The 60,948-nt window shown below is 34.0% G+C and overlaps 6 protein-coding genes and 1 pseudogene across 9 annotated transcripts; 3 read left to right on the forward strand and 4 right to left on the reverse strand.

The window, feature by feature from the left end:
• Positions 1-25,313: 25,313 nt before the first annotated feature.
• Positions 25,314-35,999, reverse strand: LOC113502110 (annotated as a pseudogene).
• A 655-nt stretch (positions 36,000-36,654) lies between these two features.
• On the forward strand, positions 36,655-40,584 carry LOC113501642 (HD domain-containing protein 2). Its single transcript, XM_026882816.1, has 4 exons — positions 36,655-36,985; positions 37,180-37,327; positions 37,837-37,991; positions 38,885-40,584. The coding sequence occupies exons 1-4, from the start codon at positions 36,923-36,925 to the stop codon at positions 39,119-39,121; spliced, it is 603 nt and encodes a 200-aa protein (XP_026738617.1). The 5' UTR covers positions 36,655-36,922; the 3' UTR covers positions 39,122-40,584.
• A 501-nt stretch (positions 40,585-41,085) lies between these two features.
• LOC113501643 (putative SERF-like protein) lies at positions 41,086-42,579 on the reverse strand. The gene is made up of 3 exons (XM_026882817.1): positions 42,335-42,579; positions 41,832-41,946; positions 41,086-41,576 (listed from the first exon to the last, which is right to left on the reverse strand). The coding sequence occupies exons 1-3, from the start codon at positions 42,339-42,341 to the stop codon at positions 41,489-41,491; spliced, it is 210 nt and encodes a 69-aa protein (XP_026738618.1). The 5' UTR covers positions 42,342-42,579; the 3' UTR covers positions 41,086-41,488.
• Positions 42,580-42,971: 392 nt separating this feature from the next.
• LOC113501641 (protein N-terminal glutamine amidohydrolase-like) lies at positions 42,972-47,135 on the forward strand. Its single transcript, XM_026882815.1, is given in 6 exon segments — positions 42,972-43,220; positions 43,309-43,462; positions 43,855-44,003; positions 44,214-44,298; positions 44,300-44,339; positions 45,076-47,135. Coding segments are annotated over 6 exon segments (654 nt in total). The 5' UTR covers positions 42,972-43,104; the 3' UTR covers positions 45,186-47,135.
• LOC113501640 (methionine aminopeptidase 1D, mitochondrial) lies at positions 47,129-50,751 on the reverse strand. Of its 3 annotated transcripts, XM_026882812.1 has the most exons (7): positions 50,543-50,625; positions 50,281-50,393; positions 49,247-49,463; positions 48,476-48,667; positions 48,103-48,210; positions 47,745-47,898; positions 47,129-47,607 (listed from the first exon to the last, which is right to left on the reverse strand). In XM_026882812.1, exons 2-7 carry the CDS (start codon positions 50,331-50,333, stop codon positions 47,414-47,416), a joined length of 918 nt encoding a protein of 305 aa, XP_026738613.1. In that variant the 5' UTR covers positions 50,334-50,393; positions 50,543-50,625; the 3' UTR covers positions 47,129-47,413. The 3 variants fall into 3 exon arrangements, with proteins under 3 accessions (XP_026738613.1, XP_026738615.1, XP_026738614.1); XM_026882814.1 differs by lacking the exon at positions 50,281-50,393 and having other exon boundaries at positions 50,543-50,751; XM_026882813.1 differs by lacking the exon at positions 50,543-50,625 and having other exon boundaries at positions 50,281-50,536.
• A 3,580-nt stretch (positions 50,752-54,331) lies between these two features.
• On the forward strand, positions 54,332-57,695 carry LOC113501891 (cyclin-dependent kinase 10). Its single transcript, XM_026883192.1, has 8 exons — positions 54,332-54,482; positions 54,561-54,679; positions 55,293-55,365; positions 55,800-55,974; positions 56,207-56,409; positions 56,534-56,761; positions 56,943-57,161; positions 57,348-57,695. The coding sequence occupies exons 1-8, from the start codon at positions 54,473-54,475 to the stop codon at positions 57,533-57,535; spliced, it is 1,215 nt and encodes a 404-aa protein (XP_026738993.1). The 5' UTR covers positions 54,332-54,472; the 3' UTR covers positions 57,536-57,695.
• On the reverse strand, positions 57,685-60,495 carry LOC113501890 (zinc finger protein 425-like). Of its 2 annotated transcripts, none has more exons than XM_026883190.1 (5): positions 60,005-60,495; positions 58,899-59,656; positions 58,633-58,821; positions 58,043-58,151; positions 57,685-57,901 (listed from the first exon to the last, which is right to left on the reverse strand). In XM_026883190.1, the coding sequence occupies exons 1-5, from the start codon at positions 60,140-60,142 to the stop codon at positions 57,791-57,793; spliced, it is 1,305 nt and encodes a 434-aa protein (XP_026738991.1). In that variant the 5' UTR covers positions 60,143-60,495; the 3' UTR covers positions 57,685-57,790. The 2 variants fall into 2 exon arrangements, with proteins under 2 accessions (XP_026738991.1, XP_026738992.1); XM_026883191.1 differs by having other exon boundaries at positions 60,034-60,104.
• Between the last annotated feature and the right edge of the window lie 453 nt (positions 60,496-60,948).

The raw sequence follows: 60,948 nt of genomic DNA on the forward strand, positions 1-60,948 counted from the left end.
ATATTGGCTTAGAACTGGCTTAAATTATCCTATTTGCAGAATTAACAATTTTATTTCATTTCACTTCACAATATAAAAATCTAACAAATGAATTTTTGACATTTCCACGCTCCCTAGTTAACGAGTTTCAAACTCTATATTTCTAGTGTTTTTATTCGGTTTACGTTCTGTATAGGTACGTTCTAACAATATAATATTAAAATTTACAAATTTATCAACCTGACAGAATATTGCGAATTAAAAAATATGCCTGAATATGTAGATGCTTAATCGAGAAAATGTAATTACAAAAATAAACCTTATTTTAGAGAAAACACGCTTAACTAAAATATTTCCTCACATTTATCCGCCTGTTAGTCATCGCTATAAAAATTAGGTCCGCATTAAACCAAGCCTCCAACCTGGCTAACGAGAAAACGCGAAGCCGAACAAATGAGCGACTCTTATGCAATTTGCGGAATCACAGCTTATCTTCTATTTGAGACGGTAACAAGGGAGTTTAAGTAAATTTAACAGCAATTTGCAGTATGTTAACTGTAGCGTCGGCGCTTATTGCCACTCCACTCTCGTTACATTCTCAGGCCGGATGATATTGCTAATTGGGTTTCCTAGTTGCCGGAAATCGTATACCTAAAGTTTAACTAATACGACACAAGCCTGTGATGGCAACAGTACGTTCGGAACAAATTAAATATCGCCGCAGACACGGTTGTGTTACTTCCGCTCGGTTGGTTGTTATTCCCTGTACTTGGTCGGTCTCTCCTTGTGGATATGTTTCCAGTGATAACAGCGTTGGAGATTGTCGCTCGATTTACTTTAGATCGGAGCTTCGTGCCCAATGCGGTGCTCCAACGTACAGTGCATTTTCTGTAACATTTACCAAACAGGTCTCTTTATAATGTACTGTTCAGATTCCATATTTTTAGTGTGCATTTGTTTATCATTACGACTAAATATAATTGAATTTATTATTTTTTCTACTATGCTTACTTCATCCATTCAAATCTAAGCAATTCCAAGGTTTGTAACTATGTAAGAAAATCTTAAAATCTTAATAAGTCTGATGTTACCTTTTTAGTGAATATCATTATTTTATCTCTGCATGAAATAGTGATAAATAAATAGTATATAACTTCAAAATAATCTACTGACGCCGCCTCGCCCTTTGCAGACAATCTCTTGTAAACCTGAACCTGAATGTCGACCGCAAGTTTATTGTTTATAAACCACACATAATTATTTAAGGCATAATTTCCGCTACACTCTGGTGTTATTGATAGCTTCCTGATTTCTGCTCTTCATACTGATTGATTGAGGATAGTGTAATAGTTGATGTTACAAACTCACGTTTCACAGCTTCCAAACTTCAATGGATAAACATATTCTATAATACTCTTTTAAGTACACTGTTATGATTTGCTTGAATTTAAGAGGCGCTTGTCGCTGTCCGAATTTCTCGGATGTACTGAAGTGCCAAGTCAAGGTCACGTGACATAGCGAAAAGGAATATCATACTTACAAATTAGAGTACTAGACTAGAGTATCCAAAATTGTATGATAAACAACGAGAACATTTATCCTTATATCTTTGGTCAAGATTAATCATAATACTCTAAACGTGGCCTCCTTGTTAATTTATGCTAAATTTATTTACAGAAAGAAAGCGCCGTAAGACAATTAGTCTGAAATCTCACAAAGTCGTATTTAAAATAAAAAGACGGATTATTTAAGTCATTAATTAACTTAATGACTTTAATAATTGCTTGAGAGGGAACATTAGATTTTAAGCGGCAAACGTAAAAATAATAAATTATTTAGGGTCAGGAATACAAACATACCTATTAAGTAACAATATAATCTTTTGGTTGATGTACAACCTATTGTAAGAGTTTTTAAGGTCATACAGGTGAGGTCATATAGGTTGTCTTAGGTCTAAAAGTAATATTATTGCGGGTGAGGAAGAGAGATGGCGATGGATGACTCTACACCGTGTAATGTCCTATCACGCGTCCACGACCATAATGATAATATTTGTAAGACGTGGTTGTAGACCGTCTGTCATGGCTGTAATATTCGCGGGTGTACTGGTTTTCTCGCAGTTTTTCTACAATGTTTTTATAAAGTGACAATGGCCTATTGATATGGACAAGATTAGACATTGGTGCTGAAACTTATAGTTATCTGGTCACTACTCATTTTTCGGTTTCTTTCCTCCTCGATCTTATTTTTTAGTATTCGTTGTTATAGCGACAACAGAGATACACCATCTGTACAAATTTTGACTGTCTAGCTATTACGTTTCATGATACAAAGCCTAGTGACATACGGACAGGCGGACAGACAGCGGTGCCTCAATAATAGGGTATCGTTTTTGCCTTTTGTTCTCGGATCCCTACAACACATGGTATACTAGAACCTTGTCAAAATGAATGAAAACTATTACTAACATTTGCTTAAAGATCACCTCACACGTGCACATGTAAGTGTATATGGTCCTATTATACGAGTCCCAGTCATACAGACCGCCAGCATGTTTAGAAGTACAAATTACATAATTTACAAAACAAAGTAATTAAAGTTCCACTTATTCCGTTTCGTAGAACGTAAAACTACGGGGTCGCTTTTAATTGCTTTCCTAATTATTGTTTTGAGAATATTATTTCGCAAATCGACACGACAATTCTACGACCGCTTTTCTAAACACTGTAATTGCGTATCTCAAGAACAATCTTGTGTTATAATGAAGTTTGTTTGGAAGAACTGGTTAAGTTAGAGTCTGAATCGCGATACTGAGGCGTCCGTACAAGTAATGTAAAAAAAGTAAAAAAAATATTGGGTGACAAATGTGAGTACAACAAATTTATGGCAGTACCACATTAGTTTAACCTCAATCATTATTTTAAGTATTCGTTGCTCCAGCGGCATCAGAAATACATCAACACCGAAAATTACAACTATCACATTCAGACAGCAATGAATCAGTAAAGTTTTTTTCATGTATAAACCTTTGCCTAGCTATGGGCAAATTCAAATATAATTAATCATATATAAAGAGAAAAACCAGAATTCAAACCAGTAAGAGAACCAGTTACAATAATAAAGACAGAATAATTCAAAATATTGTATGTTCAGGATGAAATAATTAAATTTGTTTCCTCTAAGCTCTATTTTGTTAAGGTTTTGATTCGCATCAACAAAGCGAGCGTCGTCAGCCGCAAATTGCAGGCTCATTGTTTGCCTCAACAAACATTCGCGGGCTCGCCTCCCCCTCACAAAGGAACTCCATTTACTGTAAAATCATTTTTATTGTTTTTATTTTTAATTACTTGATTATTTATTGTATTGTTTTGCATACCTACGAGTTTATGTTAATTGATTCTTTAATTGGATTTTATGGTTCATTCGTTTCTTTGAACAGGTCGAAGGTTTAAGAAGCTTTGTGTGTAATTAGATGTTAGATTGATTAATGATTCTTAAATAATTACTGAATACAAACTGAAAAATAAAATTGGTCACACATCAATTTTATGACCACGTCATCGTTTTTTTTTTTATTGTTATAGCGGTAATAGAAAAACATATTTTGTGAAAAATTTAACTGTCTCGTTTTCACGGTTCTTGAGATACAGCTTGGTGAGAGGCAGGCTTATACATATATACAGGCAGCCTTGAGAAGCCAGGAGGGTTCCGCTTTCATCTTTCGGATGAGGAGCCCTAACAAGCCAACGAAAATGATCATGAAGCATTTTGCAATTTTGAAATGTGTACAGCAAAAATAACAATGTTAACAACAGATTACGTCTTCTCATATTTATTCAGCTTGCGTCTTGGACCACAAATGTCAAATACGACACGCTAACAACGAGTGATCTTGAATTCTTTCATCCGACGCATTTAACAAAACATTACCATGTCAAAAATAAATGTGTTTCAAAAGGCAATATTATTTCGAGCGAGAAAACGTTGATCATGTATTATTCACGTATAATACACGCACATTCGTAACGTATTGAAAAATAAGAAACACGAGGTTTTAACATGTATTTCTATGTCTTCACAGAGAGAAATTCTTTTTCGACTAATTTTATAAGTGCCTAAATACAAGCTTATTTTTCTTCTGTTCCACTTTTCTGTTTAAACAAAAGAAAAGACATATCCTTCACATAGAGCGATCAAACAGACAGTTCATCTGTTACTGAGATTGGAAATTCACGCTAGCAAAGTCGTGGGATTTAACTAACGTCACATAGAGAGAGTCAAAGTCCTAGATTAAAATGATACAAAAAATATTGTCGTCACTAAAAAATAACAATTTTTTTAAGGATCACATCTTGAATGATACTATTTTATTAATATACTAGCTGTTGCCCGCGACTTCGTCCCCGTGGGTAGAAGATATAAGTTATGATTTAGGTGTACCTGCCCAGTTTTTTTCACATTTTCCATTGTATCTTAGGTCCTATTAGTCGCAGCGTGATGGTTTATAGCCTAAAGCCTTCCTCGATGAATGGTCTATTCAACACAAAAAGAATTTTTCAATTTGGACCAGTAGTTCCTGAGATTAGCGCGTTCAAACAAACAAACAAACAAACAAACAAACTCTTCAGCTTTATATTTTAGTATAGATATATTAGTATAGATATAGATTACGTGTAGGTACATATTACACAAACTTGCAAAATACTAAAGTATTCAAAGTAAAGTTTAATTCAAGTAAAACTATAGCGCAAAAGTCTCGAAATACGTACACTTGAAAATATATCTCCGACCATCTGGCGCGCGATAGAAGGGGCTTGATTGTGCTCACTTGACAACTAAATTCGTTCACGTGAGGAAAAATGTCAAAGGCGAGAGAGAGGAGTAGAATTGAACGCTAGCCGCGCCATTTCCCAAGATCGCACAGCCTTTGTATATGTCATACTTTCAAAGATAAAACGTAGTGTCATACCGTCGCCGTCGTCCAACTATACGAACTATAGAAATTATTTGAGCATTGATGTTTATATGTTATCATGTTCCCTATGAGTGCAATGTGTCCGTACATTATCCGGAATCCGACGACTCTTATGTAGGTCACGTATAGCGATATTTTCCGATTTGTTTGCCATCTCAATAATTAGTGGTCCGTCCATTGGAATGTTGATTCGCAAAATACACGGTATTGATTTGAGATTTGCAAATTGGGTGGAGGACTTTATTTGTGAAATACGAGGAGTATTTTCAGGTTTGCCGTTTTTATTTCCTTTTTAGGCTAGTTTTTATAAATCTGGTAAAATGATAATTAACGGGATTCGAATATGGACTCTTACAACCTTCTTACGAACTACCTACATACAAAACCCCTATGGCAAATTGCCTTACAGAGTTACAGACTTACAAAATGAATTAACGGGAACAGCAGTGTACACTCGAGTACAACAATCGCCCGCCTCTAGCTTTGTTGGCCTGTACTGTCGTGTACTATAGTCACATTGCAAGCTAGGTAGGTACAATCAGTACAGCCTTCTAGGCAACCGTTTGACTCCGCAGCCAATTCAATGTTTGAAATTTTCACACCCAACACAAGTTCATTTCTCCCTACACTTACTTCAAATAGTAAAAAGATGAATTTATAAAACAAAGGAGCATGACTTTCGTAACTACTGTGCCTATCTATTCGTAAGAGTTTCACAATTGGCTCAGATGCTAAGTAAAAGAACTTCATTTTGTATTCAAGTGTTTATTTGTAAAGAAAATGGAAAGTGAAAAATAAAACGTATCAAATATTACGGGCGTAAGCAACTGGAGACATCAAAAGGAACGGTTTTTACAGACGTATAATTATTAGGGAGAAAAAAGCAAATTCACATTCTAGTTGCTATCGTTCCTGCTAAGTTACTTATACACGTAGAATTATTATTTCACAAATATAATTGTAACAACTCATATGTAACTGTAACCTTTTTCTCAAATACTTACTCCTGTTCCAGAATCATATAATCTATCGTATCCGGTCTGTAATGAAAACGCTAATATTATTCAACTACCACTTGACAAGTTGTAGTTTTAAATACACGTAAATATACAATGTCTTGTTGAATTCATGTTAGAATTAAAAAGTAATAACGGTGAAAAAACCTCATGAGAAAAGCAGCGAACCCGGAAATCTTTCAAGGGTGTGTTAAAAAGACGTTACAGTGATATAAGCAGGTTAAAAAAGCATGACACCAGGTTGTACATCAAACATACAAAGAATAAGAACTCTTTTAGTTAATCTTATGAGAACTATCCTTATTATTTAACGTTTAAATATAGGACCATTAATAGTTTCAAAGACCAAATTATATTAATTAAAAAAAACAAAAGTTTAAAAAAAATGGTGAGGAGAATGAGCGATATCGAAAGAGTACTTAATGACGTCAGAGTTTAATTATCTGTACTCACCAGCAACACATTATGCGTTCCGACTACTCGTAATTAGGTAAAGCAACAGGCTTCTATTGGCTAAACACCTCCACTGAAAGAAAGACCGTGCAGTTTTGAAAGCAGGATAGCAATACATGCTGTGCATAGCGCTGTCCCTCTTACACAGTGGTACTGATGTAGGTAGGACCTCTAAAGCCCGTAGTAAATGACCAGTGATACTCTTGAGAGTTGTGTTCTACGTGTGTACGTGTATTGTGTTCTGTACGTGTGCCGTGTACGTCGCTAATACATAGGTATAAGTACGTGAGTTCAGGCAATACAAGTCCGTAGGTAAGCCTTGTTCATAAGGTAAGTTAACTTTATTGACTGCAAATTATTTGGTGCCGAGGTTAAAAGATTGCTGTTATGAGTTTGGCCGTTTTGTGTCTCTTGGTCAGTCTGTTTTTGGTACCGAAACACGTAAACGGATGAACCGGTATAGATGTGTATTTCTTTTTTAAAAGAGGGTTTCTAGTGATGGTTCTGAGGCATGTTCTGCCCAAATCGATATTATCATTTCAAAATTATGAGCCCCTTCTTTAGAGGGGTGTTACATCTTTTGTATGTGCTACCACGTTTTTTTCTTTATTTAAGCTCACAAGGCTTATTATGCATGATGTGGTCACCTGTAATTAAGGAAGCACAAGAACCCTGTAACTTCTTTTTCTCTTGTATAGTATGTAAGGTGTATTCTTTGTTGGTGATCCATATAAGTAAATAAATAAATAAATAAATCTTTGTCCGTCTGTGCGTCTATATGGCAACGTAGCTCCTAAACTTGTGAAGTGGTTTCTGTGTCGAAGGTATTTATTTTGTACGTATTTTTCTGCCCTTGAGGAACAGCTTCTTTTCTATTAAAATGGGATAAAAAAAGTAAAAAAGTACCTCGTAAATGAGGTTGGTAGGTAACTAATGAACATAATTAAGGAATATAATTAGCCGAAGGTTCCGATAGCTGACTTCTAAGCATTGAATAGCGGAAAAGAACGGTGAGCACTCATCAAAGGAAACATTTTTGGTAGACCCCATTAATTATAACGTAATTTATTTCGACAAGCTTCACAAGCATCGGCACTTTGAAACCCATTTACAAAATAATTGGATTCCCTCATTTAGAGCAATTTTCTGATTTGATTAAAATTGACTAAGACATTGGCAAGATCATTAACAAACTTAGTCTGGCGTCGCCGTGCGTTTGGATAACACTTCTGTAAAGACTTTCATTACAGTAGAATTTAATTAACGACTGTGCTACGATTATTAAATATTTATAAAGTTCTCAAAGTGAGATTTCAAATCAATATTTACACAGTTAATACATTCAAGAACGGTTGAATTTTCAATTTTGGTACTAGTTATTTTAAGGGAGGTTAGAACAATAATCTGAAAGTGAAATTCCATGTTTTCTGCTCAAGTTGTTGAGCAATCTGAATATAAAGTATTGCTGCAAAGATAGTACGTAATGTAACTGGGTAGCAATTTGTGTCTGCTTGCGAACTGCCACGACCCCGCAATCAAACGTCTAGATTACTACCAGCAATACATTGCAAATGTCTCTGACTCTACCGTTTGTATCTTCATATATATACTGATATAGCAACGATCGTCTTCGACAACTTATTTCCAGCAGAAGATGTATGAGTAATTAGGGTATTTGCCCAAACATTTTTCCACAAAGTGGGTTCTTGGATAAACCAAATTTTTACTTCGAATTTCTTCTCGTATGACTAAAATGAATTGTAAACTCTAGAAAGACTTTATACAACAGAATATAAAAGCTACAAATAGACATAAGAATACGATTTAATTATAATATATTAATTCAAACCAGTATTATCAGTATCCTTATCAGTTTTAACCGATCGCGTTTTCACAAAGTGGCCTATAATTGCCTCATTAAGAATAAACTCACGCTATTATAGTATATAGTTTAATGATTAATTTGCTTTGCATGGCGCTATTGTTCGTTGTTCTCGCTCCTACCAAAAGCTCTTATATCAAGACTTCAAAACGAAGAAGCGGGACGCCGATACGTGCAATATAGATCGCCATCTCGCTTCCACGATAGCGACAGTTTTGTCTTCGAGTAATGGCACTGATTGTTGGTAATATCGTGATACACGTCAGCCTTCTTAACCACAATGGCTACAAGTTACAACTCAGTGACCTGAAACAATTGTATTGTTACCATTATGCCTGCAAATAGGACTAACAGCTACAGTCCGTGATACAATAATATCACTAACACGTTATAGAGGGATGCTTGTTTGTTTACTTATGAAAATGATCTTATAGTTTAATACGTCAAACCTAGAAATGGTTAAATGATGTTTAATGATCGGACTTACATACACGTGGTATCAGCGATCTGGTGCGATTCCAAAGTTTTTGAAAGAATTCTTCCTCTAAAGAATTTAATTACGGTATTATAGCACATTGTATCCATGCAGAAAAGTTAATATCATACTTTCTCTACAGTTAAAATATAGAGAACAATTATCGTAAGCCTACGAGAGAAAACGCAATACGATAAAACTCGAATTACTCGAAACACGAATTCGAATTATCGACTCCACCATAGCTTAGGCAGCTAGACTTAAGAGACACAAGGAATCTTCTTACATGCAAAATTCAAAGTCTAATACAATCTGCTAATACGAAAATCACCATCACAAATACCGCATGTATTTTTACACCGTTCAAAGCTTATAGATTCTTCGTCGTCACAACTTTAATTAAGTTTCGAATGTACCAACGAGTTACCAAAACTAGTTAACGTGTTTAGTAAGTATAATTAAACTTATACCAACTTATGATGAGATGGATAAATGTTGTTACGTCAGATATTGGTTGCTATGACATTATGCGAAATAGCGTATTGAAAAATCCAAGATCATATCTTAAATACAGCTTCTATAAGCGAAATAAGTCACTTACTTTACAAATACTAGTCTATTTCCAAAAAAGGTTTTAAAGTCATGTCTTCTTATGGGGGGTAAAACGCATCGTAACGTAACACGTTACGGTGCTTCTTTATCTGGCTTCTCTTTCTCTCATGCATACGGCAGCATTAAGCAGGCTCCTACTCTCTCCCTTTAACTAGCTAATGGCTTGTTCAACTTAGTTTTTTTTAAGTTATCACTTCCGTGTAGCTTTCTACGGGTTCCATATGCCAATCAATATTTTCATCTGACCAAAGTTTGTGTTGAAGGAGCAACATGCATCTTTTCATTTTTGACTTCGTTTGTGAGGATTCTATACTCAAAGAGTAAGAACAAAATGCCCTATTACGGTGGCTAAGTTTTTTCGTCTAAATCTCTCAGTCCGGTATGGCCATTATATTTGTTTCAATATATTTTATTAATCGTTAAAACGTTTCCATTATACATAATTCCCATCATCAAAACTTATTTTGTTCCATCATTGTGTCTATAAAAATCTGTCATACAAACAATATTTTACATAAGAAACACAGCACATTTATTTATTTGAATTAATTTGGTATAGTACCTAGCTTACTCAGAATACATCAAAGAGTTTATTCGTAATAGGATTTATTTTTCTCGACTTTGATGTACTAATGCATTCTTTTCAGATTTTCTACCAAGTGAATCTTTCTACCGTACGTTTTACTCTAAGTATACTTCGATCTACCTTTTAATATTAATTACATTACCTCCTCCGTACTATGGGGAGATGGAAAAAACAACTGAAGTCTATTATTACCATTTAGATGATGTTTTATGTTCGTTCTTTTATACGAAAACATGTTGTTTTCCACCTTTATAACTTGTAAATACTTCAAGCGGAAACATTTGCGTTAAAGGTTTTTGTTATTGTTGCTATCGGCGCTTAAACTTTCTTTACTGAAAAGGAACAGTCCAGAAATTTTGTACTAACGCTTATAACTTTAATGTGGCTTAATTTGTAGTTATTGATATACTTTATGCACAAATTGCTGACAATGTTACATCTCATTAGCGAAGTTGCGAATACATTCGAAGGATACGATCAGCGTTAGTGCACAAAGAAAAGTGTGATAAGTTGGGCCCTATCTCTTAGGATATCTGGAGTGTATGACCTTATGTCAAAACATCATCATCAGCCTAGCCTTTTTCCAACTCGGCTTCCGGTATAATGATGCAGCAAAGTAGTAGTACTTTACAAGGAGCGAATGCCTATCTGACATAGGCAACACGATACTCCTCACTCAAGACTGTTTAAGACTTACCAGCTTCTGACTATTCGTACTCTAATTACCTTCAAAGATGCATAAAAAATAATCAGGACCCACTATTTAACGTGCTTTCCGAAACATGGAGAAACTCACACTGATAAAGATCGAAGTATCAAGCGTAAATTAACCTGTAATCGATTAACTTCTAGTTGTAGCTAGGCCACGACCTCAACAATATTACAACAGTGGTATAAAATAGAAAAACAAATGCCGAGCGCGATAAAGCGCAACTCCATTATATTCTTACAAATTCTACAATAAATGCTCGAAGCAACGTCTTCTCATTTCATTTGTGTAACAAAGTGGTAAATAGCGTGCAGCAGTATTTCAGTACAATGCACGATGGCACGAGTACAACACTACAGGTGCGCTCCGAGTCCTTGTCTCGCAACATTAGACTCGAATTGTTGCACAGTGGATACAATACAGCTTTATCGTAACCACAGGCACACACGTGAATTTTAGAGGCAACTACAATGAATTAAATATACGAGCAGACCGGAGGTTTAATCTTGTCTTGTTAGGACATCACTACGCTCCTAATAGTGCACCGAGTTGCTATTGTGCTCAAAATGAACAGGATAATTACAAAGCAGCGGTGAATGCAGGCCGTAAGTACGTGCAAGCGGTTTCATTAAAAACTTATAGATGTCCGATGGTGATGTTATTACTAAGTGTGCTTTTAGTTTGGAATGTGAGCTGCAACTCAATGCAAATACCTTAAGTTATTGTTTTAATTTTAACTAAGGCACTGCACCAAGCTGTGCTAGTGTGGAACGGTGGGAGTCGTTTCTCTCCCCTGTTCTTTGGTTAATCAACTTTTAGGTATTTGTAACAAAAGTTATTACGATGTAACTTGGAAAATGAAAAAACGTTTAAGAATATGGAACGAATCAATTTACCTAATTTATTTATAATAAATAACCTCAAACTTAAATATTTATCACTAATACCCTACGCTTATAAACGGGAAAACGTGCATCTAAAACGTTTACACATATTTTATGATGATATGTTACGAATTTCCTTAGAGATAAAGAAACATAAATATTTTAAAAAGGCTCTGGCAGCATGTCAAGCCGGCATGTCTAAGTGGCCCCCTCGCCCCACGTCGTAAGCCCGACAGTTCCGAGTGTATGGGGCGTAAACTCACTGATCGCACGAACCGACTCCCATTAAAGATCCTTTTAAGCTATGTATAACTCGAGAAAAATAAATGCAATTTTGAAATAACTCCCACTTAAATAGCTTTGAAAGATTGTAGTTCTTGCTCGGACAGCGCGAACTTATCGCATCAATTCCGCAACTCCGTAAACACGAAAACGTCGACTTTAAAGGCGCTTTGAAACCAATTAAATTGGACGCAGACTAAGAAGGTCCCTCCAACTTCTGCATATCAAATCAGGCGGGCCGCAGGTTAAGCGAGTTGGAGATTCGTGGCTAGCTAGGAAGTCGCCCGTTGTCGTTAAACCGCATTTCTGCTCTATTGAAAACTTAATTATGAGTGTTCCGGGAGAGCAGTCACTCACACAACTCAGCGTAACGCGGAACCTCCCCGTTACAACATTTCCTTAATAACATTAAGAGACTATCAAGTGGAGTGTTGCCCCTTTCAAAACGAAATGTGCGGCTTTCAGGAATTCCGCAAGTTTGCCCATCATTTATTTCGGGGCCGGAGTAAACAGTTTCGATCGACTACCCATCTATGTACCTTCAAAGAGTTCCCGTTAAATATTGTTCTCTATTAGGAAAGTTAAAACATAAAAGGTTACATAAGAGTATAGGTTTTGGAGAGCGGCCAATTTTAAAAAGTTAGTACTTTTCATGAGTATCTAACTCTTAAGTCCTCTCCTGCATAACGCTTTAAGTCTTGTAAGTTTCTTGTTATACTGCACCAGCTGATCCAGAATTTATAAACCAACATTTACCAGTAAAATATCAACGTAGAGCATTAACGTTTACGGAATAATAGTGTTAAACATTATTTACTTACGATTTGTCATAATTATTATTTTTGTCTGGTTAATCGTTCATTAACCTTCTACAGACCGTTAGTCATTGTAGCCTATTTGAAGCAACTGAATTTCCCGTTCGGGATCTAAATTTGAAATTGAATTGGACTCGACCAGTTAAACATTGGGCTTATTGAACACGATTTACTGGCTCACAATGAATAGGTGCCAGTAACCATGACTAAGTCTATTTGATTTTGCGCTTAAAATGTTTAGTACCTCGTGGAATACGGAAATTGAAGCAAACCATAGAAGCAAAAAGGACTAATTACCACTGTGTTTGACAATCATTTAACTTATACTATCCACTGTTTACTCTCTTATCAGTTTCCGTTTTATTACTTCAAAAGTGTGTTGAGCACTAAAATTGTTCGACTCATGACAACGCTGCCGCAACAGCTCATCATCCAGCGAACTATCCAGCGAAAGTAAACCGTTATTAAATTAATAAAAATATTATGAATCTGCCTTCCGAAAGTTATTATAATAAAATTTTATAATGATTGACGCAAACTAAATCCAGTTCTGTTCCAAAATACACTTAGACTTGTTATTTTATCATACACTAGTCCTATAACACAAACAAAAATATTTGGCATAACAAGCCTAATTATAACTTATATACGGTACTTACATTGTCAGCAACACCTCTCCCTAACAGTTCAGTAACTAGGGGTTACTAGTTACTCAACTCCAACTTATCTAATTAAAGACCAGGACCGAGTTTTTGTGGCTTCCTAAACAATATTTGACAATGTTAGACGCACTAACTAGCCGGTTTGAAATCTCTACATACCAATACCAGTATTATTTAGTGGAGCACAAAGTTGTTGAGTTTCCAAACAAGGGGAACTTTGGTACGAATGTCTGACTCCCATTCTGTACACACAGTTATGCAGCATAAGTGTGGGTAGGTGGGCGCACATCGTGCCCCGCCACAACGAATTAAAACTTTTCTATTTAGAAGAAACACGACTCTAAGAGCTGTGCCATTTGGGAGTAGAAACAAGTAATAATGCCGACTCCGGGATGAAAACATACGTGTTTTTGTTTCCTGAATTATTGCTTTGTCGAACTTTTCGCCATAATGTATTTTCAGCTTGATGTAAGCTGTCTTAGGCGTTTTGCACACTAAGCAACGCAAGTCGAAACCCGAAGTCTTTAGTCTTCAACGACACATGAAAGAAATTTTATGGGTCTTTATATGTTTGAAGAAAAAAGTTGTCAGGTATCGAAAACCTGTGTTGCCTTGTGATTGCAGCGCCTAAGGGAGCGTAGTAACCGGTGTTATGCGTGAGAATACTATAAATGTCTAATGAAATTTATGGAGGAGGAAGAATAGTGCTATGCAGTAAAATTAAATTGGTTGTTAAGGAACGAGTTCTCCAATAAAAGTCTAAGATGTTTTCTGTTTTTGAAGGAGGTTTGAAACAACTGGTTTAGCTGTTAAGCTATCTCTCAATTTAAGTTTTGTGTAAAGTGCAATTTAACACGAAACTAACCGCGGCAGTAAATCCTTAGAGCCACTTCCTTCTTTTAACAAGTATCGACGTATCGTTTCACATCAGATCTAACTTAAGCTAAAACCCATTATTATCAAAATTACATAAATAACTTTAATCAATCTACGAAAAAGTCACACAATATTTCTAATGAATAAAAAAAGGTTTTTTTTTAAAGAACAGTCTGCCAATAAGTTGGTCGCATACTTTGCAAAATTTCCTCTTTGCTTACCTAATTAGAAAATGTTAGACCAAAATTAAATTTGAAAATTATTACATCTATGTGTAAATTATGCTTATACCAAATAAGGAAATGTGTGATGTTACATATAGCTGGCCGGTTTCAAGCTGGTAACGTACAAACGTATTTACAGAACCCTTGTTTGTAGAGGTTTTGCTTATTCACTTGTACGCAGTCTTTGTGGTGAACAAATAAACCACACTATTCATTCGTCATGATCCTATTTGTTTTTTACAAGGCCATGTATAGTTTTGAACGCTTTCTTCGGACTGTTCTTGGAAACTAGTTTGATTGGTCCTTAAGTAGTACTTTAGATCGGCTGTTTTATTGACATTTCTAATTATATAGGTTCCTTTATTTTCTAAGAAAAATTGAAGCAAAATTAAAAGGTTCAAAATTAAAAGGTTCAAAAAACTTTTGTTAAATTGTAAATTTTGGGATTTGCACTGGCTTTTAATGCTTTGGAATCCTGCATGTCTTACCTCACATCAAGGTTCTATTCACTAAAAAGACCAATGCACAATTATATCTTTTAAACTAACCACTTATGTCGTTTTGTAACCGAAACAAAAAAACAACTTCAAAAGCAAAACATTAGCATGACATCAAGCTCTTTTATAAAAGGCAAAAACGCCCGCATAGTTCTCGTGACATGCCACTAATAAGTGTTTCAGGGCAGCTTGTATAAGGCTAAGTGAGATAAATTGCAGTTTTAATTAATGCCTGTGACTCGGACGCTAGGTAAAATTCTCAGGGCCTAGGCTTTTGCATGCAAATTAACGCCACCACTGTATTGATCCGACAGGTTAATTCGCGCCTTATTAAGGCTTGATAAATTTAAACCTTGTCTTATGGAAAATTAGGTTTCGTTGATGGACCTTAACGTCACCAACTGCACAAGCACGTAATAATCACTTAAATATATATTGAACGGAAAAATCTGTAAAACGTCATTTTTCGGATAGGAATTTCCTTCGCATACATTAAAATTTTCTATTGGCATTTCGGTGTTCTTGGGTATATGACTAAAAAACTAATTAGGTAGTTTGTCAAGAAGCTCACCTGAACCTGACAGATAATCTAAAGCAATTGTTTTAGCAGTGATAATAAAATATCGCATGAATAAAATTATTTCAGTTTTATTGCTGGAAACCGCTGAAATATTTCAGTTAAGCCAGCATTTTATTCCCTTCTTTTAGATTAAAAATTAAAACTAACATTGTTATTAAACTAATTAAGGTTTAAATATTTATTAAAGAAGTTTATGGGCAATTAGGGAGCAATTATAGAAGCATTGCGGTCAAAACTGCTTTATGAGAACAAAAGTAAAAAAAAAGTGAGTGAATACCAAAAAAAAAACGTTATGAAACTTAAATACTATATTTGAATTACATTCCAAATTAGGTTTTTATTAATAACGGTTACAGAAATTAGGGCTGATATTTTAAAAATGTTAGACCCACATCACATTTTCACACATTATTCTTTATGAAACAATATAAACTCAACTGAGTTTTGCTGTGCAATGCTTGTCTTTGGATTTAATTAATTTTATCGCGGTCGGTATGTTGATACGTATATTTTATATAATTGGATTGTTTTTAATTTTATGAGCAAACATCAGTGGTCATTCATTTTTCGTAGAGAAATTCCCAAGCTAGTTATTTTTTGGATTCCGCAAAATGAATTTCGATCATTAATATCGCATACCGATATTTTTGAAGGACATTACCTAAAATTTTTAAGTAGAAATACTGAAAATGGTCGATTTCGGTAAATGAAAAAGGGACTTCCAATTTTTATAGGCCGTCACAAATAACAAACATTTTACCACTTTAAAAAGTGTCCATTGCTACCAAGAAGTGGCTCACTAATACACCGATCAATTACTTCAAACTTGACAGTATCACAGGGACTTAAGAGTTCAGCATCTCGTAAGTATCATGCTCATATAATGCCATTAACCACGACTGCGCCTTAAGCACTTTCGAAAGTATGCCGAAGTAACATAAACGGTCGAAGATCGTTGGTCGCAATACCCTCACTAATACTTAACGTTTAAGTAGAAGTTGCGACTTTATGCATTAAGTTAAAGGTAGATTTAGTTATGGGGTTCCTGTTTGCGCGCCACCCCATATTCCCATGGGCCTCGTAAAAGCGGAATAATGGAATCAGTGTTTCAAAACGATTTCCATGTTGGAAAGTGTTTTTAAACTAACTTAATTACTCCCATTATGCTAGTTACCATTCGTTATGCAATGTGTTAATCAAAATTATACTCGGGTTGAGCGTAATAAATAGATACTGACGTTATGTTTTGGATTTTTTGCTAAAGTGTTTATACCAGTTTTCAATGTTGGTTATATGGGTGTATTCAGGATCTCAAGAAGTTTACAAGACTTGCTGAGTAGTGATAGACATCGAATCAGCGTAATAAAACCGATCAAGTAAGTGTAGGGTTCGCGATACCGAGGGTTCAGGAGCACAAATAGGCTAAAAAAAACAAAACGGTTTTGTTGAATATACATATTTCTCACATAACTTTATGACCGCAACAACTTTGTGATTTCAATCTTTATTTTTACTATAGCGCTAACAGAAATTCATCATCTGTGAAAATATCAACTCTCTAGCTATCACGATTTTTGATATACAGTCTGATGGATGGACGGACAGACAGCAGTGCCTCAGTAAAAGATTTCCCTGTTTACCCTTTAGGCATGACAACTTAAAAGTAATGTTAAAGATAAAAAAGTGGCCCCAATAGTGGTCACTACATTTAAATTCCAAGCCAACATTGGTCGAAAATTTAATATTATATTTCTCTTTACATCTACTCTAACAATACCAAGAACAATCAATGCTTTTAAATAATGAAGGTACATTAGGCAAAGGTAATATCGCTTACAAATACATACGCGTATAAATATGTGCTCCTTTGTAGCAAAGCTTTCATACGCCCCCACTCTTTTGAAGAACGTTGTGCCGTGGCGAGTTCGCGACAATACACATTCCGCGACACGTTTCTAACACACAACACTCATGGTACACACACTAAGACACACAGGTACCTACACTCAATATTGTTTGGACCGACAAAGACGCGGGATTGGTATCGTTTTAAATTCTGTTAATAGTGTACACACGGGCAGCTAAGTTCATGAATCTTTACGCTGTTAAAATTAAATATGGTTAACACTCAGAAGTAGCTAACACAATTTATCGAATATATCATGACTTTTTTCACGTTCTTATGTTTTTGAGACTTGAAAGGATTGAATCAGTATATTAAAGAATGAAATTATTGAAAGTGGCTGTCATATTTATGTCAAAAGCAAGACTGAATATTTTAGTGGATAATATATTTTAAGATCAAAACGTACAAGCGACCCTTCATATACATAAACTACTGAACCAAACTAGATGAAAATTGTATGGAACGAAATGACAGCTACAGTAAATGAAAAAGGAATCAACAAAATCTGTTCATCCAGTCCGAAGCACTGAGGTAAAAAACAAAATCAAAATATAGACGAATTGAGATCCTCCTCAGTTTTGAAGTCGGCTGAAATTAGCTGTGGTAGGATCGCAAAAATGTTGGATATACGGTCTGCGAGTCAGAATGTATGTCGCCGCATTTTTCAATCGAATCCAGGTTGATTATACCCAGGATCCCGGAACTTGGATATTAAACAGAAATGAGTAACAAAAACAATTAAGTAGCAAAAAGTAGTTCCTAAGAGACCGTAACTTAATATTAATTTCCGTTCATTGTTCAAATCGATATTAACCCGTCAAGTAAGAAATAAAGCTTCTCACAATAAAATATGAAACCAAGTTCAGCCGACTTACGGGGTTTCGACGTCGCTGGTGTAATGCTAATTAGCTGTTTCCCGGAAAATATGCTAACTGTTCACTTTCCTCAATAGCTTAACGTACCTCTTGAAGTCTTATATTACTTTCCTGATATTGGTATTAATTATGAACTAAACAGCTAATCTGAAGTAATGAACTTATTAAACAGGAATGTTGTCGCTGTGTAAGCGGGACAGCGCTTCACTGTGTATAGTGCCGTCTCGCTACCGCGACAGTATAACATGTGTAAGTAGATCGGACCTACTTAATTGTGAGCTAATTTTCCCTTATTTAGTCTTATTTCTTTAACCGACTGTAAGAAAAAGGATTTTCTCAATTTGTTTCTTTTTGTTTTTTTTTATCTCATAACTTGGAACAGCATGAACCGATTTTTTGGCTTACATTCAACTCGAAATAACTATCATTTGATACTATACAAATTCCATTAATTTTAGCTCGCTTGATTTTTTATTGGATCCCTTTGAAAAATATTAGGTATGGGTGAATTTCAACAGGTCCAAAAAAATCTTCATTTCCGTGGATTTTTTATTCTTCAACTTTAGAACAATAAAAAATAGTGTTTTCTCAAGTTTTCGATCAGATATGCAGTTTTGCTTAATATCTAGCAGATAGCTTAAAAAACTAACGAGATATACAAGATTGAAAATTCCGTGCCACGGCGATGAAACATGCATGCACGGCAATGAAACAGGCGTCCATGGCAATGAAATGTTATTATAGTGTACAAGAATATTTAAATGATAAAGTTAATCATTGAAACAAAGATAAATACTATTAATTTATACGCAATAATAATAGAATATAATGTGTAAAAATCCAGTCACACATGATATTATTTTTATAATATAACTATAAATAGATACATTCCTGTCTAGTGGCGAAACAAACATAAGTCACGGAAATGAAACACGTGGCCACGGCAATGAAAGGAAACTGTTTTACAAGGCACGGCGATGATATTTTTTTCATTCCCGTGTATTTTTTTTCATTGCCATAGCAAATTTTGTCCACGGAAACCACGGAAATGAGAGCACGGCGATGAAAATCAAGGGGTATAATTCAATTTACTAAAAAACTGGTAATAATTCACAGTAATGAACACTTTACAAATAAGCTAAATATAAATGGCATTGTATTGAATGCTCAATCGAGATTAAAAACTTATTGAAATAGAAGTTAGACCTATCCACGGCGATGAAAGAAAAAATGTCCAGTACCAAAAAAATTGAATACTTTTAATTATAGCTCGAAAACGCAGGCACGTACACACGTCGTTCCTTGTCTAGCCTTTCGACGTTACTTATATGCAACGTTTAACGCAAAACGGGAGCGACGCAAAACGTTAGAATATGCAATATTCTCAAATATGTTTAGGACATGGCGATGAAAGGTAGTTCTGGGACAAATGGTTTTTTATTAACCATACGTTGTATTGTGTAAATATTTGAATAAATGTATTCCGAGTCAATACTCTAACTATTCACGAACCAAATAAAACTAAGTTTTAATATAAATAACGATACATTTTTGATCAATGATGACTTTAATACATCAAGGTGAGTCGTGGACAAACACGGCGATGAAAGATTATGTGGTTTAACTTTTTTTTTTGGAAAACCTATTAATTATATTAATAAAATATTTAGTGCTACAGATAGATTTTTATGTCATCTACCTAAAAAAAAATGTTAGAACATTATAACAATGCTTTTTAGTACCGATTTCATCGATGCCACGCAATTTTTGGGTCCGGGAAATTCACCCGTATAATTATCCTACATAACAAGTTCAACAAATCGTGAGTAGGCTTTGCTGCAATAAAAATGGAAACTTATTGACTAAGAACAAATAAAACACAGAATAATTCTTCACGTACTATAGCTATTTTCTAAAATCTTATCAGCAGCAAAAGATGAAAACCGAAACTCATTGTATATTTAACGCTTTTGGGATATACTCGGGTTTCCAGTTTCCTTTTGGTAAAGACCGCTCTCCCTGCTTTTAAAACATGCATTATAAAGTTTTGATGCTACATTTAGTTACTATACAGAAATTATTCATCAGAGAGATGATTAAAAAAATGTTTTAATATTTTTTAATCTTGCTTTTGTGCCAAGAAGCGACTACATTGGTATGCTTTGTGTTAATACTTTAAGTAATAAACTCTTAGCATAAAATGCGTAAATTAATTATTCAGTATCTAGATCTAGTCCAATCGTAAAAGTGATACCCAATGCATTTTTTAGCGTTATAATATCTCAATTAGAAAATTCCAACAATATTACTTTACGTTCTCATACTCATCGCGCAAAACCTCTTCCAAACCCAAAAACTCTTTCCAATTAACAAAAAAAACTCTATAATTGAATCCCGAAAGAATAATCAGCCTTGTAATAGACAATCAAGTAAGTTAATTAACGGAATGGACACTAAACAACACAGTATATACCTATCTCGTAGATATAGAGACGATCGATCGCCGGCGAGCCAACTTTGATTCATTTAGACCTAATCCCCGGCACCCGCTTCCGAACTATCTCATTAACCGCCCAATTTGTTCTCGGATCATGCGAAGACTTTAATCTTGCGGTTTGGCGAGTTGTCGCATTCGCTGATGTGTTTTGCGATAACTGTTTGGGCCAATGAACGCTGGGATCATATTCGGACATCAATAAAACAATATAAGTAAAGATTTGTAGGTGCAGATAGTGTTGCGTTATTTTTGGTCAAAACGTGATGAAAAACAGCAATGAAATAACCAGTTGCTTTACTTTTGAAGTTGGTTAATAAGAAGGTCACTATACATTCGATTACTCTTTGAAATGAAAAGTCAACAACTACTTTTATTCTGTTTTCATAAAAGTACAAAAAAAGGCAAAGAAACAAACACGAAAGTAAAAGCAGTGACTATGATATTCGACACTCATTTTATACGTTAAACCTTTTTGCGTAGTAAACCCCACCTAGGTACTAGGCAGGTATTGACGACAGTATTGTGTCGAAGCTACTCTCAGCAGAAAACAAAGCCTGTTTCAAAAGCCAGGAATATTTCAAGAAGCACATTGCGACGGCATTCGTAATCGCTATACTTCTGTAATGACCACGTACCCGCTACTATATTTTTTACGATCGAGCTCAGTCGCCTCCAATATTACATTTTTACAGCCAAACCATCATAACACGGGTCTATGTTTTCGCAGATAAATATTAGAAAAATCATTTTCCTGTCGGTCGAATGTCGAATGGAACTTGGTAATCAACATGAAATATTTTACTGTTTCTTTATACTGTTATGAACAACACTTGTTTTTGATTTGTTTTGTTTTATTGGTCATACTTAACTATTTGCTTACTTTTTAGTATCGATTCATATGCTAGCATTTTAAAAACTAGAAACTATGTATTTTTTAACATTATAGGGCCATCAAACTGCTGACATATAAAACAATAGTTTTTCTCCAACCATAATAATGACAATAACTTTTGCAAAATGTACTCTCTTAATTATTCTAAGACATCACTGACAAACGTTAAAGGAAAACATGGTGATCGATACTCAATACAACCTTCCCTATATCGGACCTCTCCCCATCCCTAAGCCCAGCAGTGGGACGTCTATACGCTAGTATATTTATTACTTCTTCTAATTAAATAAAGACATTAAAAAAATACTATTAGGTACAGTCAAATACAAACATGGGATTTACGAGGTGAACGTTCGTGCCTATCAAAGAATAAAACCACACGTAATTATCCGAAGAGAAAGGGTAATATAAAGTTAGTGGCTTTTAACATGTTGAAGTGTTCAGCAAACTGCGGTTGTTACCGCGTCAAACTTTCATGTAAACTCACTCGTTCTTATTATACTCGTTCATTCATTCAAAATGGCGACGATTTGAATAATTTCGAATGAATGATTGAATTTCATGTGGGTAACCATGTAATTTCAAATTTGGCATCATTCTTATTGCATTCGAAATCTATAATCTTTTTCTCATTTTTTCCGCAATAATTTATATTATAATCCATGTGTCGCGAGAGGTTTCGCAAAATTTCATGTAACATGCACAAAGACACCTAAACAAACTTCGAGGATCACACAAATTCTTATCCTAATCGGGGATCGAAGCCGCGATACATACTCACGGGCCTGCTTACCCCATAAACTATAAACAAGTATTATAATATAGTCTAATCCTATCAAATAGCATTCGTCTTGAAGATTCTTCACCTCCATGCTTATGAACGTCTCAAGTTGATTCGGTAATTGTATTCCCAATTATGTCGTTTTGTATCTAGGACTCTTGTTGAAATCTGATTATCTTAGAATACCCTCTGAAGCTGTTTAATCTGAACGATTAAATTATGTTTCAGTCTGTTTAGATTATTTTTTGAAAATAAATTGCAAGAAAGAAAATAAGGATAATAGAAAATTTCAATTCTTGAAACTGATCCGCTCTTGCTAAAAAGGTTTATTCTCATTATTCCTATTAACGTTTTTATCGATACAAATTGCATTCTCCTTATAAAGACATAATTATTATTATGCATTAAACGACATAATTAATCAGTCTATATCATAACACAACACTAGTTAATCAATGGAGTAATTGAAATTCCACAAATTGTATCATCTTGAAGATCAATTCACCACTAATTCCCATTAATGACCGAAGAAGGTTAATATAGCCAAAGGACCTTAGGTTCTACTACCTCGAGTTAAAGTAGTATCAGTATGGTTGTAGAAGCGGGACGGCACTATACACAGCGTAGAGCGGCATCTCTCTTACACACGTGCTACAATACTAGGTACTTCAAGACGTGTTGGCATGCCCCTTACGGTATTAACTCCGAAATTGTGTTGCTTATTACCAGTGTCTGTTATTCCAGCATTAACTCCACTTTCAACTCCAGTTCAGCCACTTAGTCCAGTACTCTCTACTAGAAGTACTACAAGACTAAAACACAACAAGGGAAACTACAATAGTTTCCTTTATAAATATTTTATTGAACCATAGGTACCGCCTATAATTTCGACTTGACCATTCGTCCAAAATAGGTTGTAGTTGTACTCATGCAGAATGATGGCACTACGTTCGAATTTAAAACCAATGTTAGCCAATATTGGGCAAACATTTGTTAGGTTGCCAGAAGGCGTAACTTCTTACAACCGTACAAACGGGCAAGCAATGGCGGGTGCATAACAACGATGCATGCTTCATGCACGTCCCACTGCGGCGGTTTATGCTACATTATTTCTCGTGCTCTGGTTAATATTCCGACGGTGTCTAGCGAACAACCTCACGGTGAATACAAATTCTAGACAACCATTCCTAGACTAACTATGAAAAGCTTGGCAAACGACTCAAATGCGTACATAAATTGGCCGAATCGGGAAACAGCAAAAACTATTGTTGTATCACAATGGCCCGTGTTAGGTTGTGTATGGAGTATTCGTATAATTCTATACCCCGGGATCTAGAAAGCATTTATGTCTAAAATGAAGCGTAAAACTTTTGATGTAACTGAAAAACCCTGTGTTACTGAACTTGGTATTCAATTGCTCTGGTATTTAGGTGCACAATGTTATTTTTTTGTACTTTTATTAGATCCAAATAATGTTAGAAAAGAAGCGAAACGTGACCGTGATATTCGTCGCGTTTCACTTACTTTTTTCACGTTTTATCAGTTTTGAAACACCTTTCAGTCTTATACCATCACTGTCTCTTTGAAAGTAATAATGTCCCGTCTGATTGCAGCCACAGCTAGTGTCATAGGACACCAACCAGCTGCGCAGGATATATTGAAGGTAAAACTATGACTATTATACAAAATGTTTTTTTTTTATGACTAGGTCTTTACTTACTATGACCTCCGTGGTCGAATGGCATACGCACCAGTTTCAAGGTGTCGCTAGCTCTGAGGTCCCGGGTTCGATCCCCGGTCAATGTAAAAATTCTCATTTTCTACATTGTCTCGGATCTGGGTGTTTGTGGTGTCTTCGTTGTATCTGAATTCTAAAACACAAGTGCTTTAGCAACTTACTTTGGGCTCAGAACAATGTATGTGATGTTATCCTAATTTATTTATTTATTTGTATTGTTGGCATCATATACCGCAATTATTACTTAAAGGCAAGTACCAGCATATCGTAACACAAATAAAATAGTGATACTTACAAACATACATTCCTTCTAAAAAATACTATAATAAATAAAACGACTTCTATAAATTACATTCGTTTATTATTTCACATAAATACTAGCCCAGGAGCCGTAGACAAAATAATGCCCGAAGGTCCAAATAAATTCTTGGAATGGCTTAACAACATCAGTGTCCTAAAATATGCTAGGGGCTATGAAAACTGGATTGTCCACTAACTAGGAATTATGGAAATACTGCAATTATAACATGAAATAGGAATTGTATAAAATATTATTCTCCGTATACATTATTTTATGTTGTACTTACTTACCTAATAATTACAAGAATACGAGTTTTTAAGTTGCTGACATTTAGATAAATTCATTTCAAAAACTTTATTAAAAATCGTCGCAGACAATCAACTTATTATTATACATTTAACTCATTTCATACTTTCACTATAATCTAATAAATAAATAATAAAAAAATATTTGCGTTCTTGTTTCACTAATACAATAAAATTGATTCATCAAGAAAAATCTCGTTGAACTACATCGATACTAAAAACGCTTTAACAAAACTTATGAGTCTCGCGTTCGCAATTTCTCATATCATAATACACTGCAAACATGAAATATATCAAAAGCACAAACTGATAATAACTGCTTTACACCTTAATTATTGCACTTACGCGCACTTACTTCATAGATTTATGACTTTTAATACAACACTTACAAACAAAATTATGTTACTTGTTTCATTAACCAGTGCCCAATAAAATTCTCACTTCATATCGTAATAAACAACGACCGAACGCAAATTAATTCTCATTTATAAGAACAAATTGTTGTTCCGACTTTTGGAGATTTGCCAACCAAATCAACTTCCCATACAAATTGAAACCCTCGTTATTTAGTGGCATTTAATATTTTTAACGTATCAACTCGAATTCAGTATTCAAATGAATTTATAAAAATGCGAATTCCCGTTGCTTTTTGGGAACAGTCAAGAGCGATTGCACAATAATGCGCCAACGGTGCGCAAATGTTTTAACTTGCTTGATGTACTTTAAATAGATCAGACGGCACCTTCTTACTAACATTGAGCAATCAAATATACTAAAAATAAAATAAACTATACCTGAATGAAATACAATGAACATAAATTGCGTATAGAATCGTCGTAGTGTCACTTGCAAAAAAAATGACTCAAAACAAACAAAAATGTGTGTTTATAATAATAATTCAAAGCGCACACTTTATCAACATTTGAGCCTCATGTGAATTGTACAGCAAATACATTAACAGGAACCTATATGGGCAAAAATAATATAATACGTTGATGGCAGGTGATGTTACACGAAACAAGTTCAAACAACGCCTTGTAAATAATTAACAGCAACGCGGACGGCGCGGTCGCGAATAAAAACGAACCGGACCGCTCCATTTTGTAATAATTTCTTTAAAAATTTAATTTATAGGCAAAGTTAGCACAGTCGAGTATTAATATTTTATCGTAATTCATGTTGGGTCACCGTCACCCCTGCGCGAAGGGCGCCTCAGCATTTGTCCTTAGGTAGTAAATACCATCCTTCCTGAAACGAAACAATGAACGTTGATCTCCAAGATTTAAGCTAATGTTGTTACTGCTTAACAAACGAGTGTTCTTTGTTTAATTAAACATAGAAGCGACGAAAGTTAACCGTGTTCATGAATACTTAAAATAACCTTCTTTTGTTGTTCGAGTCGGGTTGAAGCGAATTCTCCTTGAAAGAATGGAGGCCTTCAAATAACAACTAAATTAATGCTAATTAATTGAAACGTAAATATCTAACACTGAGTTTCTCCGAGATATTATTTTAATATAGCGAGGCACGACTAACTAAACTTCATTATTACAAGCAAATATAGTATTTCAATACATCTTCATTTGTTAAAGAAACGAAGACATTGTAATTATATGTGAAATGGTTTTGATGAACGTTAATTATAAATGTTCGTATGTACGGTATTTAAAATCTTCAGTAAATTGTTAAATTTATAAATATAAACACAAAAATGATTTTAATAAGCCACTTAGAAACAAACACAAGCAAAAATCAAAGACTGCCATCTAATTATATTACCCTATTGCATTATCAAGCTAAATTTCTGCCGGTATTATAACAGCAAAAAATACTCATAAACCAAACATAATACGAATAAAGCCTCGTACTAAATGAGTATGTTAAAGCCGTGGCTTAAATAAAAAGGGTACCTTAATCCAACTTACTAGCCTTAAGGTTTTTTACCGGTAGGTAACCTGATTAGTTCCGTAACTTTTAGGGGTTGTTAGCCTCGTGAATAATGGCTACGTTTTGGTACCTACTTCTCTTAATGTAACTGGCTTTTTATACATGTCGTTTTATCGGGAAATTGTCGGGTAGGTTCATCATTATACCTAATTTCTTTTAGGTTAGGATGTTTGTGATTTTGTGGCTAAAAATATTATTGTTTATTTGATATAGATGCCCAGAGTTCCAAGGAAGGGAATAAAATTAAAGATAAAGGCAAAAGTTGAGTAGTTTTAGTTGTTTATTACCATGAATCGTCACATTGTGTAAAACAGCACCTTAACGTTCTTATCAAAGTTTTATTTTCTGTACGACAAAGGGGTAATACGTCCAGACAAATATAACACATAAGCCCTTTTTTTGCCGCCACAACTAATTTACACACAATAATTAATTAAAATAAGCTTCAAAGAGCCAAAGTCTGGCTTCTTATTTAAGGGTGGTCGTCTTACACAACGTTTACAAAACCTAATGGACTCGAATTTTAACCGTAAGCGTTAAACACTTATGAAATAGCCTTCAATAAGAGTTATGGTTGTCAAATTACAACGTTTATTCCTTCTCTACCGAAGAAGGAATTTGGTTTCATAGTAAACCACCTTCGTGTATTTGACAAAGCATTACGACTTAGGTTAAACATAATAACTAAAACAGCCTTTAAATGTCCCACTTCTGGGCCAATAAGGCCACTTCCAATGTAGATAAGCATTCTACAATACTCAGCATACTAGATCCGGTAAGATGTTATAATTGTGTCTTGTACTCACCCGTAATGTATCAAGAAGCCGCCCATGATCAGAGTCTCGCCAGTACCTTCACAGGACCCGTTATAGTACAGCTCGTCGTAATCCTTGCACCTGACTGCGGTGAACGGAACCAGGGATGTGATGGACTCCGAGAAGAACATGTGCGCGCGATTGTGGGCGCAAAAACCTTTAAATTCATGTAAATAAAGGTGAAATTACGAAAGCAACAAGAATGCTTTTGTTTCTGTGTTGGAGTTGGAACCGACCCCTATTACAATATGCGGAAAGTATTTGTATGCGTGGATATGGATATAGGAAAGTCGCTTTGGAGCTGACAGCAGGCAAAAATTAGTAGTTAATATTCTTGAAACTAACGTTTGATTTAAAGCGCCTTTTGCTGGCTATTTACTTCACTGGATATCTACAGGTGTTAAATCAACTCACTCAAACCGTAAAAACAGCGCTATTATCTTAGAAGTAAATACATATAGCCATAGTGGCTTCCACTTTGGGTTTTCCAGCCAATTATGATTGAGATCATCCTTTAGTAGCCTTTAGTAGTCCACTGCTGGACATAGGCCTACCCTAATGTTTGAGCTTCTAATTGATTGACATCAATTATAAGTTTATTTTTCAGCATTTCAAGGGCAGAAAACTAGTCATAACCGGAGAAAAAGCTTGAATTATTATTGAAGTGCTATTGTTTCTTAGAACCTAAACAAAAGCCATTAATTAATCTTAATAAGAAGTGCAACGGCGTTCAATAACGAACGTTAATGGCTAGCTGCTTTTGACGTAAGACCTTAATGTAATAAAAGCTTGTTGCAATTTGTAGCAAAAGGCCGTTAATTGAAAACTTTGATAACATTAATACGATGTCACACTTCAAGAGCTGTAAGTATATTTTTTTTGCAGAAATAACCATTTCTTACCATTAATGTAATTATTTCGTATCTTTATGAAGAAATTGCAAATCCAAAATACGATCGCCTACGATCACAAAAAGAAAGGCATATGCTTCATGAATGAACGGTATTTAAAATCTTCAGTAAATTGTTAAATCTATAAATATAAACACAAAAATTTATTCTTCAATATTAAAAAAAATAATATTCAGGTATAAGTCAGGTAATATACCTATAGGTTATGAGTTTTACCTCTGAAATCAGTACCGCAGCCAGGTTGTCGTATGCCCCCATTCGGATAGAAGTCTATGTGTCCTAGGGGCGACATGAAGCCAAGATACCCCCCACAGGTATGTATAACCTCGACGTGACGAGCGTCATGTTTATCCAGTCTGGCATCCTTGTTGCCAATGCTGAAGAGCGGCAACGCTGGATCAAGTCCTGAATAAAAAAATAAGCATATTGGGGAAAAATAAGATAAAATATGAAAAGGTTATAAAGAGTAAAAAAAAATAATCCGTCTGGTAAAAAAATAAAAAAAAAATTGAACGTATATTTGCCTATAACTGAACAATAAAAATTGATCACGATAAACTACTTTAGAGTTTAGAAGGCTAAGGGGTGCTATCGATCTTCGGGGTCGTTATTATGCCATCGCAAAAATTGGACACTGAAGAACTAATTCGATTAATTTATGTTTTGCTGGCAAAAAAATATATGTAGCTTCTATTATCATACTGGAAGCATTAACCAGCAATGGGATGGTAGGTACAGATTGATGAAGGCTAAGAGGTATTCTTCGTATCAAATTTTTATTTTCGAAAGTATCTACTTGAGTTAAGAGAATTTTTATATTTATTTTCCAAGTATTTATAGAAAATCACACTTCTGAACTTTAAGTATTATAATAAGTTTCAAGTTACAACTCATTTGTCTGTCAGACAATTTAAGGTTATAGTGTCATAGACTTTTTAATAACTAAGGTGAACTAAGGGTATGTATAACTAGAACTAAGGGTAACGATGTAGATGTCCAAACGCAGTTTTCTTTTTTATTAAATATTGAATAACATTTGAAGAATATTATGGAGTCGTTTAGTAAAATAAATATCTCGACGATATTTACATTAAAACTACGGTTACGTAAAAGTTGGTAAAGGTAAATTTAAAGATAATAGACGTTTTTGGGTCTAGCAATTATCATAATAATACATTATCAGAACAGGCATTTAGAATTATCTAGACCACAAGTGTGCAATGAAATCGCAGAGCGCATGCCGGCTACCGATACACGCCAGCTCTTAGTCCTAGCTTACGACATCCATGCAAAGTAATGGAGTGGTCTGCTTAAGCCGAAGCCAAAGCAAGCCATTCTGAATCTAATACACCGACTAATTTAAATAATGACTGAAACGACGATAAAGCAGTATTCATATTATCAAGGAACAAAACAAAGGGAGTGGTACACAACAACCGCTAGAATTAAACTAACAATAGCGACTAATTTGTTGCGGTTTTGTTATAAAAGCCAACAGAATCGGCTGCGTAAACACCTAAACATTTAACGCAGAATGGGGAGTTAAAATTGCCAAATTATTTCCCATAAGCACGCAATTAAGGGGCAGTATATTTTCCCTTCCCATTGTCTTACATCGAGTTCGTTAGGTTTAGGGTATATACAGAAACCGTTTGAACTCCAATATGATGAGGTAGCTTTATGAATATCTGGGGCAATAAAATGGGTAGAGGCTATATATGATAATTTACCTGTTATAGTATCAATAGGACCCTTTTTGACGTAAGCTCCTGCTATACCGACGACGTGGGCTCCTAGAACTATGTCCTATAAGATGAACGTCATCCATAGAAACTCCTTCCCTTATGAGAAAATTTAGGAATTCGGTGAGGAGGCGACCGACCGAAGCTACATTATAACTGGCTAAGATATAATTGACGTTGGCTGCTACGCCCCAATCAAGAACGATTATATTCAAATCGCTTACATTGAGGTAGGCTGAAACACAAAAATAATAAGTTAATTGTAAGCTATAACAAAAGGTAATTATTTTCCGGTCCCCAAGATTACTTTTCTTGGCAATTAAGAAAGTTACTGGAAGGATTTTTTGTTTTACGGAATAAAAACGCGGAAGGATCTCTTAAGGGTGAGAGCAACAAGAGCACTCCATAGTGGGACGAGACGAACACAAAGTATGGTAGTATGAACATGAATCTAAACGGTATGGGGGTAAAAAAGAAGGAAGAAGTAGCAAATAAGAGTAGGTATTGACGCAATGTTCACGAGTTTCTTGAATACTATAAAGATGCTCCTCTCACCAAGTAACATTTCTGCAATGGTAAGCGTCAACACAAAACACATTTCATTTCGATTATACACGTGACAATTAACTGTCATCTACATACGTTTGAGGGTAATATCATAATCGATACTATCTAAGTCCTTTTGCTAGATGGGCTCGGCAGATATCGAACTTTATCAAGAATATCATTATACAAACGCCCGTGAACTTAAAAAACCTTTAAATTCATATTTTGCGAGGTTAAACAAGTTATTCTTATGTACAAGTTTCAGTAAATACCTCTTAAGATTATTAATAGAAACAACATCAAAGAGTTATTCGAGTATTACATTTAAGATACAATAGCCTGATTTACCAAATTATATTTTTTTATGTACTGGACCTTCTTTGATAGACATTGGGCATAGGACTTTCTCCTCATGATTAAGCCAACCATTGAGATAACACCTTAACTTTTTTTGCTAAAAATCGAAGTTGGTGACATATTTGGTCTATTTACCGATAGGAATTTCGTCCAACATACCGTGAGCACATCACATCCATACAAAAAGGCTCATTTTAATACATTTTTAAGTCATACTCTTTACACGCATTACAAACGCTACGAAACAATACGATATGCCGAAAGGCGGCGTTAACGTTTCGTCATACTGTCTATAGCAATCTACTTTCGTGAGTGAGTACATGGTGCGAATTTTAATATGGTTACTATTGTAACTGACTACATCTGACGCATGTACGGAACCTGCTTACTAATTATAAAAATAAACTTTAATTTTTTCTTTAAATCATACCATTCTAATATAGACAGCGTGGAAGACGAACAATGAATGAAAATTCGGTCTTTTCTTAGGCAAACATTAAAAGCAAAACTGCGCTGATATAAAAATAATCAGTAATGTTAGAGTTTGCACTTTTGACGCTTGAGAAAAGCAACTTAAAAGTTAAACATTCTGTTGATGCATTTCTCCAAAACAAGTCCTGAAATGTGTCAATGCTAACTTCAGGACCTGCTCTCTATCTTTCTTAGTACAATTTACTATCAAACTTGTCCATGATTTTGATCACAATGTGTGCTTTTAAAGTTTTTTACAGTACCGGAAAACATTGCGATGTCATGAGTAATTTGATGTAACAGTTTAACGCGCTTGAAGACTTTTTCCAATGTGGAAGCATAGCAACGATTCAGGCTGTGTTGTTCCTCCCACGTCTAAAATTACTAATGCCGATTTCAGAGCTTCTGGTGCAGGCTCAAAGATTATACACTCACCTTGTGAACAATCGAAACTCCACATCAGATTCGTACACCCAACCCAAGCCGAACTTGGCTTCACTGGGACTTGTGGCAGCTGGGTACATCTGCACGCTGGCAAGCCAAACCGGATCGTAAGGTGTCGGCGCATCCCATTTTACCGCCGACACTACTGTTTGTTAACAAAACATAAGGAAACTATAAAAAATGCCCTTATATGGACTGAGACTGCCCGTCTTACGAGTGCAATGCTGCGAGCATGGTCCTAGGACGCACCATTGCCCTGATTTGTGTTTTTTAGTCAATTCGCTATAACTCGTGTTTTTTTTCGGATAGCGTATTTCTGCTCATGCTTTGCATTGCATGTCTTCATTAAAAATATGTCGCACGCATCTGTCTGGTTTCCTGCAACACTAGACACCGTTGCCGAAACCGGGACATTGATATTACCTACTAATAAATTCTTTATTTGTTATCTAATCTGCAATAACAGACTTGGCGTTAGCTTTCCTTTTCCAAGAGGAATTTATGTTTCGCATTTGACTTATTTCAGTTTCTTTTGAGTATCAGATCATATTATCTAAAATGGTTTCGAATCCCTCTGAGGACAATGACTACTAAAAATCAACGACCTGCAACCGACTCATATAACTTCAGACCTGATCGAAACCGACTTCAGTTCGGACTTCGGGCAAAAATTTAAATAAAAAGGAAGTGCTGAAAAAACGAGTGAGGTGTAAAAGTGAGTGTTGTCGTATGTGTAGTAATAAATCTGTCAATCATTTGAAACGTTTGCTATTTAATTATTGGATAAAAAAAATATTATCTATGTCAGAAAAACAGAAATTCTCTTTTCCTTCTATCACATGGATCAATAAGTCCCGAGACTAACCCAGAGATAGCGCTCGTAGTAAACCAGTAACCACGTCTTTCTAAAGTACTAACCTTTGCTTGAAACATTAAAAAAAAATAAGTCGATCGGACCAGAAACAGCTGAGTTATCGAGGGTAGAGTAAAGTCGTTTTGTAGTTTGTTTTAAAAATGGAAAAAACCGAGTTTCGTGTTCTGATAAAACATTGTTTTTTGATGGGTAAAAACACCGTGCAAGCAAAACAATGGATTGAAAAATGTTACCCGGACTCTTGTCCATCAAAAGCAACGATTTGTCGGTGGTTTGCCGAGTTTAAACGTGGTCGTACCGACACAAATGACGCGGAACGCGCGGGTAGACCTGTGGAATCCGGTACATTGGAAAATGTGAGCGAAGTGACAAAAATTATAATGAAAGATCGTAAAGTGAGGCTCCGTGAGATTGCTGAGATGACACAGATATCATATGGAAGTGTATTTACTATCCTTCATGAAAAATTGAGCATGAAAAAGGTTATTTCCAAGTGGGTGCCGCGATTGCTTTCGATGGAACAAAAACAGTAAAGAGTTGATGATTCAGAAAGCTGTTTATCGCTATTTACTCGTAACAAAAAGATTTCTTGCGTCGTTACGTGACCATGGACGAAATAGGGATACATCACTACACTCCAGAGTCGAAGCAGCAGTCATCTGAGTCGCGCACAGTTGGCGAAAGCCGTCCGAAACGTCCGAAAACGCAGCAGTCAGCTGGCAAAGTCATGGCGTCATTTTTTGGGATACGCATGGCGTGATTTTTATTAACTACCTCGAAAAAGGTAAATCGATCAACAGTGATTATTATATTGACTTGCTAGTACGTTTGAAAGAGGAAATCGCAGAAAAACGATCGCACATGCAGAGAAAAAAAATCCTTTTTCACCAAGACAATGCACCCTGCCACAAGTCGATGAAAACAATGGCAAAATTGAACGAATTGGGCTTTGATCTGCTTCCCCACCCCCCATACTCGCCAGATTTAGCCCCCAGTGACTACTGGCTCTTCGCTGATCTTAAAAAAATGCTCCAGGGAAAAAGATTTGGCTCAAATGAGGAGGTCATCGCAAAAACTGAAGGTTATTTTGCAGCGAAAGATATTTTTTTTTATAAACATGGTATTGAAAAATTGGAAAAGCGTTGGAATGATTGCATCACCTTAAAAGGTGATTACGTTGATGAATAAAAAACATTTTGCAAAAAAAAATGTTTTCATTGTTAGTCTCGGGACTTATTTATCCATGTGTTATGTTAATTATTAATCTCTAAAGACCACCTACTTAATTGACTACTCAAGCAGTAGGTGTGATTCATGATGCCAAGTTTAGCACAACACTCATCAATTTTCGAAACACGCAATCAACAATTCAACAGCAAGTTTCTTCGTTAATTTAATTTAATGCAAGTCAGTCATTCCTAAAATGGTCTGGAGGATATAGATTGTTATCTTTACTTTAGCATTCAATGAATGGTTGACTTCACCTACAAGCACTGTGAAAGTTCGATAGCTCCAAACAATTAATATTCATTGTTTGATTTAGAGACGGAACGCTCATGTTCCTTTTACCAGCCCACAAAACCCTGGAGACCGGCAACAACAGCTAAAAGGGACTGTAACGCAATTCTCGATATCAACTCTGAAGTTACTTGATTTGTGTTTGACACATTTATTAATAACCCAATGCGATGATATGCTGTAAACTACTTACATAAATACATTAAAAAGTCAACTACATACGAGGAAGCGCACTACTCCCGATTGCCCCCGTAATTTTGTGAATATTTCCACAATTTTTTGCCAGGAACATTTGGGATAATTATTTGCCGTATAAATGATTTCAAGATAAGAATATTCCTAATCGCGATCCATGTTGTTCGATTACGGGTTCAATCACCGACTCCTAGAAACCGGTCTGAATTATGTCCTGGATAAGGTTCAGTGCTACGCTATTAAATTGAATTCTTCGCAAAATTTTTGGAACCATGGCCCATGGATATTATAAAATGTACAGAAGGTAGCGACGGATTTAAGGCCGTAATACTTGTAAAAAAAATGAATTCAGTAACTTTTCCGCTTTGCAATAAAGAAGAGAAAAATGATTGCAATAAAAAGCCTTCAGGATCCAAAATTAAGGCTGGTGTGATAAGCTTATTTACCCTATACTGGGATGAGAAGTGCAAGCAAAATCAGATTCTAAGACCCAATTAATATTGTTCACGAACCTGTACAAAGTATAAACAGCACGGAAATCATGCCAACTCAGCTTCCTGGCAATAAACATCAGATTCACTGAGAGCAAAACCAACTTTCCACACATCGAACGAAACTTTGTTAAACTTCAAACCGACTAGAACGCTCATTTTGAAGCTAAATCTAATTGAAGGTCCGACACCGAGGGCTCCCACATTTTCACTGCCCGCTCGAAACAGAGATTGAATTTAAATTTGCGTAGCGGTATCGAACTCCATTACGATTCATAGAACGAACCGGTCGCCTCACCATTGATCATATTAATCAAACTGGACCTTATTAACATTAGTTACGGTATACCGAACTTAACGTCGCAAAACAATGAAGTGCAAAGGAAGATTCGCACAAAAATTTCAACTCAGCAAAAGTTTCTTGAAAAAAAAATAGATTTTCTCTTTATGAAAATAGCAAAAGAAAGTGGAAAAAGGTAACTTTTATTAGTTACTAGGTATACCTTTAATAGCATTAGGTAACCTAAAACAGCTCATCATTAGACACCTACTTATCTAGCCAGGTACCTACCAATTAGTTTAAAACGTAGGCGACCTCAAAATACATCTCGCTAAGCAACAATATCTTTGAAATTCTCGTGTTTGAAATTTTTAGTCCTGCTATGGACCTTTCTAAGCTGAATTGATGATTTTTACATTAAATTAAAAGCACCACCTGCCCAATTTTTGTCATAGTTTATTTCTTACGACCGCCTTCTAAGGGCGCGACATAATGCTGACAGGTGATTAAACTTATGGTCATCAACGTAGGGGTTTACACTCGCACCTTATAGGCTACACGAATAATTTATGGATCGAATTTAGACAGTTAAATTAAAATTGTAACTTCCTTATAGATAAAATGAATGTTTCAATATTTTTATTTCGTTTCGTTATGCAAATAATTAGACCTCAAACTACGCTAAGATTACACCCCGGTCAAGTCTTTTTCTTTACCAGGTGGAATCTGCCGACTCCAGACTTATAATCTACCTCCTAAGTCCACGATTACGGAAAACATGTCGATAACCTTCGGCAGATACATTTCGCGGCTGCCTCCTGCCTCGTGTGGCCAGCTTACTCCCGACTAGAGTGTGGCAGATATATAAATCGCTTTAGCCCTCAAAATAGCCGTCGTGGAGCTTTGAAATCATACTACCCAGTTTTACATGATTTTTTAAAGATTTTTGTTGAAATTTCCATGAAAAAAAAGAGCCACTGATAACTAATAGTTTGAATAATCAGACTTTAAAAAATCCGCCTCTTCGCGTTTATTTCATTCGCAGCTTAAGTTAGATTTCACCTGAGCAATTCAATTTTCCAAAAAGCTATATTTACAATCATCAATTGGTTTTTATTCTGCATAGTTAATAATTCAGTACAAACATTCTTTAAGGAAGAGTACTAGTTTCCAAGGCTCATTTATTTTTATAGAAAGTAATTGTTTGACCTTTCACTATAGTTGACATCTGACACTTCAACTGTCAGTTTGCGACTTGACAGCTGACAGTTAATTTTTACCGCTTGGCGCTCTATATTTCATAAATTGTGATGCTTGGTATAAACTAGATCGTTAAACTCGTTTTGAATAAAGGAAATGAAATAAATACTGTATAACAGTAACACTGTTCAGTTCGCACTTCCTTCTTCCGTTTTATTAACGTTCTGCTAATAGAGTCAAAACGCTCAAGTGGAAGCATTTAATTTCATCAATTATTGATAAAACAAGTATCATATTAAGTATTCAGAAATTCTAGAATAAACCGCACAATGTCCCTAGTTATTGAGAACACGAAGATCTTGGAGTTCTTGGAGCTTGTCGGTCGTCTGAAGGTTCGTAAGTTTTTAGTTTTTCTGTTATTCCTATTTGCTTCATCAATATTCCAATTTATGAAAGCGAGTATGATTTATTTGCTCGGTTTGTAAAATACCAATGATAATTAGTTTACGCTTGAAGGTTTTACAGAACGCTATATATAATATATTACTTTACCTATTAGATTTTTCTTATATAAGATATTTTACAGCATGTGAAAAGGACTGGTTGGGTGCTTTGCGATATAAATGAATGCGAATCCATTGCTGGTCATATGTACCGAATGGGGCTGATGACCTTCTTGCTAACAGAAGAGAACAATCCTACAAACCTTGACAGGTTCAGGTGTCTCCAAATTGGTAAGGTTTCAGTAAGCTTTTTGAACTGCATGTTGTAGTTTAGTTCCTATCACTGTAACTGAAGGTCAAAGGGTTAAATGTATGAGTGTTGTGGCATGCTCTAATCTATATTTAAGTTATAGTAAAGCCCATCTGATTTAACATGTAAGAAAAAATATTGTTCAGAATAGTAAAAGAATCACAGCTTGTTTGTAAGTTTATTGTGAGTTCTTAAAAGTAAGACGAAGATGGCTTGACTGTGAAAAACTCACTATTTCTTATATATTCTAAACAGTACCAACGGTTGTGTTGTCAATATTTTTGTGAAGTTAGGTTAAATATTTCCTGTACTGGATCATGTGGTTGCTAAGCGCCAATTCCTAAACAATAACCAAGAAGTGATATTTTTAAACCATGATCAATGTTTTGCATCATACATTCCTCCTATAAGAGACAAGTTGTGATTTCCAATATTGCCATAAATGCCTTTGAAAGCATGTATGTTAAAAAAAATATTTTAAAAATTCCAGCTCTTGTCCATGACTTGGCTGAGTGCATAGTTGGAGATCTTACACCACACTGTGGTGTATCACCGGAAGAGAAACATCGGCGAGAGGATGAGGCTATGAAGAAGATAGCTGAACTCACCGGCATTGCTGGTGACAGAATGTATGAGCTGTATAAAGTGAGTATTATGCCTGAGGACCTAGTAACAAACCTTCAAGTAATATTATTGATATTGTATGGGCTGGATGCAACAAACACATAAACAAATAAAAATTGCTGCAATTATTCCCAGGATTATAATGATAAAATCATATCTTTTAAAAGACATCACAGTTATTGATAATAATTGCAATACTGATAACACTAAGTGCATAACCATGTAAATAAACTGCACCCTCATTGGTTATTACTGCACCTTAAATTGAAGATAGTTTAATAATAATAATTAGCACAAAATACTAATAATGATTGTTTCTATTGCTGCAAAATTTTGAGATATCTTCATACTATAACTTGGTTCATTATTGATAGCCATTTATAGCACTTTAAAAACACACTTTAAATCATTGTACCTTAGTTGAGTCTAAATCTATCTTTTACATATGCTGTTTAAAAGTGTAGTGTTACTAGTATAAGGTACTACTTTATTTGGTCTAACCAAATGTAGTTCTTAACTAAACTACTAAAAAAATAAACTAAAAATTAAATTACAAATGAACCACTTCACAGTCAGTAGTATATAGTGTATTTGTTTAAAACACAGACATATCAAGATTGTTTAGTTTATTAAGTACCCAACCAAATGAGTAAAGACGCTTATTATGAGTGATGACATCATTGTACTATTATCTAAGAAGATAATTAATTGTCCTAAATATTTTTACAAAGTATTGAATAATAAGGGTTCTATCTTTGCCATCTTAATACAACTACAGCCTTGTTCTTCAAATAACTTCAAACATCTGACCTTCACTATACCACAGGTCATTTGATAAAGTGTATTAGACTGTTGTTAAAATAATAAAAAGATTCATTTTCAAAATAATAATGGGCTTAAATCTTTAATTCCAGGAATATGAGAATCAAACTTCACCAGAGGCTAAATTCGCTAAGGACTTAGACCGTTACGACATGATACTGCAGGCGTTTGAATATGAAAAACGCGAAAAGGCACCGAAGAAACTGCAAGAGTTCTTCACTGCTACTGAAGGAAGGTTCAACCATCCATTCATAAAGGACCTAGTAACAGAACTATATAGGCAAAGAGAAGAGTTTGAGAAAAAAAGTCTACTCAATGATCATGCATAGTTTAGCAAATCTTCTCCTTAACTCTCCTTCTCAGTACTTATCTATTTCTTATAGTAAAGCAGCAAAGATAACTAGCTGAGCTAGTTAGTATATTTCATATTACTGTCGAGGCATCAAAGCGTAATATTCTACGAAGTATGATTAATCTTTTGGCGCCACGCCGTATACGTGATAAAACCATATTTAACTAATGACTTCTAGAAAAGGCGTCTAGATAAGTACGTGACAAAAACAGGTCTACAAAATGATAAACAAATAAAAACATTCGAATGCATAACTATGTGCTATTTAACAGCAAACAAAGCTAAAAGTTAATTCTTGAACTCTCCAATTAGCATATTCGGCTGAATGGTCCGCATCCACGTATAATCCGCGTTGCCCGAAAAGGTTAATATATATTTCGTAACGTCAATACGACCATTTGGTATCTATATGAAAAATATGCACAATATGTATAACAGTAATTAGATCAGTGTATGATCCATATAAGCTTCAATGTAATAATGTATGTTGCAATGTTCTAAAATATTCATAACAAGCTATTTTTCCAGTGCAGCAGTAATTTTCTTAAGCATAAGTAATTAATATTAGCTGACAATAATACATTTTCTGATATTGCAGTGCTCTATTTTATAATGCTTACACAAATATAATGCATGGTATTGTGGGATAGAAATACGTGATTATTATAATAGCAAGTATCTATCAAAGTTCAAAATACGAGTAACTTAAAGAATGACTAGTATTTAAGCATTGATATTACTTACATTACATGTAATGCAGAATGTGATATACTTCAGTAATACTATGAATAGATACATAATAGGTAGTAATTTTAATATCACCACTGTTAATTCCCTATGTTACCTACCAGGGATTTTAGTCGTCCAGTATTATCAATTACCATTTGTTATACCTTAGTGCTGCCATATTTGTCCTTTGATGTCAAAATACCTAAATGATACGCGTGTCAAAAAATAAAACTAAATAAAAGCTAGAAGACTACATTAAAACCAATTTACTTCATGAGTGATATATTATTCCAATGCATAATATAAGGTATAAGGTACATGTTTACGTTAACAAAAAAATAAGAAACAGTTTTACAAGATTATATTTAATATAAGATGATGATAATCAAACATACGTAATAATACGTAGTATTTTTAATTGTACACTATTAGAAATTTTAACCACAAGCAAATCAGAAAGCCAAAAATATAATACTACTAGTCAATGACAACTGTATTATTAGAAAGTGTACCTATCTATAAAGAATTCATTTTGTTAATATTTATTTGTTATCCACATTAAAAGCTAAGCTCAGTGTTAAGTAAGTAATAATTTTACTACATCACAAAGTTTTTATTAACTAATCCTTGCGCTTTCCAACTACCACATAAGTATCACTTAAGTTTTTATATGCTTTGTAATCCTAATTAATATAATCTGATTTAATATGACGTTTAAAAATAATTTTACTCCTTACAGAAAACATTCAGTAGATAATTCAACATTGTTCCCGCTGCCTTTAACATTACAAGTTTTTATGAAACTGACGTTTTTTTTTTCACATATACTCTGCCCTCTTACAATCAGGATGTGTGATTTAAGTATATATTTAATATTTATATTGAGGTATAAATCTGGAAGCTAATTGATTACAAATATATGACACAAACCAGAAACTTAATTCATTCTTATCCTATTATTAACATTTGTCAAATACCGTTAATTCTCATGCCTTATGAAAAATATTCACTAGACATTAAAAATATGAATATCTAATAAAGAAACAATCTTTAATTTCTGATTGTGGCATATTTAGGACTCATTTCTACATGTAACTTGCATCATTTATTTATTGGGCATATGCATTACCATAAAATTGGTAGTAGGAGATGCCCTTAAAACAATTCTCTCAATAATAGGAAACTCCTCAACAACAAAATATAACACAGTTGTACTTTTCAGATTTTATTGTACAAAAATGGGTAGTTGAGTAAACATACAAACCTATTCAGTCAAAATTAACATTAAGATTTGCATAAATGCTAAGACTTATTGTGACAAATCTATTTCCAATGTGTCTGTAAATGTGATTTATTAATCACAGCAACAGACAACAGTTTTTCAGATCCTACATGTTTGAAATCCTAGACTCCCAACTTTAACATTTAACATAATAACATTTTATATTGGGTTTAAGTATAATTAAATTAGGCTCTCTTTAATGCAAGTTTTTAATGTTATTCTAATTTATAGGATTGCTTATATCACGTAAACAATTTCGGCTCTTAACAAACAAGCTCAAAATGTTATGTGATTAAACATAATATGGAGCAGTCAAGAATATTTCATTTTTTTTTAATTAGCAGTTTGTTTTTGGTTAGTTACATTTGCTGCTACTTGTTCTTCTTTTTTTCGTTGCTTTTCTCTCATTAGTTCAGCATCTCTATAAAACACAAAATTGAGTTAAATTTACAAAATATGACATGGACATGGTTTATAATTATGGAAAAATATTGGTAGGTAGGTTGCAACTATAAGTGAAGCATGATTATCATGCCTATTAATTGATAAAGTCAGGTTTTATTATCAAATGTATACCACTGTGTTCAAGCACTAGGTAATGTTTATCTATTTAAACACCACTAAAATTGTTTGTTTTTGTGTCACTGCTTCAGAGGTTATAAAAACATTCTATTACCTATGTTTTCTCTCTTGTAGAGACATGCCAGATTTTTCACTGGCATTCTTTTTCTTTTGCATTTCCTGCTGCTTCTTTTGATTCTTGGCGCGAGCCAAATCCCTCTGGTTACCACCTGAAACGTAATTACCACATTAAATACGACTACCTACCTACCATCACAAGGAAAAATGCGTGGGAAAATGAAATCATGATTTGTTATGTACCACAATAGACTGCTTTTAAATTGATTAAAAACACACGATAAGTAATGTAAACATCATAAAATATTGGTTCAATAGAGCGGATAGAATCAATTTACATGACCTAAAGCGTCACCCAAATATGACTCGTGTCCGTGTCATGGATATCGCTTGTAAGCATGCTACAATCTAGAATGTTCGTTGGCGTTGTCCTTTCAGGATATTAGCTATTTTAGTTTTAAGCTCGTAGCGTTATCCTTTATTCACTTGTAGAACTTTGTAAACACAACTGTATAAGTATGTATGTATGTCAGTACTTACGGGTCATCTCGTATAATTAATTACTCAACGCCAGCAAGGTTGGACTTGTGGGAAGTCGCAATTACCTATTTAGCAGGTATAATAGCGTTTAGGAAGAACGGACGATACGCTAGTCCGGCCGAAACCTTGGACAACGCACCGCCCTTCCTTCTTACCAATACGAAAGAAACTTTGAAAACAACTAAAAGATAACGCTGGCTTCTAACAAAAAGCCTGAGCCAGCTGGCCACAACCACAAACAAAATGTCAATGATTTTGACTTTTGAAATGCTTTCTTTTATGTTTGAAACAAAGCATTTTGAGCGCAGCGAAACTATGTTCTCTTCAGTGTGCTTCAGTGTGCTCCCTTTATCCTTTATAGAAAACTGCTAGAAGAGCTAACTGAGCTGCCCCAGCACGAGAAAAAATTAAGCACCTATATAAACATGTCAGCAAAGATTCGACAATTCGACGCTATTAACATGTAGTTACAAATTACTGATGATATTATTTCATACTAGCTGTGCCAAAATATTATTGCTTATAGTTATATTAATGTTACTATCCACTATCACTTAGGTGAAATATGTAGAAAGATAACCTGCAAGCAAAACCTCATTCCAGATTAAATATCAAAAAATTGTTTAGCATTTTTGGCAACACAAAGATTGTTACCGCTGTTGTTTGCAACACAACAAAAAGATCAGTCATCAGTTAAAATCAACTTTGCTTCACATTTTGACAAAGAAATCGGCAAGCAAAGCAAGAGCTCCAAATCGAAAACTGTCAAAATGTCGATCAATGCACAAGTCCACCTTACTAATAACGAAAATAATAAAAAGAATGACAAAACACTTAAACAATTGTTTCCAAAACGTGATGAGTGCTCACATGTTTCTTGTTATTGGCAAGTTTTATTTATGTTTTAATTCAAAACAATTATTTACGAATACTAGGAAAATGTTTAAATAACATGCTTTTGTTGTGTTCTTTAGTGAAGAAAACGTCTGGAAACTATGTCAGGATGTGTCATTGAGAATTCCAGAAGAATTGGACAGATGTTTCATCGTATTTATATCGAACCCCTGCCGTACGGTGCCTCTATGGAAACAAAGGGCTGGGCGCGAGGAGGATCGTCTCGTCATATGGGTGTGTACTGAAATCGTGTCACGCTATTTAAATTTATTGCTCTTTGTATTAATCCTAAAGCCCTCACACCACTTCAAGCACTTTACCATATTGTTCAAGTAAAAATCTTTGTTGCAGTCTTCCTGTACATTATTGCTTTGGTAACTATACTAGATACTCCTTGATTGTCCCTCAAGAGTTTGTATGATGTATATAGATACTAGATAGTCTAGGTCTAGTTGTATGTTTGTTTTATAGCTATACAGCACACAATCATCTTTGACCTATATTCTGTTCCCTCAATTCCTTTGTTGCAGGCAGCAATACAAAAGGCCATAAAATGCTAAATAGAGTTGTTTGTAGGCCATAGTAATCAAGGAGAATGTTATATTATGAGTATATTTTAATTTCAGGATTACCATGTGATATTTCTTTACTCCTGGGATAATAAAACCTGCCTTGTGTATGACTTGGACTCTGAGTTGCCATTCCCAACATTTTTCCACAAATATGTTACTGAGACATTTAGAACAGACCAAGTTCTGAAGTCAGACTTTCACAGGTAATAATTGTTTAAATGTTATCAAGTATGATTAGAATGAAAAAAACCTTATAATGATTGTAGTTATTTTATTCACAGAGTTATGCTGTGCGAAATATTTAAGTAATAAAGCGGGGCCTATTTACTATTCAATTAAAACCTTCACTATAAACTATGATTTTATAGATTGGAAAAACCAATACTATATATAGTATATCTATAATGTTTTAGGTTCTTCCGTGTAGTGCCTGCAAAACAATTTCTGCAAACATTTGCTTCGGATCGTCGTCATATGAAGAGACCAGATGGCTCATGGGATTAAGCCACCACCACCATACCCAGCAATATGTACACCAAGTAAGTATAAAAATAGGTTTCAAAAAGATCTCTTCTTATTTTCTGAAATCAGTAATAATAATTCTCATTTTCACAGTAAAATTTATGGATATAATTCCCCTTGAACTTGGCTTGATATGCTGCCATGCTTCTAGATATAAATTTATCTTAATTTTGTCATAACATACAGAACATTCATAGATATTACATATTTTCCTCTTGTATGGCATTGGCAACAAGCCAACTCACTTACATTCCTAATACAGCATTCATAAAAATACAAATGAAAGTATTTCTAAAAATTGACCTAGTCTGGTCCTTGTATTCTTTCCATTTTGTTTTTTTTTTATTATTATTCTCAAGGATAAAGTTATTTGGCTTTAGTATTATGGCTTATGTCTAGGCACAATTCAAGATAGAAATACCAGTATTTTCTTTAACATACCATTTTTCTTTGTACAAGATACTTTATTCTTAACAATTTATAAAAATACTACTGGATTTTTCTAAAGTGTGGTCTGCACTTACATTATATTTTACAACCAACATTAAAAAGAAGTTTTAATTCAATTCATCTGTATTTCTTCCTCATAACTTCATACTAATGGACTGATTTTTTTAATTTAATGTGCAATAGCTGTCATTTGGCCCCATTAAAATTCCATCAAGTTTGGTCCTGTAGTTTTTTAATTGAAGTTGTAGTCTGTTTTTGTTGTTACAACAATATTATTGATCATTCAAATTATTTCCGTTTCAGCATCAACTCACAATCTAGATGAGTACATCAACATGGACCTAGGTGTTGGCCCTGGTCAGGTATTTAACTTGACAGACTTTGTTCAGCGGTTCTACAAGATAAACAAGTAGTACAAATATGGTACTGGTAGATAGTCAAATGTTATTTTAGAATTAGTTCCATGGCCCTATTGGTTTGTGTTTTATGTTGATTATGTTTTAATAATCTTGTTTTTTTTGTTATCCCCAAATATTCATTTATTGCCCCAAATAATTACTATTACTAAAAAACAGGAATTGTGGTGCCATACTGGTGACAGTTTTATGCCAATGTTAATGATATGTAATTTTCTTTAATATTATGATAGTAGAAATTATTCTAAGTTAAAGTGAAAATTGGTGATGCTTTATAGATTGGTTAAAAGTGAATTATCAAACAATACATAAAGAGTGAAGTTAACATTTTGAAAGCACAATACATTAACAAATTCTCCTCACAAACACAAAGAAATGATATATAATGCACAAAAGTTACATAGTATCAAATCAAACAGTATCACTAAATTTTAAATATATAAAAAAGAAATATTTTTATGTAGGTTTATCTGAATAAATATTGAAATGATTCATTATTGTAGTGTTTACAGTTATATTTACATAATATATTATAAATAAGCAGTTATAAATCAGAAGCCTACATGAAAATATATAATTCTAAAATAATTTGAATAATGATAATATTGAATATGGCAAGTTATATAATAATTCAGGGCACTTCTATTCCCTTTAAAAATTAGCTGATTTTGATATAGATAGTTAAATTATTCAGCATAGATTATATATTTAACCAAGAGGCTAGTGCTTAAAAGTTTCAATTTTATATGAATAATAATATTAATGAGTGAATAGTGTTTTGGATGTTCTGCTGTTTTCTTTCTAATTGTCGTTGTTGTGAAAGATTATAATTACGTATTACGTAGATCATATATTTATTCTCATTTTGACTGAGGTAATCCTTGTTTACGGATTGTGTGTTACCTTGAGTGATATATTAAAGTTTAAGTAACTTTATAGTAGTGTATATGGTCGCAGGTAGCTTTTGTATGTTGTTAAACTATTTAATAATTTTGTAACAACTTTTATACACTCTTTTTATTCTTCCCTAGCACCCTTAGAAAATGATAAAAATACCAAAAAATATATTTAAGAATATTCGCTTACGATAAGGGTTATTCCAATGTTTAATCCACTTCTATAGAGAAGGAATCAGTTTGTTCAAGTCCTTCCACCTAGCTATTTAGTATTAATTGATATAATTATGCAAACATAAGGAATCTTATCTATTGTTCAAAATCTTGAAATGTTTATTTTACCTAATATATTTACACTATATAAATTATACCTATTTTACATTTTCTCTATTATGAGTAATTGAGTATATTACCTATTTAAAAACTTTATAATTAATTAAGGTTAAGAGTATTACAATAGCACAGAAGATGAGGTTACAAATATTGGGTTCGTGATTATTTTTATTATTAATGCATAACTTGTATCAACTTGACTATCCAAATGATTTCTGCAGGGTTCGTGATCTGTGTTCGTACTTTTAAAAACTGTCCAATCTTGTATTTATTAAGGTTTTAAACCTTTTTATTTAAACCCTCCTATTTAAATATGCTTATCTGCCTACTATCTTGGATAAATTTAAGCGCATTTAAAGTCTAGTCATTATATTTATTGATCCTCCTGTTATTGAATTCGTCACATTAGTATTTAGTCGAGGCGTAGCTGGATATTCTATGGGACCAAACTCTTTCGACTGGATGCGGTGAAACCCGGAGCGTAGAGCGAATATTTAATTCCTGGAAGTGTGTTTACGACCCATTGGTTACGCCTTAGTCCTACATATTATCCACTTGTTACCGACTTACTCAATCGATACCTTCCTTCTACGCCTTCAAGTTTTATCTATTGACTGACATATGAGTGATAATTATTGTGCTTGTGCTTTTAATGTACCAAGTTACATGTTTTTATTTTAAGATTTATCAAGCAAAATAAAAGAAACACTACACGCTATATTGCATTTTATTTAATAATTTAAGGTAACAGGTACAACATACATGTCTAGTTGCGACACCGGTACGGTACGGTATTATGTAACATAATTCGTAAGTCAGAAATTCGATCATTTTAATTAAATTTATAATTTACGACATTATTATTAGGTACCTTTGATACTATATAAAATAATTGTACTATCTCAATTTGTTCTAATATTCAACAACTATGACTAATATCACATCAATAAAATGTCTAATAAATAAAACCCTAAAAAAGAAATAAAAAAAAAAACATCAAAAACGTGTCAGTATATCGCAGCCATTTTCTGTGACTAGAACAGTATGTTCAGCTTGAGCACACCTCGCGCCATCTTCCGTCACCAGCGTCCAATCGTCTTCGAGCATGACTGAATACTCGCTGCCGTGGGTGAGAGCAGGCTCAATGGTGAATGTCATGCCAGCCTGCATCTTACCATCGGAATCGGTTACTGAGAAATACAGAACAAAATCGTTAATCAGACCACGTTGTACAAAAAATATTACGTCTTTTGCATATCAACTATCGATGTTACTTCATTACTCTACATAGTTATGTTACATTAACTAGTTTCGAATATATACTTACGTGTATGATAAACCTCAGGGGGTCCATGGAAATACTCTCCTATTCCATGTCCTAAGACTGATGGGATTACCGTCAAACCATAACGTTTTGCATGTTTAAATATCGCACTTCCGATTTCAGCGAATGGCACACCCGGTCCGCAAGTTTTTGTTCCCTGAACATAAGAACACGAATTGACTTCAAATTATTTAATGTATTAGAGTTTCAGTACAGCTAAAGATTCGAGTACTTTAGCCTTTAGGCATGGTAACAGAGAAGCTTGTAGAATATTTGTTTCTACTAAAGCATTCTCTTAAATACTTACATAATGTGCATCAAGCATAAGATTATGTATCTGATTTATATTCGAATAACTTACAATGTCCAAACATTCCTCAGTTACAGATACCAGTTCTAAACCTTTATCATCCACATCACCAACTAGGAAAGTTTTTGAACAATCACCATGGAAACCCTTGAAGAATACCTGAAATCGTGTAAAGGTTAGTGTTTTCAATCATAAAGCATATTTTGTTGATTATGTAGTGCTATTTAGATGAATCCCAGTGTATATAAAATAAAGGACCAATGATTGTCCCAACACTAAAGTTTTCTTATTACATAGATACAGAATCAAGCTGTGACTTTTAACAATTTTTGTGCTTACTGTATCTAAGTCACACAAATAGTGGTCAAAAAATTGAACGAAAATGAGCATAATAAGGAAAATGTTGTATAATAATAATACTGACCGTAACATCAACATTGACAATATCTCCGTTTTTCAATAGCCTCAAATCAGGAATTCCATGGACAATTACATTATTGACTGATGTACACACACTTTTAGGGAAGCCAAGGTACTGCAATGGAGATGGATAAGCCCCAGCTTCTATACATAGATTGTGAGCAAACTTATCAATTTCATCAGTAGATATACCTGGCTGGAAATAAAGTTACACATACATTTGCTAATCAAAATTATATTCAAACTACATGGTTGGTTGTGGCTTCTTCCACCTGGATTATAGCTGCAAAAACAATACAATTATTTAAAGTAGCCTATGTTCCAATCCAAGATGCCAACTACATCCGTATCAAGTTTCATAGAAATTGATCCAGCCGTTTTAGTGCAAACAGGTAACAAACATACAAACACACTTTAGCTTCATGATATTTGTTTGATTTGTACTTGTAATACTTTTTTTTAAATAGTGAAATAATGTAAGAATTCAAACTTGGCAACCTCAAATAAATATCAATATCAATTACTGAGAGTTGGCCATAGATAAGGACAATCTGAAGGAGGGATGGGAGGCCTTAGCCCTGCAGTAGTGCACTAGAGACTAAAATCCAAAGAAAACTGAAAAATATAAAGCGTTCTTTATATATTAATGAAATGATAAATCTGCACAGTGGTGGATATAATGCCTGGGGCATACCCTACCAGTCAGCTATAGGGTGATGTAAAGATAACAAGAAGTATATATGTGTGACATACACTACTTATATATATTAAGTACCTGTATAAACTTATGCAGCTCTTTCAATATACTTGCTGCTAGTTTGCAGCTCCTCCTCATTCCACTTATCTGATTAGCATCTTTTATTTCAGGTTCAGTAGGCACTTGTAATGTTTCCTTTCCAATTATGTAGCTTGGCCTCTCAATGTGCAATGGCACTATTCTACTTGGTGTTGTTTCTACCGGCAACACTTTCTCATAAACACCAAATTGTTTCCTAAAAATTAAATACTTCTTGATATTCATTTCTAAATGGTGTATATACTTTTTTAATTTTGACATTACTTTAATATTGATTTGTTCTTCTAACGAAAATTGTGTTAACTTTAGAAATTTGATAATGATAAAGTACATTTCCTTGATTACTATTATCAGTTATCTAGTGCAATTTTCATTAAATTAACCTTGATAGTTACATTGCATAATTCCTTATCACAACGCAGGTGACAACAAAACTTTAATATCTTTGAATAAAATCAATTAACTATTTATTTATATCACTTGTTCAATGTTTATAAATAAGCCAAATTTAATAATTATAAATATTTTTTTTGAAATGGATTAACTGAGCATATTTAGATTTATAAAATATGTTTAATTTATTCCTCATGCCAATGAACCAAGTAAATTTAGTTCACCATGTCATACAATGCAAAGTGAATGTAAGTGTCCATTCTTCAAGTGCCATAAGTTATTTTGAAAAAAATAATACTTTTAATTAATATAACTTAGTTGATTATCAATTGCTGTTAAAAGTATGTGATTTATAAAATATATTAAATAATATTACTTTACATTAATTTATGAAATAATGTAAAATTAAAAGTGATCTCATTACACAAATTAAATAAAACCGAAATAAATTAAGTATAGATAATATTTATATTAAAAATCAGAAGACTGAAGAAGAAAGACAGGGTGACATGCACAAGAAAATCATGAACTCGCATGCTTAGAAGAACCTTAAATGTATACTTGCATGCAGACTTATTAGTGTGTTTAGTGAATGAATAACTATAAATAAAATTACTTACACCATCCGCTTGTATGTCCTCTCTTTCAGAGCCTTACCTCTAGGAACTCTCATGTTTACGACTATTAGACTCGCATTTTCTTGATGAGGTTAGGCAAAAATTATGAAGTGCAACTTGAATAAAAATAAAATTAAACAATCAGTTTTACAAATCCTTAGTGCACGGGTATAATGGATCTAGCATTCTGACTAACATGAACGATAAATAGAGGAAATAGGTAAGAAAACCATAATGTCCAGATATTTATTTTATAAAATCTTACACATTTGTTCTCCAAAATCTGCCAAATGATTCCATTGCTTTAATTAAGCTGAAATGAAAAAAAGTTGATGAATTTATTTTATAAATAATTAAATAAATTGGAATAATTTCTGTAAAATTTCGAAAATGAAATTTATTTATTTATATTGATAATTGATGAAGCAGATCAGCTGATATAGTCATGAGCTACGATTATTTTTTTCAGTATTGTCAAGTGTCAATTACTACTAAAGGGTTGCCAATGTGATATTAGTCAAATATTTTCATTTGAACTGATTTTACTGAAGAAAAGGTTGTAGGGTGTAAAGTGTATTTAAACAGTATTAATTTTATTAAAAGCGTATTTAACCTTGATGTAACCATAGACGGTAACTAAAATAATCATTTTAATAAAAACAAAAAGGTCAAAATCGTATTTAACTGAAACCAAAAAAAGGAAACCTGTTTTGTATATAAGGGTTTAAAAAAAAAATAGTCGAGAATTAAAAAAAGTTCGACTAAACCGATTCATTTCATTGTTTATTTGACTGTTGTTGTTGTTGTGAGAACAACACTAGAAGCATAGATAATACATATAATACTGGTATAGATGAGACACTGACAGATCAGTTCTTTTTTTCACTACTTGCCCTGTAAACTAGATGGCGCTAGCGTCTGTGAAGCGATCTATAGCTATATGTATGTATGCACTCATCTACATAATATCTATAGGTTGCTATAGGTAGTTACGCATAGTACAGCATTTTTGCCGTGTATAAAATGTACTAAAGAGAAAAAAGAATACAACAAAAATATAAAGATTTTTCTTTATTTATAAATACGGATAATTTATAAAATTTATTAATTAACGTCTACAACGTATTGAAATTAAACCACTTTTACTTTGACACATTTTTACTATTATAATTTACTAAGTAATATGATTTTCTGTAGAAAAATTATTCTCTAATAAAATCGTAATATGGTTTAATTTCATTGGCTAACATTCATAATACACTTATGGTATATTACAATCACCAATTAATTCACATTAATAGAAACCATTTTTAAATTATTAAGGGTATAATTGAGAACCTTCTATTTTATTTATCGATGTAAATAAAGTAGATGGTTGGAAATGGCCACCCATCAAAAATCACATGATTTAAATCAATCAAATCATTTAATTAACAATAAGGTTTTAAATATCATTCACATTATTTCCTTTTTTTATGAATTTTATAGAAATTGTATGCTTGTAATTTAAGTATCGTTATTATCAAAATCAGCAATTTTTCCTGTTAAAATTCTATTTACACCCGTACACCAACTATTTACAATTAAGTTGATGAACAAATTAATTATATAATTAGTTAAAATCAATTTATGTTCATCGCATTGAATAATTGAAAAATCACATCTGCAATTTATAAAAAACACAATTATTATTTTTTTAAGTTTATTATTTCGGGCGATCAATTCTCAATCATAAAATATATTTCATTAAGTAATTTAATAAATGAATCACATGTGATTTTTTTGTATAATCAATCATGTAATTAAATGCATTAGGATCAATTTCTTGTTGAAGTAAATCAACAATACAATTACAATTTTTAAATATATTAGATTTAGTTTTTTTATTATATATCCAGGGTACATATTTCTTCGCTTCCGAATGCAAAATCAAATTACTAAAAATAATTTGACTCATTGTTGAAATTAAGGAATCAACTGCAAAATCAGAATCTAAATCATCAGATTTTATAAATCATCATATTTAACTGTTTGAGACCCATCTTGACTTTTTACAATTTTTTCAAATTCTATTGATTTAAAAACAGGTTTAATTTCTGCCCAGAATGGGAAATGTGGTGTTTTGTTTTTAAGACATCCCTTGAGTATTTTTGCTGTATCACGGTGTGAGTGGCCATTAAATGAATCAAATAATTTATCAAAAATCAGCAATAAATCTACAGTTTCTTCACACTCAGCTAGTAATATGTTGCATTCTGAAACAAAAAAATATATATATACATCATTAATGTTTGTGGTTATTTATGTTCCTATGCAAAATATATATATAATCAATTTCAAAATATATATATGTATATATATGTATTCACAAGAAAAAGTATATATGTATGATTTATATGGATAAAAAATACTTATAATCAAAACATTTAACTGATTTTCATTATGAGTTGCAACATACCTTCTACAAATGTTTGCTCCATGTCCTTTTCCTTATCCTCCAACATTGAAACTGAAGCGACTGGTTCAACTGATACTTCTGCAACTGCAGATGAGCTGGTGGTATCTAGAAAGTAGCAATAATCTTGTTAGAAAAGACTTAGCACATACTTTAAAACCTATTAATATAATTGTGCAATTCTACAAAAGACTACTTAGAAGTATTTTAACATAATTATAACATTTCACAACTATCAAACAATGTTGTCTCGTCCCAAGCTAAGCAGAACTTGTGTTATGGATACTAGACAGCTGATAAACATACTTTCTAAATATAGAAATAATTTACACCCAGACACAGAACAAAATGATGATGCTCATCACACAAATATTTCTCCTGATTGGGAATCAAACCAAAAACCTCTGGCATAGCACTAAAAGACACTAGCCACTAGACCAACAGGACAGTTAATGCACTTCATTTGCGATGATTAGGTGACAGAAAATAAAATTGAAACAGCACTTGTTGGTCTGTGGTTCATCTTAGGGGCAGATTTCACAGTTATTTCATACATTTAATAGACATCTTCCAAAATGTTAATTGCATATTTGTTTACATGTAAATTGGATGTTATAATATGCAAATATATTTATTTACCTGATGGGATAAGGCTGGTGTAAAAGGTTGGCACTGCATTTCCCGTTAATACCGTTCCTTTACCTATGTCGTATTTCTCAAAATGTTTATAGTCTTATTTGGTTGTAGATGTATGTATCTCCTTTCATTATAATATCATCGTCTAAAACTTGTTTCCAGATCTCAAACCTTTCTTTATAACAGTCTGGCTTAGGAAAATGATGTTATGTACCTGAAATTAGAAAGAATGAGTTAATTGCAGGTTGTGAAATTTATGTTTTAAAAATATAGTGATATATAATAGTACAAACTTCGATCGGATCGTTCCTACAATAAGATCACTTATTCTATCATCAATAATCATCTTACCTCCTTCTTCACATCCAAAATAGCAATGAGTGCGAGAGTATTTCGGTAATCTCGCCATCGTAATCCGTAAAAAACGCAGCCAAATTTTTAAATCAAGTAATGTAAACACACGTCGTAGTCCATTAAACGATGCCAGGGTCAAGAGAAATAAATATATTCGTCGGTATCCGTTCACGAGAAGCCAAGTAAATACGTAGGAAGCAGTTTCGACGTCCAGAAAACACGCGATGGTCAATAATAGGCAAATAAGTCGAAAATAAAACTTGGTAAACTCACGGCACAAGAAACGAACGTTGAGTGAAAAGTTTTCAAAACATATCAGTGCTGTCATAAATGTGTGTGTCATCAAAGTGCTGATATAAAAATTGCGTATAAGATTAATTGAAGACCGAAAAGGCGATTCAGTTTTTTTTTAATTTTTTTTAGTTTACTTTTTATTAAATAATATTTATTAAATTATTAAAAGAATAACATTTTGAAGAAAGCAGTTACTGTAGCGGCATCTAGTAATATTTAAGGGAATATTATGCCTTAGTTGACTTGCCCTGTGGCATAGATGGCACCACTTTCCATACATTTTGTTTTCTTGTCCTCAAAGTACTGTACTGTCACCCCCATGACTAGAAGGTAGCCGTGTATCGATCGCCGCTACCGATTGTTTTGTTTGTAAACGGCAAAATACTAATAAAAGCACCTATACGTATCCTTTAAATGTGCATTATATAATATCCTTTTACCTTCTATCCTACAAGCATGTCGCAAAGTAAGAAAATGATATGAAAGTTACAATAACATTTCAAAAAGCATCAAGTGAAGAAATTATGTTAATTTTTAATTACAGATTCAGAGAAACCGCCTTCGAGTCAAGATGTAGTAGATCCAACAGGACCTGCTGCTAGAAAAGGTGTCCTTATATCGTTCAGGACTGGAAAAACCATGGAGATACCTGAAAAAGATATAGTAAGTAAACATAACCTTAAAAAATAAACTTTAAAACTTGGATATCGGTTATTGGAGCAAATAGGAGCCTTTTAAAATAACTGAGACCTCTAAGAAAGAATTAGAGTCAAGTTATTCCAATAACAAACTTTGTAGCAACGGTAAAGTAGTTTAGCCCTACAAATGTAACAGACCCACAGTTTCTTCACGAAATAGGGTGTACATAGGATTTTAAAGTATTTTTAATTTATTTAAATCTTAATAAAGAACTCTTCCTTCACCATAGAATCGGATGTAATAGTAATGTGGCAAAAAAATCAAAGTAATTCCATTATTCTTACCCTCATAATGATCATAGTATGTTAGGAAATTCCCCCATTAATATAAATTGTATTTTTCTAGCGTTATTTGTTAATAGTTTTTGCCATTTATCCTTATTTCAAAATATGAAAAATAATTTGCTGTTACTATTTCCATGTCCTGTTGTGTAGCAGTCATATGCTAAAATAAAATGTATGTAAACAATTTCAACAACATTAAATACGGCCATTTTATCTCCATAATGTAAATAAAACATAATTATTTTAAGCAACATGTAAATACTAATGAAACCCTATATACTATTTCTTTTCAGCTCGGCCGATGTAGATTTGTTGGTGAATTTGAAAAAATAAATAGAATTGGTGAAGGCACTTATGGAATTGTGTGTAAGTTTAAAAATTTTGGTTATTTTTGGTTTAAGATACATAATGAAATGAAAAAGTATAAGGTGTAATACAAACTTTATTTACTAAACACACACAAAACATTATAATATTATTTACATTTAATAAAAGGAGATTTGATTCAATGCAAAAAAATAAAAAATAAAAAAGACAATATCAATGCTTGGTTTAGCCTCATAATAGATAACATTTATTGTTATAATGTAGTATTTTTGCATATTATGCTAAGGTACAAAAATTACAATTAAGATTTAAAAAATCGAATCACTAAAAAATAAACTCTAAAAAATGCTGTGTACATGACTTTGTAAAACTAATAAACAGTATAGGTAGTACATTAAAAATTTGGTATTAATTGAAATCATTTTTAAATAAAATCATACAGTATGAAGTCTAAATAGAATTCTAATTTCCAGATAGAGCAAAGGATAAGTTGAATGGAAACATAGTAGCTTTGAAAAAGGTACGAATGGATGTTGAAAAGGATGGTCTACCATTGAGTGGCCTTCGTGAGATCCAGGTGTTGATGGCATGTCGTCATGAGAATATTGTGCAGCTCAAAGAAGTCTTAGTTGGGAGGTCATTGGAGAGGTAATGATAACCTTTTATTTGAAAATTCATGATTAAATCAGCCTGCACAGATGTTAGTGATACAAGGTCACACTGAACTGAACTTAGTTTGTGACAGCTTGCAGTTTAGATTCCCGCACAGGACAAGTATGGTTATTCTTTATGCATGCTATTTTGTAGAATTGCCATTGCTTTGCGTAGAAAAATGAAATGTTACCTATTTTCCAAAAGTTATAATGAAATCTTTTTTCAGCATATTCCTTTCAATGGAGTATTGTGAACAAGACCTGGCGTCATTACTAGACAATATGACATCACCATTCACTGAGTCCCAAGTCAAATGCTTGATGCTGCAAGTGCTGAAAGGCCTCAAATATCTCCACTCAAACTTCATTGTGCACAGAGATCTGAAAGTCTCCAACTTGCTTCTGACTGATAAAGGATGTGTTAAAATAGGTAGGTGATCTATATGATAGATAGTACATATTCATTTTTGCAATGGTACTGGATACTGGTATTAAGGACCATTTTTCTTTGATATCTTTAATGATTACTAACAGATTGTGTTGTTCTTTTGCAGCGGACTTCGGTCTGGCCCGTTGGCTCGGCGCTCCTGCCCGCAGTGCGACCCCTCGCGTCGTCACTCTGTGGTACAGAGCGCCGGAACTACTCTTGCAGTCGCCTCGACAGACTCCGGCGCTAGACATGTGGGCAGCTGGCTGTATCCTTGGCGAATTGCTTGCAAATAAACCTTTACTCCCAGGGAGGACTGAAATTGAGCAGTTAGAGCTGATCGTCGATTTGCTTGGTAAGTGTACACATGAAATGAGTGTCCTACTTTGAATTCTACACCATGGAGAATCGTTGCCAAATCCCGAATCAAAGTTCCGTTTAAAGCTTCACTGCATTGTAAATTGATGACGTTAACGAAAATTCTTACATTAGACATTAACGAAATTTTTTTGTTACAATGCCATAAATTTCTTCAGGTACACCTTCGGACGCGATCTGGCCGGAGTTCAGTTCATTGCCTGCGCTTCAGAACTTCACACTGAAGCAGCAGCCGTACAATAATCTGAAGCAACGTTTTCCTTGGTTGTCGGCCGCGGGTCTCCGCTTGCTGAACTTTTTGTTCATGTACGACCCCAACAAGCGGGCCACGGCTGAGGAGTGTCTGCAGAGCTCCTACTTTAAGGAGCAGCCGCTACGTAAGTAACCATCATGCATTTTGTTAGTGTTTGTAATTTATCTTTAAAGTGACATAGCAACTAAATTCGATGCCTAGAATGCAGGCTTGTTGAGAAAATGTATAATTGCTTTGTTCTTACTTGCTCTGCGCTTCTTTACTCTTCCGATTATTCTTGGTCTCACTGTAACTTATCGTTTTGTTGCAGCTTGTGACCCTAAGCTGATGCCCAGTTTCCCTCAACATAGAAATATGAAAGGTCAACAGAAGACCACAACGAACCAGTTGAATATTCCTTTGTCCAACTTGAATACTGGCGCTAACGACCAGACCAACAACCTGCCGGCTATTTCTGACCTTCTCGGCTCTCTAGTCAAGAAGCGTAGGCTCGATTGACCCGCGGAGGATAAGGAGGAAGACAAAGGAGAAAAACAAGAAGAAAAAAGTCAAGTGAAGGAAGAAAGGGTAGAAAAGGAGGAGGATTTGGTTGAAGAAAAATAAGTCTTATTATTATAGCTATAAGATTGATTACTAATAAACTGCACTTACTACAAAACAATGTTTATTTTAAATTAATTGAACACTTCTATTTTGTATTGTCTTTTAGTCGAGAACTTTTACTAGATTGCTATTTTTTTAATAACTTATGTTTTAGTCTGTCGATGCGTCTTCGTCCCCCGATAGTCCCATAGCTTGTTTGAATCTCTGCTGATACTTTTGAATCATGACAGTCTCGTTGCTCTTAGCTTTAATTTTTTCTTTCTGGAATACAAAAATGAAAATAAAAAAACCCTTAAGTTGGTTAGATGTTTATAACATTGCATTAAACGCACATTCGATACAGAATGAATTTAGTATATCTATATGCGGAATGGTCACTTTACTATGTGGAGTAGTACTCACAATTTCTTTTTCTTGCTTTTCTATGGCCTTCAACTGTCTCATACATTGCGAACACAAAATAACATCTTCCATGTGATTAATAGTTTTTTTACGATGGTGGTGTTTTAACCTGAAATAATTTTGTAATTTCATTAAGTATATGCTAAGTATAAGCCATGCAAATTGTTAATAAATAATTTAGTAATATGAAAGAGTAATAGTGCGTGCGTCTTAAAAGTGGAGAAATATTGGACAAACGAAACTTCTACGCACAAGCAATAAATACATAAAATTTACGAGCTAGAGTCAAAGGGATTTTCAGGAAAAGGGAAAAGACGGAAAAAGACTGGTAAGCGTCTCCATCATTAATTATTTTTTTCTCATTATTTTATTTAGTCCCGAGTACCCCAAATATTTTGTTATCAACAAGTAACGTAGTTGTTGATCTTCAGGGAGTATACCTGTACTTTTGGGAACTTGATTGTAGAATTTGAAGCTAGATGGCGCTCTACGCGTAGAGCAGTCTCGCTTCGACAATGGCAATAGACTTCCGGAATTTTACTAGTGGTGGTAAGCGTCAAAGTTCAACGAATATTTAAACGATAACTCACTGTTTCCCGCAGTAGTCACACTGAAGTTTGTCGCTGCGATGCGTGATGATATGCCAACCTAACTCGTGATACGTGGGATAGCGCTCTGAACATCTCGGACATACAATTTTGCCTTCAGATCGGCCGCCATTACTCTGATGCTCATACAACTCTTGTGACGTCTGAAAGTTTTGGTGGCAACTTGGACACCTAAAATTAACGTAAAAAATATTAATATGAGAGTTCTAAATTTGGGGCTTTATACGTCGTGTATGATTGTGACTTACATAAAAATATTAGGTTGTAAGTGAAACGCCATATGCTCGATAATTTTCTTTGGATAGAAATAGTGAAACTTTTTGTCGCAACATGTAACGTAACCTGGTACGCCATGCCTTTCTTTGTAGTGTTTCATCAAAGAGCGGAAGTGGAAACCGTTTTCGTGGCATATACAGCATTCCATTTTATAGAAAAGAGTTATTTGTCTGTCCAAAGCGGCGCCTTGTTTAGCTGGCCGACCATCTAGAAGGACTAAGGGATCAAGGCTGTCGGTACTAAAATCGACATCGGTCTTGTTAGACTGGTCCCTCTGAATTTCTCTCTCTTTTTTCGTGTTTGTATGTAATACAAGTGCCCTTGGGCCTGGCGTACTAAGGAGAGTCTTGTCTACTTTCTCCGTACTGGCAAATTCTTCTAACGTCATGGCTTCCATGAATTTCATGTCTGAAGGTGACTTTTTCTTTGGCACTTTGTTTTTAGAAGGCTTCGCGTCACCCTGCTGGTGGTCGGGTGGTGGCGTTTTTGGTTTTGATTGTGCTTGATTGAGCTTCTTTTGATTTTCTGGCAAGTTTTGTATCGAGAGTGTTGCTATAATAGGATGCATTTTGTCACTTGGGACATCGCGCTTTTCTTCCTGCATTTTCATTTTGTGAAATTCCAAAAACTTTTGAGTTTTCTCAACTTTAACAGCGTACAGGTGCAATGCCGATACTTGTTGTAAACAGTCGTGGCATATTGCCTTTGGTAGTGTATCGTCCGTGCGAACCTATGAAAACAGAAGTTTATTACACGCAATAACTGTAAACCCTAGGTTATTAGCTATGGTTAGATGTAGTAGGTACATATTGTTACTAATAAGCATTACCCTGACAATATTTTTTATAAATACACACTATTTCACTATTTGGCAGCACACAAATCAACCCTTAATATCTTCATAGTCAATGCAAGCAATAATTAGCTAAGCTACATTAAATGTATAAGACACTAATAGTGGTTTGGCACTTTGCCAGTAGGTAATATGTACCAATATTTAACGTGTATACGTTTGCATGACCTGCCAATGAGTTATGGTAACCGATGCCCGTTTGCCGCCAAGTCAAGTTAATCTTACCATAATATCAAAGAGTCTCTTGATCTTACGCTTAACTTCTGCACTGAGAGGTTTCAGTTTGACCACATCTGTACACAGACACAAACGACACGACAGTTCCCGAACAATAGTTTTTTCTAAATTGGCAAAGTCGTTCATACTGATGATTTTCTAACAAAAACGATTCAATACATAATACAAATGTACTAAATAAATATAATATTGTAAATGTATGTGTATGTTTATTTGTTCATGACAAAAATACTATTTTTAACTCAATCTGATAATTTTGGTTCAATGTGACAGATCCATGACTGTTTGTTTTTCGTTTCGTATCCCCAGCGGCCAGCGCGAAATTAATCCATCGGATTTCCTCTGTGTTCACTTTATTTGGACACAATTTATTCTATTGTTGCTCTTTATTGATCAAATAAAATTTTAAATCATTAGGTACATATATTTATTAGTTCAAATTAAGGGCTCGTGAGTATTTTTGTTTCGATTTACTACTAGTTGTGTCCACTCAATGGATTGTTTCAAATACCTGTCATTTGATCTATAAAGGTGATTTTTGATTAGTAGGTACATACTGATCTGTCAATGTAATAACTTACAGTAGACGGTTATAATTGTTTGAATCCTTATGAGGTCGTTAATAACAGTAGGTATAAAAGATTCGAACCATTATTATACATTGATTTAGTTGGACTATTTTAATGTAAATTAAATTAGCCATCAAAAGCACGAAATGCTGTGTCCTATTTATTTTTTGGACCATATTACGGTGAAGAATCTTTGGTTTTATGGTTAAGATTGGCGTAGACACAATACAAGGATACCGTAATATTGTAAAAAGCGCTGCACGGTTTACAGCCTATAAAACCTTGAGGGAGAGCAGGACCTTAATAAGCTGTTGTTAGGAAAGGACGAAGACCATAATAATGTTTGAGTATTAATAGAATCCG

Source organism: Trichoplusia ni, chromosome 16 (genome assembly GCF_003590095.1).
Source record: "Trichoplusia ni isolate ovarian cell line Hi5 chromosome 16, tn1, whole genome shotgun sequence".
Taxonomy (NCBI): domain Eukaryota; kingdom Metazoa; phylum Arthropoda; class Insecta; order Lepidoptera; family Noctuidae; genus Trichoplusia; species Trichoplusia ni.

Coding starts and splice junctions, on each gene's coding strand:
- LOC113501642 (XM_026882816.1), top strand. CDS start 36,923: ATGTCCCTAGTTATTGAGAACACGAAGATCTTGGAGTTCTTGGAGCTT. Junction 36,986..37,179: donor AGCTTGTCGGTCGTCTGAAG/GTTCGTAAGTTT, acceptor GATATTTTACAG/CATGTGAAAAGGACTGGTTG. Junction 37,992..38,884: donor GAATGTATGAGCTGTATAAA/GTGAGTATTATG, acceptor CTTTAATTCCAG/GAATATGAGAATCAAACTTC.
- LOC113501891 (XM_026883192.1), top strand. Junction 55,975..56,206: donor GTTGGGAGGTCATTGGAGAG/GTAATGATAACC, acceptor ATCTTTTTTCAG/CATATTCCTTTCAATGGAGT. Junction 56,410..56,533: donor TAAAGGATGTGTTAAAATAG/GTAGGTGATCTA, acceptor GTTCTTTTGCAG/CGGACTTCGGTCTGGCCCGT.
- LOC113501643 (XM_026882817.1), bottom strand. Junction 41,577..41,831: donor CTACAAGAGAGAAAACATAG/GTAATAGAATGT, acceptor TGTGTTTTATAG/AGATGCTGAACTAATGAGAG.
- LOC113501890 (XM_026883190.1), bottom strand. CDS start 60,142: ATGAACGACTTTGCCAATTTAGAAAAAACTATTGTTCGGGAACTGTCG. Junction 59,657..60,004: donor AGAGACTCTTTGATATTATG/GTAAGATTAACT, acceptor CTGTTTTCATAG/GTTCGCACGGACGATACACT. Junction 58,822..58,898: donor TTACAACCTAATATTTTTAT/GTAAGTCACAAT, acceptor CGTTAATTTTAG/GTGTCCAAGTTGCCACCAAA.
- LOC113501640 (XM_026882812.1), bottom strand. CDS start 50,333: ATGAGAGTTCCTAGAGGTAAGGCTCTGAAAGAGAGGACATACAAGCGG. Junction 49,464..50,280: donor AGGACATACAAGCGGATGGT/GTAAGTAATTTT, acceptor TTTAATTTTTAG/GAAACAATTTGGTGTTTATG. Junction 47,608..47,744: donor CCCTGAGGTTTATCATACAC/GTAAGTATATAT, acceptor TGTATTTCTCAG/TAACCGATTCCGATGGTAAG.